Source organism: Hemitrygon akajei, unplaced genomic scaffold (assembly GCF_048418815.1).
Source record: "Hemitrygon akajei unplaced genomic scaffold, sHemAka1.3 Scf000039, whole genome shotgun sequence".
Taxonomy (NCBI): Eukaryota; Metazoa; Chordata; class Chondrichthyes; order Myliobatiformes; family Dasyatidae; genus Hemitrygon; species Hemitrygon akajei.
Genome location: NW_027331925.1, coordinates 6,277,140 through 6,349,228, shown reverse-complemented (window position 1 = coordinate 6,349,228; position 72,089 = coordinate 6,277,140). Strand labels below are relative to the sequence as shown.

Here is a 72,089-nt window from a genome sequence, read left to right as displayed (position 1 = left end):
CGTACTAGCACGGGCTTCTGGGCTTACCGTGTGTCCCCGCTTACGAAAGCGGGGTGCTAGTACAGATAGAAATACACTAATACACGAATGTTAGTGTATTTTTCACAAAAACTGGTTTGTGTTGTTCCATAAATAGTTAAGATGACAAATCAAGCTTGCCCACCCCATCCCTACATCCAGTAGCTCCCGCTAACGGCCTAATCCCGCATTCACATGCCCTCACTCTACCCTTCCTTTGACCTCCAGGCTACGGAATCGCTGAGCCCAGGAGCTGCGCCAAACCACGAGTGCCGGGACTTCTGACCACCCACCTACCGGGCCGGTTCTCCCCCATGGGTCACGAAGGCGAGGTAAATCTTCGACCATCCCTCACCTTCCCACAGCCTCTTCAGCCTCACGACCTATCGACCTGAAACGCCTCTCAAACGAGGCCCGGGCTGCTCCTGCGCCTTCAGCACCCTTACCGCCTGGGATTGAGGCAGGAGGTCAGGGGTGCTTTGTGTCCGGATGAGGATAGGCACCGGCAAATCACCGTATTAACTAGAAAGTAGAAGAGGGAGCGGGAGGGTGGAGGACCAGGGCACTCCAAGGTTCAAGCGACAACGACCCGGGCCAGAATCTCGCATTGTGAGGGCACGTTTCCTCTTGGATCCTACCCACGTCCAGTTCGGCCCGGCTCTAAGCTGCACTGAGCTCCGACTGCGATTCTACATCTGACTGCAGACTAGAAAGAGGGCTGGCTGTATCCCATCCGCGTCCTCCCCAGGACACGCCACCTCTCGCCGGCAGTCAGCCATCGTCTCGATCCGGAAGGACAAGAGGAGCCTCTGAGGGCAGGGAAGGAGATTTGTGTGGAGGGTCGGAGAGAAAGAGAGAGTGATGGTTAGGGATGGAGGTTCGAGAGGGGAAGGGAGGGTGGTCGCTAAGATGGGTTAGAGATGAAGATCGCGAAAAGGGGTGGAGAGTGTGATCAATGTGACAGGGAGATGGGTGTCAGAACCGAAACGGAAAGGGCTGGATGGATGTTTCAGAGTTATTCTGTTACGTACCCAGTAACTGGGTGTCTGACCAGCAGAGAAAGAAGAATCTGTTGGAGTATGGTGGTATCAAACTAAAGGTGTTTATTAGTAAACTACACAATACAACATCAAAAATGCAAATATACACATAAAACAAGTTAGCAGTAATAAACCTAAAAGTGTAGGAATAATAATAATCAATAATAAACAAGCTCTATCGATGTCTAGGGGTAAATGAATTGTCATAGGAAAGTATAGAATTCAGTTCATAAATGCTGAGGTGGTTATGGTTGTTGTATTGAAATCGTTGGAGAGAGAGAGAGAGCGAGCGAGATGTAACAGCAACAGTTGCGGCAAGCAAACCTCTTTGTGGCATTCTTAATCCATCGTATCGTTGTTGTCATTCAGTTATGACCCCTCTGGTCTTCAGCTAGACAGTTCTTCTGTGGTGGACTCATCACTCTGTGGACACACACACAAGGCCCCACCGGCCCTGCTGTAACACTGTGAGTTTTACTGACCGATCTCCTGGTTCGGTCTCCGAAGCCCCCACCATTCTCTGGGTTCCCAACACTTAGACAGTGTCCACTGGTATGTGTCTGAAGGGTGTCTCCCCAGACCTGTATTTTATCCCCACTAACGGGGTCTCAGCTATCCATCAACTCTGAATGACCGTGTCCATTAAATCAGTCCACTCCTGCTGTCTCCTGAGGAATGTTAACGAGCAAAATAAAGTCCTTGTAGTGGAAGGAAATAATCCAGGAAGATTCATAATACAGTATATCAACAGTCTCTCTCTCCCTCTTATCTGTAGCAAATGTTCTTGCCTGGGCTTTATCTCTCTCTCTCATGAGCAGCGTAACAACAGCAATAGTTCGTAGTTCTCAGGAGGGGGGTTGGGAATGGTTAACTCTGCACCCCAATGACCAAAAGGTCTGTTCATCACTCATAACACCCCCATCCTTCTGGAAATTTTCACCAGTGTGAAAATTAACTAATAAAGCATATTACTGAATTACAGATTTTAACAAATTACAGAAGTGGTCTTAACTACTAGAATAATACAAGTACACTTTCAAATTAACATCTGGATGAACAGTCAGCAATTACATTCTCACTCCCCTTTACATGTTGTATTTTAATATCGAATTCTTGTAGCAACAGACTCCAACTTAATAACCTCCTATTTTTATTTTTCATGTTAGCCAAAAATACCAAGGGATTGTGTTCTTAGCTTAGGTGTATAATACAAAGTGTGAACGAATACATGTGGGATCATAATGTAGTACATTACAGAAATTTGTGCAAATACTAATCTCTATTTTACTTTCAAACTTAACATTCAGTCAATCTTCCATGATGTTGTCTTTCTTATTCACATGCTTTGTTAAAAAAAATCGATTTCCGGCAAAACCAGATCCTATTATTCAAAGTGGCATTTGGTCAACCCTTGCCTCTTTTCCACTTAACTCTCACGTGTTTAGCTTGCTCGCCAGCTTGGAACAGGCCTTCACAGATTCCTTTCACAGGAGCTATCCTATCACCAATGTTTTCCAAACTAAGCCCATTTGCTGAACTTCCTCACCACTCATTAATTTTAAGCAGATCATTAATTTTATCTTCAGGATCTTTAATTCTGGTAGTTTCTCGTTTAACATCTGCAGGTGATCCCTCTTGGTCAAAACAACACTTTAAGTTCTGCCTCCCCAAATCACATCCTTGAACAACTTCACCAAGTTGATTATCCTTAAATTCCAAACCAAACTGCAATTGACTCACAGGCACCTTGCTAACAAGCCACTGTTTAGTTAACGGTCCCTTTACTTTTGTCAACAGTTCGGACACCAAACTCGACTTTAAATTTTCTTTTCCCTTTCCCTTCAATAATATTCACATCACCAGCTTTCATCTCCTCACTAACTTTTAACACAAGTGACTGAGAATTCTCACTTTCTCCCGGAGCCAGAACTGCATTCATTTTCAACTAAATCAGACACCTCAGACTTTTTTCGATCTTCAACACCAGGTTCAGTACCCTTTGACTCCACATCCTTCACATCCTGAGCAGAAGCAAACGGGACATCTGCCTCTCCTAGGCTTTCAATACCAGTCCCCTTTTCAAATTCTAAGTTCCCCTGATCCTCCCAGTAACTCTCTGGGCACTCCCCTTCGGAGGAAACTCAAACTTACGGGTTAAAACACCCTCGTCTGCTAACCCAGCAGACTCCCTCAAGGTAGCGGCATCCTTTTCATCTAGGACTGCCCTCACATCACCGGGAACACACTTAAATTCCTCAACTGAAAACAGTTCTGTCAAGCCAGACAGATCATCCGTGTCCAACCCTGGACCTTCTAACTGCCTCATCTGTTTTTCATCTTTACTCTTTGCCTCCAATAACCTCCTTCCTCCTTCCTAAGTGTCCACCTAGGGGTATCTTGTGCGCAAGGTTAAAAATTTCGTTCCTTGATAACACTGAATCTGCTTCGTCTCCATTACTTTCGTTAGCTCCACTATCCTCCGTTTTACCACCCTCTAATCTCTCCTGGTACAATGTCGTTAAACATGTCTCCTCTAAATCAACACTGGACTCATTTAAACTGTCTCCTTTCTCAGCCGCCTTTCGAGACATGCTGCGAGTGATTGCACACGCTGGATAAATCTTGGAATCTATGCGCTGGTCCTCAGCACTCACAGGCTTGCTTGTTAATTTCACTGCTGAATACACATCCCCATTATCTCTCCAGATCCACACTGGAACTGGGGTTGCATCCTCCTTCACAGACACCGTCCCTTCCAAGATAAACTTCTCACGCCCCTCTTGTGCTCTATTTACCTTTGCCTTCCCCATCGATCTGTTGACCGACTCAATGCAACCTGTAGGGATTGCTGTTTTCCCTTTTCCTGTCTCCTTCTTCGGAGCAAAGAACTTAGATGCTATATGACCAGCTTTCCCACAATTATACACGTACATTTGGGAACCTTCCTGCCAGCCAGCTTTTGCTGCCCCTTACCTTTTCCACTAGCTCCCGGCTCATTCTCTGCCTTAGCCGGTGGGCTTTCTCTACCGTCCCTACTGCCTTTCTGGTAGCTCTTGTTTACTGGAAACTTTGTTTTGTGGGTCAAGGCATACTCGTCTGCAAATTTGGCAGTCGCAGACAGATTCACTGTCTCCTTCTCATCCAAGTACGTCTTCATACTCTCAGGGATACAACCTTTCAACTGCTCCATCAGTATTAACTGTATTGGTTTATCATAATCTCCAACGACCCCTTCTGAGGCGGTCCAACGCTCACAATACATTTGCATCTCACGGGCAAACTCTAAATACGTGTGGTGCCACAGCTTTCTTAATTTCCTCTGGCAACAACTCGTAACTCCTCAATACAGCCCTTTATAATTCCTCATAATCCTTAGACTGATCTATAGACAATGCTGAATACGCTTGCTGAGCCTTCCCCCTAAGTACGCTCTGTAACAGAACAGCCCATTTCCCCCTAGGCCAGTTCTAACTCACAGCCACTTTCTCAAAATGGAGGAACTTATCGACTCAATGGATCATTGTTCCATTGTTTTCCCTTTTCCCGTCTGCGTCTTCGGAGCAAAGATGCTGTATGACCAGCTTTCCCACAATTATAACAGGTAAACCTAGGAACCTTCCTGCCAGCCTGCTTATCCTCATCCTCACCTTTTCCACTAGATCCCGGCTTATTCTCTGCCTTAGCAGGTGGGCTTTCTCCACCGTCCCTACTGCATCTCTGGTAGTTCTTGTTTGAGGAAAACTTTGACTTGTGGGTTAAAGCATACTCGTCTACTAACTTGGCAGTCGCAGACAGAGTCTCTGTCTCCTTCTCATCCAAGTGCGTCTTCATACTCTCAGGGATATAACTTACAAATTGCTCCATCAGTACTAACTGTGACAGGTTATCATAATCCTCATCAACCCCTTTTGAGGCGCACTACCGCTCACAATATATTTGCATCTCACGGGCAAACTCTAAATACGTGTGGTTCCACGGCTTTCTCAAGTTCCGGAACTTCTGCCTCTGGCACCAACTCCTAACTCCTCAACACAGAGCTTATTACTTCCTCATAATCCTTGGGCTCATCCAGAGACAATGCCGAATACGCATGTTGAGCCTTCCCCCTAAGTACGCTCTGTAACAGAACAGCCCATTTCCCCTTAGGCCAGTTCTGATTCATAGCCACTTTCTCAAAATGGAGGAAAAACATCGACATCCATCTTCTCGAATGGAGGTACCAACTGGATCTCCTGACCAATCCTGAACCCCTCATTTGGGTTTGCTGCCTGGTCCCTTCCCGGCGATGCCTTTAACCTCTGCATTTCCAGCGCTAACAGCCTCTCTTTCTCTCTGTTTTCCCTTTGCCTAGCAGCTTCTTTTCTCTGCCTTGCAGATACTATTTCCTTTATCTGGAGTATCTGGAGCTCATACTCTCTTTCCTCCTTCTCCGCAGCCAACCTTAATCTTTCTATCTGTATCTGAAGCTCACCCTCGACTGTTTTTTTCTCAGGGAGCAGGTCCAATACATCCGACGTGAACACACCCTCGGATACGTAATGCACAGCTATTGCTCTCGGTATATCCAACTTGCTCATCGTCGATTTCACCGCCGAGAGATTTAATCATTTTGCAACGCTCACCAACTCGCCCTTCTTGAGATCCTCTAATGCCCCCGAAGTCGGGTCTTTTAATTATTTGTCATATTGCATCTCTGCTGGTTTCCTGACTGGTTATCCACACAACCAGATCAGATATGGGACTTTTATCCCGATTCACTGGCCCCAATAACAAAAAGGATCCCGATCGAGCCCCCAATTTGAGTACGTACCCCATAACTGGGTGTCTGACCAGCAGAGAAAGAAGAATCCGTTGGACTCTGGTGGTATCAAACTAAAGGCGTTTATTAGTAAACTACACAATACAATATGAAAAATGCAAATATACATATAAAACAAGTTAGCAGTAATAAACCTGAAAGTGTGGGAATAATAATAATCAATAATAAACAAGCTCTATCGATGTCTAGGGGTAAACGAATTGCCATAGGAAAGTATAGAGTTCAGGTCATAAATGCTGAAGTAGTTATGGTTGTATTGAAATCGTTGGAGAGAGAGAGAGAGAGAGAGAGAGAGAGAGAGAGAGAGAGAGAGAGAGAGAGAGAGAGAGAGAGAGAGAGAGAGAGAGAGAGAGAGAGAGAGAGAGAGAGAGAGAGGGAGAGAGAGAGAGAGAGATGTAACAGCAACAGTTGGGGCAAGCAAACCTCTATGTCGTTGGTGCCAACATGTATCATAACCTGGTTGATTTCCCTCTCGTACCAGGATGTCGTGCACCGGGTCAGAGACATCTGCTACGGTGGCTCACCGCTGGTCGGTTGTCCCCGCCAACAGTATCCTGGACGGTATACTTAATATTCAGGGGAATGGCTCCAGGGATGCTCTGCACTACCTGTCTACACACCATCGCTTTCCCCGCTCTGACTGTCACACAACGACCTGCTTCCGGCAGCCTAGCTGTGACTACCTCCCTGTAGCTCTCATCTATGTCTGCCTCATTCTCCTTTGTGAGTCGAAGGTCATCCAGCTGCTGCTCCAGATTCCTCACACGGTCTTCATAACTGCTCAGTGCTGCTCAGCAGCAAAGTGGACAAGTAGAAACCAAACACTGTTATGCAGGGTCAAAACCTGCTGCAACTCAGCATGTTGAGGAAGAGGAGGGTGTAACTATGATACAAACAATACCTGATTACGAGCCTGTACAAGAATAGTCAGCAGTTAATTACCAAGACAATGAACTTTACACACCTAGGCTTTCACTTCTCGGGCACAATCGTATAGAACTCTGAAACCTGTGCAGTGATCGCAATGACCTTTTTACACCCAGCACGGTACTCCACCGGGAAATACTAGTGCAACCCAAGAACTTAAAGAACAGGGGTCTGTTCAACCCTGACCCTGGACTGCAATTCATGGCATCACAGGCACATCTCTTCCCACCACTGAGAACCTCTACAAGGAGCGAAGTCGCAGCAACCATCAAGGTCCCCCATCCTTCGGTTGATGCTCGCATCTTGATTGCGCCAACAGGAACAAATTACAGGAGCGACCGGTCTCACCGCAACGGGTTAAGGAATAGCTACTACTCCTAAATGATCAGGCTCTCGAGGCAAAGGGGATAAGACCAGTTGGTTTATAAAGAACCTACATCAAGAATTCTAACACTGCATTTATGGATATTTATTTAATATTTATTGTTAAATATGTTCTTATTTGCATAAAACATTGCCATTGTTGTGAGCAGTTTCTTTGTATTTACTGCGTATGCCTGCAAGATAATAAATATGAGGTTGGTAACTGGTGGCACATATGAACTTCGACAACAAATTTACTTTAAAAATATCCTGTGAAGGTAATAAGAATAACACTGGGATTTTATCTTTGGAGGGAAGCAGGATGAGAAGTGTCTTGAAAGAGGTATTCAACATTATAGCAAACAAATCGAGTGAACAGCCAAAGATTTTTCCCCAGGGAAGGAGGCGGCTGAAGGAAGGGGAATAATTTGAAGGTGGTTGGAAGAAAGTATAGAATGGAAGTCCTATGTCGCGAAACATGTGGAATTCGCTCTTGGAATAGAGGTAGAAGCAGATGAATTTTGGACACAATAGACGTTGTACTAGGGCATAAGCCTTATAATTGATGAATTTCAGTGGGAGAACAGTTTTGATCACAGTCATCCCCAAAGAAGTACGCAATATTGGGGGATTTTGCTAAACTCAGGACAAGCTCATGAACATCTTGCGCCTTGTACTTGCTCCAGCCCCTTGGTATGAACATCGAATTCTCCAACTTCCCTTCATCTCCTTTCCCCCATCGCAGTTTCACTCTATCTCCTCTTCTAGCTGCCTATCACCTCTCTCATGCTTCTGACTTCTACTACCCATAGTGCTATCCCCTTAGATTCCTTCTTCACCTCTACTGCCTATCCCCTCCCTGCTTCCCGCCCCCACCACTCGATCTTTGCTCTGATTAGTTTTCCACCCTCCCCCCACCTTCGTTATAGGGCACCTGCCCCCTCCTTCTTCAGTCCTGACGAAGGGTCTGGGCCCGAAACTTTGACTGCTCATCTCAACGGATTCTGCCTGACCTGCTGACTTCATCGATTTTTTTTTTTAAAAAGAGACTTTGCGAGTGAGGCTGGTTTTCTGTGTTCATTGCCAGATGAAGGAGGTCCTAGAGACGCCCGGCCTCCCGGACGGTCAGATCTGTACCAGGTGCGTCGAGCTTCAGCTCATTAGACACCGCGTTAGGGAACTGGAGCTGCAGCTCGATGACCTTCGTCTGGTCAGGTGGTGATAGAGAGTTGCTATAGACCGGCAGTCACCCCGGGACCACAGGGGAGAGAGAATCGGGTAACAGTCAGGAGTGGGAACAGCAAGAAGCAGGCACTAGATAGTACCCCAGTGGCTGTCCCCTTAACAATAAGTATTTCTGCATGAGTACTGTTGGGGCGGACGTCCTATCTGGAGAAGCAACAGTGCCCGTTCCTCTGGCACAGAGAATGGCCCTGTGGCTCAGATGGGTAGGGAAAGGAAGTGGATGGCAGGAGTAATAAGGGACTCTATAGTTAGCGGGTCAGATGACTATTCTGTGGACTCAGGAAAGAAACGCGGATGGTAGTTTGCATACCCAGGTGCCAAGGTCCGGGATGTTTCTGCTCGCGTCCACGATACCTTGAAGTGGGAAGGAGAACAGCCAGAGGTCGTGGTACATATTGATTCCAATGACATAGGTAGGAAAATGGAGGAGATCCTGAAAGAAGACTACAGGGAGTTAGGGAAAAAGTTGAGATGCAGGAACATAAAGGTAGTAACCTCGGGATTACTGCCTGTACCACATGACAGTGAGTTATAGCAATAAAATTAGGCAGAGGATAAATGCGTGGCAGGATTGAAGCAGAGAACAGGGATTCAGATTTCTGGATCATTGGGACCTCTTCCGGCGCAGGTGTAACCTGTACTAAAAGGACGGGTTGCACGGGAATCGGAGAGGGACCAATATCTTTGAGGGAAGGTTTGCTAAAGCTGTTGAGGAGTGTTTAAATTAGAATTGCTGGGGGTGAGAACCGTACTAAAATGATGGAGGAAAGGGAGGTTGGTTCACAAATGGAGCGAGTTTAGAGACAGTGCGAAAGGAAGGATAGACAGGTGATAGAGAAGGGACGCGCTATGGCCGATGGTTTGAGATGCGTCTGTTTTAATGCGAGGAGTATCATGAATAAAGCTGGTGAGCTTAGAGCGTGGATCAGCACTTGGAGTATAATGTAGCCATGACAGACACTTGAATGATGCAGGGTTAGGAATGGGTCAATCAAGTGCATTGATTCAGAAAGGATAGGGAGGGATGCAAAAGAGGTGGTATGTGGCACTGCTGATCACAGATAGTGTAACGGCTGCAGAAAAGGAGGAAGTCATGGACGGGTTGTCTACGGATTCTCTGTGGGTGAAAGTTACGAATAGGATGGGGTCAATAACTCTACTGTTTTTTTTTATAGACCACCCAATAGCAAAAGGGACATAGAGGAACAGATAGGGAGACAGGTTCTGGAAAGGAGTAATGATAACAGGGTTGGTCTGCTGGGAGATTTTAATAAATGCAGACATTACTGTGCACGCCGAAGTGCGGTGGCTGGGGTCGACAGGTTTGCAACTGAATCGTTGCATCAATTCGTTATATCAAAAAGAAACGAAGAACGTCAGCACCTCACGGTAATTTACTCTAAACGTTACACATCCATGAGGCGTATTCCCTTCGCACTTGATGTGCCTGACATGGAGAATTTGCTTCAATTCTGAACAAATGCATACCGCTGATAACTTTTAAACTAATGTACGAATCACCTTTTCTTCCTTCACTTCAATGAGAATCCGCTGCAATCTGAAAAGTTCCATGTTCGGCAACTTCAGGGTGAAAGCATTGGCTCCACTGTAATCACACACATTACCGATGGGGATTAGAATCATGACCTAACTCTAATCAGACCATTAATACAGATGAGTCCATCATGACCTTTCCCATCAGTGGAGGCAGGTATTCGGAGTGTATTGTACACCATATTATTAATCCGCATCACTACCGTCATTGATGTTTGAAATTCCATTTCCTTGTCCGTCTCTACATCAGCACTCTCGAGAATTCCGTCCCTCTGTGAATATCCCAGCCCAGCTCACGCATGGAAGATAATCATCTCGTACCTCAATAACGACCCCTGTCTATCATTCGATAACTATCTGACAAAATGAACAATTTAATCCCATAACCAGTAATTCATTGAGTTACGACGGCATGGAGTCTCTGGACACAATGAATGACTCTACTTATGATCATTTAAATACATAAACAGATCGAGGTAACACGTCAGCGCAAAATAAAAGACAGAAAATATAACGGTGAGTTATATAGACAGTGAAAGTGCAGCTCAGATTGACAATTAAGTTATTACGACTCTCTGACAACAAGGCTAACAATTTTGTTCATCTGCCGAACTATAGTCCTTATTGGTACAAGTGTAACGAACGCAGATGCTCTGTAGGATTAAGCATTTGCACCAGTCCGAGAGTCCTGTACACGGTGATTGAAGTACATTGCTTCATACCCGTGTGAACATTGACGGCCACTGGTCTAGTACGTGAAAGAATGCATGCGTATCAATTGAATGCACATCCAAACACTGGGCGTTCTCCGCAGGTCTGGCAGCATCTACAGAAATGAATAAATAGAAGACGCTTCGGGCCAGGACCCTTCGTCGGGGGTGAAAAGGAACGAGGAAGATATTATAAGAAGTACCTTGGGGGAGGGGAGCAGCACAAGCTAGAAGTGAATAGGTAAAGTCACGTGAGTGGGGAAGGGGGTTAAATAACAGGCTGGGTGGAGGTAAGTGAAATAAAAGCAAGGGTCCGCAGAAGAAGGAATCTGATAGGAGAGGAGTGTGGATCCTGGGAGAATGGGAAGGAGGAAGTGCAGTACATGAAGGTCAGAGGCAGGTCAGGAGAAGTGATAATATGCCAGTGTAGGGGAACGAATGAGGAGAAATTATCGGAAGTCGGAGAAATCAATGTTCCTCCCATCAGATTGGAGGGCAGCTGGACGGAATTTGAGGAGTAGTTCATCCAGCCTGAGAGTAGCCTCGTCGTGCCACACGGGAAGACCATTCACGGACAAGTCCGACCGGGAATGGGACTAGGAACTGAGATGGTTGGCTACTGAGAAATGACGCTTCTATCGATGGAGTTGAGATGCTCGACACAGAATTAATTAATTTGATGAAGGGTCTCGGCAGGAGAGATCGACAGATCAATCACTCCCAAAGATGTTGCCTGACCTGCTGAGTTCGTCCAGAATTTTGTGGTTGTTACAGTTAAATTGATTAACGGTTTGCATGCGTTCAGTGTCTGCTTAAGCCTGGCTGCGATATTAGTTTAAGGCTCTACATTAAATTACAGGAGCGTGGAAATAACATATTCTTTTTTTTGAATATTTCTGTTGCAAGATCTGTAACAGACAATTCCCGGAATGAAAAAGAGCAGCTGAATGACATTATATAATTGGCCTATGATGACAAAGTCGATTGATTTTCGGAATGGACAAGACCAAGAATAATAATCCTGAAACTGAGAGGTGAACCTGAGAGTACTTAGTAACAACATTCACTGAATTCTCAAATCGTCATTTTTTCTTATTAGAGATTTTGCAACTTCGTGTTAAGCTTCCTCATCACAACTGGGATTATATTTCAGTGACATCATGTTTATTTTTACCCCAGCTATTAGAAGACACGTCAGCCTTGTGCAGTATTGGATTTTCAGCATGCTGGGTTGAGTATAAATGAATGACCGTCGAGATTCATGAGCTCAGAGTTTCTTCGTCAGGATTATAGGTAGCTGCAAGACAGGCTGGATCTCACCCAGCATGTTTGAAACATTGTACCTTGTGAGAAAGATATATTATTTGATCATTGCCGTTATTGGAGTTCCTGGTAAGAAGAGAGACGAACTAACAACTGCTTTTCTGTGTGAGCGGTATTTGGACTCATTCAGTTACCGACAGTGTTATGATGCCGTTGTATCAGTGAGAGTGGAGCCGGCATTGATATAAAACGGGGTAACACACACAAAATGCCGGTGGAACGCAGCAGGCAGCATCTATTACTGACGAAGGGTCACAGCCCGAAACGTCGGCAGTGCTTCTTCCGATAGATGCTGCCTGGCCTGCTGCGCTCCACCAGCATTTTCTGTGTCTTGCTTGTATTTCCAGCATCTGCAGATTTCCTCGTGTTTGCCGTGACAAAACCGAGTTGGCTGAAAATATACCGGCAGGTGAAAGCGATGAAGAGTAGAAGATCGGAGAGATGGACTCATGGCAGGCAGTTGTGATTTATCAATGCCAGGTCGCTTGTCAAAGGAAACTCCAATAATCCAGCGCACTCGTCACCTTTACGGGCTACTTGGAGTTGCACCAATAACGCGACAGGCTTTAAATTCAGATTTTAAGATATTGCTGCAAATTTGAAGAGGACTCATGACCGGAATCGACTCGTCAGTGATATTGAAGAGACTATTAGAAATTTTTTGAAATTAACAGGCCTTTCGGCCCAGTAATGCTCTCCAAGGTCTTCTTTATAGTGTATCGAAATAACTATCGCGTTTAGATCTGGAAGTCTCTCGGGTACTGCTCTCAACTACACGGCTAGATAGTTTGCTCCATGTGTCCATGGGTTAGGAGGAAACCCACCAGTGCCCGTTAGAGTCAGACGGGGTAAGGCTCATGCAAAACGCCGCTCTGGGTCCATGAACGTCGAAGCATTTGGAATAATGCTGCAGTAATTTGCAGCAAACCCTAAAAAAGTCAAATGTTTTCAAGTACCTATATTGTCTTATCTTTGGACGTTGGGTTGAATAAGCAAGAACGCACAATATTCCTGAAACATTCAGCGGGTCAGACAAAACGATTAAAAGTGAAAATTGGAAATTTCTGATCGGATACTTTGACATTCTATGAAAGAACCCCGATCAACAGTAAAATAAGCGAGGCAAATGGGGCTCGTGTGGGCGCGAGACAAACGGGGAATCGAGGCGGAGACAAAGACATGCGAACGGGGGAAATTAATTTGACTTCAACTTTCCGTTCTGTGAATTTGGAAGAGCCGGAGGGAGCAGGGCTGCGCCGTATGGAGATAGTGCCAGAAGATAGGTAACGGGAACGCGGCAGTTAACATCGCTGAGAAAGTTGCTAAAGTGCCCAGACTACACATGGGGGGGGGGGGGGAGCAAACAAAGCAATGCTGGAAGATTTAAATTGAATTCTCCAAAGTGCCCTCGACGATCAATTGAAAATGTTCCTTCCCAAACGTTACTCCTCTTTTAGTACCGAGTACAGTACCCTTTCACCAAGCAAGAACTCGTCTGAGGCATCTGTCACGCCCAATTTAAACTGTTTAAACTTCCAGAAATGAACTACCATATACTTAAAGTTTGATTGTTCTGAATTTCCAGTTAATCTCAGCCTTCAGACACAGCTAGTGGCGAGAAAGTAATTCACGCATTCTTTTTTTTCTCCCAGTGAGTTTAGTGGCGATTGTGATCTTGTCCCGCGGAAAGTGTGGACTCTCCACCTGCACCACTCGCTACCTGGTGGCCATGGCGACGGCGGATCTGCTAACTATCGTCTTTGAGATCATTCTGTGGCGCGTCAGTTATTACTACTTTCCCGGGACTTTCCTGGACATCACTCCAGTATGCAGTATGATATTTCTCCTGAAAGAGACAGCCACAGAAATGTCTGTCTGGTTTACTGTCACTTTCACGTTTGATCGGTTTGTCTCCATCTGTTGCCAGAAGCTGAAAGCAAAATATTGCACCGGGAAAACTGCAGCTGTGGTTCCGACAACTACCGGTGTTCTGCTCTTTTGTAAAAATGTGCCCTACTTCTTTGTAAGTAAGCCTGCGAAAGTGATTGACAATATACCCTGGGACTGTATTCCAAAACCGGGCTCCTATACTGAACCCGGGTGGGTGGGATATAGATCGTTTTCCGCCGTTATAACGCCATTACTGCCATTTGTTTTAATACTACTGTTTAACGCTCTGACGGTCAGACACATTATAGTGAATAGTCGCGTCCGTAAGAGGTTGAAGGGTCAGAGCAAGACAGAGAAACGCAGTGATCCGGAGATGGAGAGCAGGAGGAGGTCTGTGATCTTACTTCTCACCATCTCCGGAAGTTTTATCATTCTGTGGTCGGTGATTGTTGCTGAATTCCTTTATTACACCATTGCCGGGCTAGATCAAAATAATTACAATGACTCGGAACACATATTTCAACACACCGGATACATGCTGACGATATTAAGTTGCTGCACAAACACGTTCATTTACGGGGTAACTCAGTCCAAGTTCAGAGCGCAGTTCATCAGCGCAGCGAAATATCCGCTGTCGTCAATAATTCAACTAATTAATAAACACAATATCTAATTCCAACCAGACGAGGTATTAGTATTTTCTATCTTCACACAACAGAACTGGCCGTTTTATGAGGACGTGGAAGCGGCGAGGATAAACCGAGAGGCCGAGAGAGACACCGCACAGGAATAGACTCTTCAGCCACCCAGACCTCAACATCCCACCAACATTCCCGCTTTTGTATTTGTTTTTAATTCTGCAGCATCATATTCCCACTCAACATATTCAACACCTGAACACTAGAAATTAATTCCATTCGTTTCCTTAGACTTTGGAATAAGGATGAAATGAAAAGGAAATTCAAATAATCTACAGGAACCTACAGTAACCCTTACATGTCCTTGATATTAGATAAATCTGTTATTGAGATGTGTTAGCACTACAGAACTCGTGCATGCTATTCATAATTGCAGTTTTCTATTGAAATCCCCAATTCCTAGTCTGCTTCAAGGAAGGAATGTCGTTACCTGATTTCTAATAAATTTCAATCCGAGCAAACTGCATCCTCTGCACTCCAGTACAATCGCATGTTTGTTATAATTTTAGTTTTTAAGTGAAAACTTGTAAAATTGGAGAGACGGGTGTGGGGACGAAGATAAAAGAGATGGGGTTAACAGTTAGTGGGGAGAGAAACGAGATAAGAAAAACGGGAGGAGAGAGATGGAGGGAGAGAGATGGAGTGGGAGAGAGATGGGCGAGAAGGTAGACGAGGGGAGAGAGAAGGCGAAACAGAGGCGGGGACAATGGGAGAGAAAGGGCGAGAGAGACTTGTCGAAGAGAGACGTTCAGGGAGAGGTAGGTCTGGAAGCGGAGAGAGTATGGGACCAGAAAGAGACGGGGTAGAGAGAGAGAAATTGAAGAGGGGAAGGAAATGGAAAGAAATACACTGGAGAGAAATAATCTGAAAGAGAGTATGGAAGTGTTAGGAGAGCGAGACGGCATTTGGCGTGGATAATTAGACGGGGAGAGAGCCCTCTGGTAGAGATACAGCGGGGTGGTTGGATGCCGAGAGTCCAGTGGAGTGTGATGTGTTCCTGGATGGGGAGAGCGACCGCTGTGTGGACAGAGATCTGGAGTGGAGAGATTTGGACTGGGGAGAAACCGCGAGCGGGTGTTCGAAGAGGATGAGAGACACCGAGGAAAAGAGTGAAACCGGGACCGGAGCAAGAGACGGGAAGGAAGAGGTTGACCTGAGAAACCGAGTGTGGAGAGAGCCTCAGGTGCTAGAAAGTGAATACAGGAGAAAGAGAATGGCCGATAGAGAGTCCGGAGGGGCGAGATTGTGGGACAGAGGTCGGGGTTGGAGAAAATTACAAATCCGTGATATAAAGACCGTTGCTTTCGACCGTGTATGACACTTTTCTGGGCCTCATGCATATGTTGTATGTTTCCTATGGCTACCTGACTGCAGAAGCATCTCACCTGCATTCCTGACAGACTCGTCTATTGCATTCCGTTTTTAATATCTGGCCGAACGTATATCACTGAAGCCAAACAGAAACTCAGTGATAAGTCTGCGATTTCTGGCGCTCAGACTGCACGTTTGAAACTAACCATCCCGTTGCATGAGAGTTTCCTTAATTACGTGCTGAATCTGTATGTTCCGCTGCTACTATGCAATTCGAGTTCCAGCATGAATCCGAGGAACACGATCCAAGTTTTAGAGAAGACGCATGACAACGTTTTGCCATGACAAGTCATTTTTAGATCGATGGGTGAACTTTCATGCACGCAGTCGTGATTATTAATGTCCCTTCCTCAACCCTTTTGAAATAAACCCCCAACGGGAATCACATCTGTTCCGCAAGGTCTAATCTGGTGTAACTAATCTCCATATTATCTTCGTCTGATATTTCCAAGCTGCCATCTGTGATTTGAATAGAGGCCGTCTTATACTTGACCCGTCCGAAAGTGGGTGTTAACTGTGTTTTCCCACATATTATTATTTACCGTCTGACTTCCTCAAGCACTTTCTGGCATGTTTTGCAAGGAACAAACACTATTTTATTAGTAACAACCTAAAAAGGTAATATAAACAAGATAAAGCAAACAGGTTAGCAGGGTTTATGCATATATAAGTGTGTAAATATAAAATCCCAAACTTATTCCAGCGCAGGTGGTAAATGATACCGTCTTACGATGGTATAGGTATGAAGTCAGTTCAGTTCGTGATGTTGAGTTGAGTAGAATTGAGGAGAGAGAGAAAGATTTGTAATCCAAAGGCGTATGTTGTGAGAAGGCAATTACGTTCATATTCCGCAAATTCCACTACAGCAATACAAAATAACAATGGCAGTAGGTCTTATCTCCGAAGTTGTTCCACTCCACACACGAAGTATCACCGACAGTCATCTTCAACGAATATCCTTTCAACACAAGTGGTACCACACCCGAATTCAGCTACGGGACATCTCTAAATGGTGGCCACAGGATACTCAAACACAATCCACGTATGGATTATCCCCAACAGTAGCTTATCACAAAGGGGATTATATTCAAGGGAACCACAACACAGGCAAGTGTCGACTCACCGGTAGATTCCACAATTTTACCCCAAACGCACAACGTGACAGCCACTTACAGAGTTCCACGACTACGGAATAACTCCAACAGTAATTTGCCACAGGACTGCCTTTCCTCTGTGAAATACCACACCCAGACAAAGGGTAAACACACACGTGGTATTCACAAATCTTTCCCGCTCACCAGAGAACTCACACATGTGGATTAACTAAGTGACAATCACACTTCCGTAGCCAAATGTAAACAAACTCACCCTTACGGTCCACTTAGAGAGAGAGTCCAAGCAGTGACCTCTTTGTCGCCAGGTTCTTTCTGTTCCAAACTTTCCTCTCCTGTCTTTTCTTCCAGCAAACTTGTACTAATTTACAGAAAACTTGTGAGAGTCATTTGGCGATACCCCGGACGATCTCAACTCACCTCTTTCGGGCTACTGAAAGTTTAAACCAGCAACCGAGTCACTGGTGTCTTCCATTGAACGAATCCATCTCGACTCTAAGCTATATCTTTCTGTGTGTCCTTTTACCTTCAAAATAAGCCGCAGGAAAATTGTAAACAAGCTGCAGAGAAACCATAACATCGATTCTCCATCAAATAACTCCACCTCTTTTCGCCTTAGCAACTCAAAAGCAGACAGTAGATAGATAGATAGATAGATAGATAGATAGATAGATAGATAGATAGATAGATAGATAGATAGATAGATAGATAGATAGATAGATAGATAGATACTTTATTCATTCCCATGGGGAAATTCAGCATTTTTTCCAATGTCCCATACACTTATTGTAGCAAAACTAATTACATACAATCCTTAACTCAGACATTTACAGACAGTGAGATCCTATTGGTAACAAAAAAGATTAATTCAAACATTCTTTCAATACAATGCTAGGAATCACACGACTCCCTTCCGTTCATTCACGCACGCATTACCTCTGTTTCTCTTGCAACTGAACTCACAAATGTGCAATATTTTACATGCTCAATGCATTCACAGTTTAACCTATTGCAGAACTTTTAAGTGTCGAACAATTAACAATTTATAATTAGAATCATACAACATTTAAGAAAACCTTTCGAGTCTAAAGCAAATGGACGCTGGAAGTTATGTATCGTCCGGAATTTATTATTCAACATATCTAAAATATGACGTCACGACGACACCAAATCTCCAACAACGTTTTCTCACCTCCAATCACTGACCAAAGATAGGACTGAGATTAAATTAACGATTTGTTGTGTATTATCAGGCTTAATTATCCCCATCAGCACTGTTAAAGTAACAGATTTGGATATTGTACTGACCCCTTTGCCACACGTCCCCCCCCCCCCACAATCCACTCTGGAACTATGGTCTTTATTGCCTTATTGATGGCATACCGGTATATTTCTTTTGTGTGTTCCCTCCCTTATGATCAAAGGGGGGAGTTTAGGATGATGGCGCCTAACGGAGACTCGTTTGCTGGCATCTTCTGATTCAGCTCTATTTCTATCTTTAATAGCTATTTTTCTTCCTTTTCTGAGTTTGTTTGAAGGTTGTGGCCTGGAGTTACACGATATAGAAACATATGAATCTATGAAAGGAATGGATAAGATAGAGGCAGAAAAGTTGTCCCCACTAGTAGATGAAACCAGAACTAGGAGACATGGCCTCAGAATACGGCAATGTAGATATTTGGCGGAGATAAGGAGGAAATGTTTTCCCAGAGAGTGGTGAATCTGCAGAATTATCTGATCAATGAAACACTACAGGCTACCCCAGGAAATATATTTAAGACAAGGTCAGATAGCTGTTTGCAAAATAGGGGAGTTAAGGGTTAAGGGGAAAAGACAGGTAGGTGGAGATAAGGTCATGGTCAATCTGACCATGGACTCCGTATTCAGTTTACTCATCCTTCCACTTCGCTGCAAACTACAGTGCTTCTTATCACTCACTCTTTTCTTTCACAAGCACTCCAAAACTAATTCAAATGCATTATTTACTCGCTCCTCGCCCCCACCTTCCTCGCAAATGTGTTGCCTTCTAATTAAGCTTGGCAGCTTCTCTTCCACACGGGTCACCACATTATGGAAAACATGAGTGCTTCATCTAATCAGTCCGGCTGTAATTTAGCTTGATGCTGCAATCCTACCCACTTCTCAATTAAGCACCCTTTTGCTCCGGCTTCGTTTAAATTTGTTGTCTCTAATGCCCCATGGGTAATTATGGAGATCTTTATATCAGCGTTTTTTTTTCCACTTCATACATTCATGACTAGTGATAACTCCACACTGAGGAGAATTCCACGTTACCGTGTAACAATGAGGATAGAATTCTGAGTAAAGAAATTGTTGAGTCTTTCGGATCAAGTTATTATTTCATTGTTAATTTAGAAGTTTTGTCAGGGATTATATCAATAGAAAATGAATTAAATTTCATAAAGACAAAGTATGTGCAGATGCAGCTGAGTCTTCGGAAGGTAAACTGTAAGGAACTGCTCGACCTTGAGTCAGTTTCGGGACAATGGGGTCGATTTAAAATGTTTATTTGCACTGTGTAGGAAGTATTCAAACTCGGGGTGGTAAGAAGCACAGGAAAAACAATAGACTAAAGTTGAAAGTTCAAAGTAACATTTACTATCAAAATAAGTATAATATTCTACAACATTCAACAAGTCTTGTCCAACATTCAACAAGTCTTGTCCAACATTCTACAAGTCTTGCCAAAAGCCCCGAATTCTTAACCCTTACAACTCTTTAGCTTCTGATTTGCTAAGTGGAAGGTCTATATCCGTGGTTGAACATTTAACAGCTTTTGTTGCTAAACAGTCATTCCCATCATTTCCCTCAACATTGTGACGTGCAGACATATAAATCAAACTCTGTATATGAAATACTCTTTGATGAGTTTCCAACAGTAAATCTGACACCTGCTGCTAAAATGACTTGTTTAAGACTCATCAAAACGGAAAAGGATTCTGAACAAATGACAAGTTTACAAGGACCAATTTCTTCCACCCACTGTAACGCTAAAATGTTGGCAAAGAATTCTGCTTCATATACAGATAAATGGCCGGAAAGTAATTTCTTCTTCATTACCTGCAATTAAGGCATACAAAAAACCGCCACACCAACATTCCCTGTTAAATTATATTTTGATCCATCTGTAAAAATGGTTACCGTATGATAATAACTTTCATTAATATACTGATGAACCAACAGACTCTCAGACACAACCGAAACCGATCGTGTAACCTAAAATCAACTGAAGTCATTGGGAAAAAAAAACAAGGTGGGGTTACAGAGAAAGCTACATATTGTATCATCAAATACACCCATATTCCCAGCGTGATAAGAACCCAGCCACTCAAAACTAAAATCATTCTTCTTCTGATGTTCCCAACCGTCCTCTAACACACCTTTCACAGGATGATATTTCTTTACTTTCAAATTAATCCAGTATGTTAACATCAACTTCACCCTGTGTGATTGTCAGGGCAATTGGCCCATTTGAACCAGTAAAGTCGAAACAGGGGACGAACTTACTGCACCACACCACAATCTTAAAGCCTGTGCTGGGATCACACCCAAACATTCTAAATTTAAAGATGAGGCCTCTAAACCATAATCAAGAACAGATCTAATGAAACAAATAAACTGGTCAACAAAGATTCTCGTGTTGTACCCGAAGCATACCCACATAGATGTCTGAGGAGATTTAAAGCTCCTTTATAATTATCGATTATTTTGCTGATAGGTGCTTCCATGTCAGCTTATTATCCACCCACGTGCCTGGAAATCTTACCATTGACCCTTTCTGAAGAGATTAATCATATAATTTCAAATCAAGTGCAGGTCTATTCATCTTGTTTGTAAATACATAATGTGATTTAGAGACGGAAAGCTTAAAATCTTCATCTATTTGCCCACTGTTTAACGCATTAATTGTAAATTGCATCCTACTTACAGTAGAATTGAAATTACTACCTCTAATCCATAAAGCTACATTATCTGCATACAGTGATTTACCCACCAGGGTAATCTCAGAGAAAATATCATTAGTCATAATATTAAATAATGAAGGGCTACAAATACTGTCTTGTGGGGTCCCATTCTCTATCTCATAGAAACACAAACATAACATGCCGACCGGTACTTGCACAGTCCATCCACACAAAAAAAATTAGAAAAATAATACAATCTCCCCTCACTCCTAATTAATATTATTTAATCAAAAGTCATTCCTTCCATAACACATCACATTCCTTTTCCATATCAAAAATACAACTATTAAATATCTTTATTTAACTGTGTTTTCCTAATATCATCTTCTGAACCTGAAACTGAATCTAATGATATTTTCCCTTTCCGAAATCGACTCTGATAAAGCACTATGTCACCACTCTTTCCGAAATATAACTCAAGCACATGATTACCATATATTCCATCAGTTTACATAGATGAGACTTTCACGATATAGGCTCATAACTGGAAGGATCAGACAGGGATCTCCCAGGTTTTGGAATAGGCACGACTCCTGCCATTTTCCACGAGGAAAGTAGATGGCCAATCCTCCAAGCAGGATTCAAAAAGTTAATATTTTCACAAAATAGAATTAATACAATTACAATTACATATCTCACCCTTTTCCGGGGACACCTGACCTGCATTATTAATAGACTTCTTAAATTCCTACAAAGAAATCTCTCCATCAGTGATACTATCATTGTCTCAGCTGTCTTATAACACATCAGATTATTCACTTAGAAACATATCCATACATTGTTCAACTTCTTCACTTAAATTATCCTGATTATAAGTCTCAGCTATTCATCCAGCCAGGAACAGAGCACTCCCTGTTTCAGTAACAATCATCTTGCCCTCATTAATCAATACTGGAATATTATGATCCTACAATCCCCCCATTTTCTGAATCATACCCCAAACATCACCGTAATATCCCTTGCAATATTATCTCAATATGATTCCAGTAAATTACTGCCTTTCTCACCACGGCCTGTGCCCTTTTATTCTTAATAATGTCAACCGGGGACCGATGCACCATCACATAAAAACTCACATTTCTCCCAATTTGCTTCCTGACCCCGATATAAATCCAAACTCAAACTCATAAAGACAGGAAGGCTGACTGACGTTCACATTAACTAATCACCGTGTGAATACCCATTTGATCGACAGGCACTACAGCCAATGATAGCAGGGGTTAGTTTTGGGTCTGAGCTACGATAGGCTGGTGGAAAAATGACAATACTCAGACCCCCTTGTTCCGCTCCATCGTCATGGCGGAGTTTAGTGAGACGCTGCTGTCGGTTGTCGCCGGCCTCGGCGCTCACAAGGACGGCCGTGGTTTTCCTTCGCGCCTAGGTGAGTCTGTTTCGGCGATATCTGTGGTGTCTGAGGAAAAAATATTTTTGCAGGGAATGAGCGAGGAGGCGAGATTAAAGACTACATCTCCCAGAAGGTCCAGCGGATGACACACATGTTGGGGTCAACACGTACAAACAAGCTGGATCAACTCAGCAGGACTCGCGGGGAGCTTCGCGCGTGCGCAAGGTGGACCAAAGGCTCTTGGAGACTCGGCGCAGGAAGGAGCGGGATTCCAGGCGGACTATTATCAAGTCAACTCAAGTCAAGTCAACTTTTATTGTCATTTCGACCATAACTGCTGGTACAGTGCATAGTAAAAATGAGACAACGTTTTTCAGGACCATGGTTTACATGACACAGTACAAAAAACTAGACAGAACTACGTAATTAAAAAAACACACACAGAGAGAAAGCTACACAAGATTACAGACCTACACTGGACTGCATAAAGTGCATAAAAACAGTGCAGGCAATACAGTAAATAATAAACAGGACAGTAGGACAAGGTGTCAGATCAGGCTTCGGGTGATGAGGAGTCTGATAGCTTGGGGGAAGAAAATGTTATATAGTCTGGTCGTGAGAGCCCGAATGCTTCGGAGCCTTTTCCCAGACGGCAAGAGGGAGAAGAGATTGAATGAGGGGTGCATGGGGTCCTTCATAATGCTGTTTGCTTTGCGGATGCAGCGTGTAGTGTAAATGTCCGTGATGGCTGGAAGAGAGACCCCGATGATCTTCTCAGCTGACCTCACTGTCCGCTGCAGGGTCTTGCAATCCAAGATGGTGCAATTTCCGAACCAGGCAGTGATGCAGCTGCTCAGGATGATCTCAATACAACCCCTGTAGAATGTGATGAGGATGGGGGGGTGGTGGGAGATGGACTTTCCTCAGCCTTCGCAAAAAGTAGAGACGCTGCTGGGCTTTCTTTGCTGTAAAGCTGGTGTTGAGGGACCAGGGGAGATTCTCCGCCAGGTGAACACCAAGAAATTTGGTGCTCTTAACGATCTCCACCGAGGAGCCGTCGATGTTCAGCGGGGAGTGGTCGCTCCGTGCCCTCCTGAAGTCAACAACCATCTCTTTTGTTTTGTTCACATTAAGAGACTGGCTGTAGGCGTCCGAACCGCGACTGGTCCAATTACTGTGTGCTCCGGCTACACCTTGCCCCCGCACCCCGGGACAGTCCAAGTCCTTTCCCTCTCTCTCTACGCGGGCTTCGGGGAAATTTCTGCTGAGGAGCGAAGGCGCCAGAGCCGCGTTGGATAGATGGGTCTCTTGTTTGTGGGGAATTCTGGGTAAAAAGGCAGCCACAGATGATAGGTTAGCGTTGTCCCTGTCAGTCCGTAGGCCGTATTTGGAAGCGCAGGGGGAGGAAGCGGGGCAGATGGATCACTCAGGCACTACCGAACATCTTCCGGTCAATGAAAATATCGATTTGTAAAGCATGAAAATAACAAAATAAAATCCTTACATCAGTTTTAGTCCTTGAGGAAATCACCTTTGTTCCATTTGGTTCTGCACCTTTCTAGCTGTGAGAACTTGTTTAGTACCATTCGCTTTTGGTACATAATGATACTGATTATCTTTGGCCTGGGTAACAAGTGACCTGTAGCATTCTCATCACAAATATGCCACACTCCAATGAGAACGAGGACTGCCCTCCCCATCATGTTCATTGGCATTGCCTCTGATGGGCTCTCCACCGTCAATCACCTGTACGGAGGGGCAGAGTAATTTGAAACTCTCCAGGGTTTGCCGTGTAACATCACATGCTCTTTGTAGTGCTGTCGTACATGACCAGAACTTGAAATAATACCAATGTTTTCCCTTATTTATTTTTCTCACAGCGTATGGACCGACCATTTGTCTGAAAGTTAAATGTTTACACAGCCTGAAAACAGCACGGCATCAACAAAATACCAGCTGTGCAGCAACAAAGGCTCTCTGTGTGGGAGCATTTCAGTTACTGCGCAGCTCAGAATAATATGGGACAGGGAATAATACTAATGGAAGGAATCAGACTGGGCCAAGTCACAGATTGAATGTCCCATTCTCACACAGACAGGAAGACTGTTGGGGAATTAGATGGACAGACCTGTTGCCGGCACCATGTACAGTTAGAAGGTGAGTTTTTCCCTCAACTTGGGTTGAACCTCGCCGTAACAGTGTGATGTCAGAGCTCAGAAAGGAGACTAAAATTATCTCATAATATATCGGCTGTGAAAATTAATCAGATACAGGAGCAGAATGAGGTCGTTTGGCCCATCGAGTCTGCTCCACTATTTCATTACAGCTGACCCATTTCCCTCTCAGCCCCACTCTCCTGCCTTCTCCCCATATCCCTTCTTGCCCTGACTAATCAAGAATCCATCACCCTCTTCCCTAAAATATACCCAATTACTTGGCCTCCAGAGCAACTCATAACAACAAATCCCACAGATTCACCACACTCCAGTTAAAGAAATTCCTCCTCATCTCCATTCTGAAAGAACAAAGCTCGATTTTGAGGCTGTGTCCTCTGGTCTCAGACTCCCCCACTCAAGTAAACATACTCTCCACATCCACTCTATCGAGACTTTTCAATGTTCGATAGATTTCAATGAGGGCCCCTTCATTATTCTGAACTCCAGTGAGTAGAGGCCCCAAGCCATCAAATGTTCTTCATCTGACAAACCTTATAATTACAGAAATATTTTTGTAAACTTCCTTTGAACGCTCTGCAATGTGAGCAAATCTGTTCTACTTAAGGGACCTGAATCTGCTCTCAACAGTCCAAGTGAGGCCACATTTTATAAATACTCAACAACACATCCTTGCTTTTATATTCTCGTACTCTTCAACATTATTTCCTCTCCATTGAGAAAACAGTCTGCACTTTCATTGCTTCTAACAAAGTGGATGACCATACACTTCTCTGAATGATGACTTTCACTCATTGATGTCTTTTGTAAATATTTTTTACAGATTAGAAATGGCAAAAATCGTGTACGGGAATTTTAAACAGAACAACATGTCAGTTTGCTGTCTCTGCCCAGATATTTAAGGAGTTACCAGATATTTAACAATATATCAGTGTTGATCCTTGGAGATGAAGAATTATGTTATCACAGCTGGAAAAGTGCTTTGTGTCTGAAATGAAGTTTTCTGTTGTAACTCACTGAAATCCACTGGAACCGGGGAGCTGAGAACACACCAGCATTTGTTCACTGGAGATCAGTTCTTCAACTGCATTGATTGTGCAAGGGGTTTACTACATCTGACATTTGACTTATGAATTGACAAAGAAGTGTGGGAAGGGATTCACTCTTCACTCACTCATCTGACCTGCATGCACACCAGCGAGTTCACACTGATAAGATGTCATTCACCTGCGCTGATTGTGGGAAGGGATTCACTCGGTCATCCAGCCTACTGACACACCAGCGAGTTCACACTGGTGAGAAGCCATTCACCTGCTCAGACTGTGGGAAGGGATTCACTCAGTCATCTCAACTGCAGAGACACCAGTCACTTCACACTGGGGAGAAGCCATTCACCTGCTCAGACTGTGGGAAGGGATTCACTTGGTCATCTGAACTGAAGATACATCAGCGAACTCACACTGGGGAGAGGCCGTTCACCTGTTCAGACTGTGGGAAAGGGTTTATTCGGTCATCTCAACTGAAGGTACATCAGCGAGTTCACACTGGGGAGAGGCCATTCACCTGCTCAGTCTGTGGGAAAGGATTCACTCAGTCATCTGTACTGAAGGAACATCAGCGAATTCACACTGGGGAGAGGCCATTCACCTGCTCAGACTGTGGGAAAGGATTCACTCATTCATCTGTACTGAAGGAACATCAGCGAATTCACACTGGGGAGAGGCCATTCACCTGCTCAGACTGTGGGAAGAAATTCACTGACTCATCCAGGCTACAGGCCCACCGGCGAGTTCATACTGGAGACAGGCCATTCACCTGTTCAGACTGTGGGAAGGCATTTACTCGGTCATCTCAAGTGATGGTACATCAGCGAATTCACACTGGAGAGAGGCCATTTTCCTGCTCTGAATGTGGGAAGAGATTTGTTCATTTATCTGACCTACAGGTGCACCAGCGAGTCCACACTGGAGAGAAGCCGTTCACCTGCTCAGACTGTGGGAAGGCATTTACTCGGTCAGTTGAACTGAAGACACATCAGCGAATTCACACTGGGGAGAGGCTGTTCATCTGCTCAGACTGTGGGAAAGGGTTTATTCGGTCATATCAACTGAAGGTGCATCAACGAGTTCACACTGGGGAGAGACCGTTCACCTGCTCAGACTGTGGAAGGGGATTTACTCAGTCATCCCAACTGATGATACATCAGCGTATTCACACTGGAGAGAGACCGTACGCCTGTTCTGAATGTGGAAAGAGATTCAGTCAGTCATCAGACTTACAGACACACCGACGAGTCCACACTGGGGAGAGGCCATTCTCCTGCTCCGAATGTGGGAAGAGATTCTCTCAGTCATTCCACCTTGTTACGCACTACCGAGTTCACACTGGGGAAACTGTTTAAACAGGCTACAGGCTACAGGCTGGATATTTCACCATCACAGTTACTGAATCAAGTTCAAAAGTGACTGTTGGTGCCGAACTCGGCAATTACTGCTGTTTATCAAACCCAGTTCTGCACTCTGGTCACTGGGCGTGGGAGGTATTCCTCAGCTAATGTTCACGTTTAATGGGACTGGAGTTTAATGGTTTGGATCTGTGACGCAGAAATCAGTTCTAATTTAAATCCCGTCCACATCAACAGAATCTCCTTTCTCTCCCCGACTATCATCTCCTATAACTGCCACAAGGCTTAAATTTACACTTCCCTGTTAAGCTTCAGAGTGGACAGTGCTGCCGGCCTTTCTGTTGCTTCCATGCCCCAATGGATCAACTCCCCACCCACCCAGCAGTATCCAACAAGGTGTTCTGCTGAGGAGAACGCCCACAGGACAGCCCTGCACTGTCTTCCTAATGACCCTTACCTCTGCTGGTGGTCACGCATCTCCTATCCGAAGCTTGTACTCTGGGTGTGGCCATCTCTTCAGATGTTTCATTGCTAGTATCTTCAGGCTCCCGAATGATCCTGAGTACATCCAACTCCCTGAACCAGTCAGTCAGGCGCTGTGATTGGGTGCACTCCCTGCAAATAGTCATCGGAAAACTGTCAGATGTCCAGAGTTCCCACATCTGACAGGACGAGCATCCCGTCCTGACTGTTCTGCACCAAAATACACCACTGTGGGTCAGGAATTAATTAACAAATGGAAGAAAACATCGAACGTGAATGGGTCAATGACAGTGGAAGTGGAGTGTTCAATTGTCTGTGTTCTTGCCATGAGGTCGAAGGAATCGAGGCTGCCATTTTGTGAAGCTGCTCTGTAACCCCCATTTTGTGAACTAATTGCTATGGGATAACCTAATCAAATCAACTGAAAACAACAAGTTTCTGGTATTCCCGTTGTAAGCCTGAGATCACCCTCACATAAACTGTGTATTGTGTACATTGTCAGGTTTGCAGAAGTAATCTCGTTATCTCTGAACCTGAAGTCACTCTGAGATAAGGTGTGTATTATGTACATTGTCAGGTTTGCAGCAGTAATCTCGTTATCTCTGAACCTGAAGTCACTCTGAGATAAGGTGTGTATTATGTAGAGTGGCAGGTCTGCAGAAGGAATCGCGATATCTCTGAACCTGAAGTCACTCTGAGATAAGGTGTGTATTAAGTACAGTGGCAGGTTTGCAGAAGGAATCTCGATATCTCTGAACCTGAAGTCACTCTGAGATAAGGTGTGTATTATGTACAGTGGCAGGTCTGCAGAAGGAATCTCGTTATCTCTGAACCTGAAGTCACTCTGAGATAAGGTGTGTATTATGTACAGTGTCAGGTCTGCAGAAGAAATCTCGTTATCTCTGAACCTGAAGTCACTCTGAGATAAGGTGTGTATTATGTACAGTGGCAGGTCTGCAGAATGAATCTCGTTATCTCTGAACCTGAAGTCACTCTGAGATAAGTTGTGTATTATGTACAGTGGCAGGTCTGCAGAAGGAATCTCGTTATCTCTGAGTCTGAAGTCACTCTGAGATAAGGTGTGTATTATGTACAGTGTCAGGTCTGCAGAAGTAATCTCGTTATCTCTGAACCTGAAGTCACTCTGAGATAAGGTGTGTATTATGTACAGTGGCAGGTCTGCAGAAGGAATCTCGTTTTCTCTGAACCTGAAGTCACTCTGAGATAAGGTGTGAATTATGTACAGTGGCAGGTCTGCAGAAGGAATCTCGTTATCTCTGAACCTGAAGTCACTCTGAGATAAGGTGTGTATTATGCACAGTGGCAGGTCTGCAGAAGGAATCTCGTTATCTCTGAACCTGAAGTCACTGAGATAAGGTGTTTATTATGTACAGTGGCAAGTTTGCAGAAGGAATCTCGTTATCTCTGAACCTGAAGTCACTCTGAGATAAGGTGTGTATTATGTACAGTGGCAGGTCTGCAGAAGGAATCTCGTTATCTCTGAACCTGAAGTCACTCTGAGATAAGGTGTGTATTAGGTACAGTGTCAGGTCTGCAGAAAGAATCTCGTTATCTCTGAACCTGAAGTCACTCTGAGATAAGGTGTGTATTATGTACAGTGGCAGGTCTGCAGAAGGAATCTCATTATTTCTGAACCTGAAGCCACTCTGAGATAAGGTGTGTATTATGTACAGTGGCAGGTCTGCAGAAGGAATCTCGTTATCTCTGAACCTGAAGTCACTGAGATAAGGTGTTTATTATGTACAGTGGCAGGTTTGCAGAAGGAATCTCGTTATCTCTGAACCTGAAGTCACTCTGAGATAAGGTGTGTATTATGTACAGTGGCAGGTCTGCAGAAGGAATCTCGTTTTCTCTGAACCTGAAGTCACTCTGAGATAAGGTGTGAATTATGTACAGTGGCAGGTCTGCAGAAGGAATCTCGTTATCTCTGAACCTGAAGTCACTCTGAGATAAGGTGTGTATTATGCACAGTGGCAGGTCTGCAGAAGGAATCTCGTTATCTCTGAACCTGAAGTCACTGAGATAAGGTGTTTATTATGTACAGTGGCAGGTTTGCAAAAGGAATCTCGTTATCTCTGAACCTGAAGTCACTCTGAGATAAGGTGTGTATTAGGTACAGTGTCAGGTCTGCAGAAAGAATCTCGTTATCTCTGAACCTGAAGTCACTCTGAGATAAGGTGTGTATTATGTACAGTGGCAGGTCTGCAGAAGGAATCTCGTTATCTCTGAACCTGAAGTCACTGAGATAAGGTGTTTATTATGTACAGTGGCAGGTTTGCAGAAGGAATCTCGTTATCTCTGAACCTGAAGTCACTCTGAGATAAGGTGTGTATTATGTACAGTGGCAGGTCTGCAGAAGGAATCTCGTTATCTCTGAACCTGAAGTCACTCTGAGATAAGGTGTGTATTAGGTACAGTGTCAGGTCTGCAGAAAGAATCTCGTTATCTCTGAACCTGAAGTCACTCTGAGATAAGGTGTGTATTATGTACATGGCAGGTCTGCAGAAGGAATCTCATTATTTCTGAACCTGAAGCCACTCTGAGATAAGGTGTGTATTATGTACAGTGGCAGGTCTGCAGATGGAATCTCGTTATCTCTGAACCTGAAGTCACTCTGAGATGTCTGTAGTGAGATGCTGAAGATGTTCTATAGGTCAGTTGTGGAGAGCGCCCTCTTCTTTGTGGTGGCGTGTTGGGGAGGAAGCATTAAGAAGAGGGACGCCTCACGTCTTAATAAGCTGGTAAGGAAGGCGGGCTCTGTCGTGGGCAAAGTACTGGAGGGTTTAACATCGGTAGCTGAGCGAAGGGCGCTGAGTAGGCTACGGTCAATTATGGATAACTCTGAACATCCTCTACATAGCACCATCCAGAGACAGAGAAGCAGTTTCAGCGACAGGTTACTATCGATGCAATGCTCCTCAGACAGGATGAAGAGGTCAATACTCCCCAATGCCATTAGGCTTTACAATTCTACCGCCAGGACTTAAGAACTTTTTAAAAGCTATTATTAATGCTTTTTGAGTTAGTGATTTAGATGCATATCATATTTTTTTTACTGAGTTAAGTATTGTATGTAATTAGTTTTGCTACAAGTGTATGGGACATTGGAAAAAAGTTGAATTTCCCCATGGGGATGAATAAAGTATCTATCTATCTATCTATCTATCTATAAGGTGTGTATTATGTACAGTGGCAGGTCTGCAGAAGGAATCTCGTTATCTCTGAACCTGAAGTCACTCTGAGATAAGGTGTGTATTATGTACAGTGGCAGGTCTGCAGAAGGAATCTCGTTATCTCTGAACCTGAAGTCACTCTGAGATAAGGTGTGTATTATGTACAGTGGCAGGTCTGCGGAAGGAATCTCGTTATCTCTGAACCTGAAGTCACTCTGAGATAAGGTGTGTATTATGTACCGTGGCAGGTCTGCAGAAGGAATCTCGTTATCTCTGAACCTGAAGTCACTCTGAGATAAGGTGTGTATTATGTACAGTGGCAGGTCTGCGGAAGGAATCTCGTTATCTCTGAACCTGAAGTCACTCTGAGATAAGGTGTGTATTATGTACCGTGGCAGGTCTGCAGAAGGAATCTCGATATTTCTGCTGAGAGTCTGAGCGACACAGTTTGTCTGTTTGGAACCATTGTTGAGGAGAACAAAAGAAATTACCTTTGGCATGAAGTTGTGTAGCCCTTGGACTGCATCCAATGGAAATCTGTTCGTCATCAGCCTGATGGACTTCAGCCAACAAGAATGAGATGCGTCCTCTGAACTGATAAGAGTTGTTTCAAATGTTTCAAATAAAACTTGTTTCAAAACAAGTAAAGAGTTTCAAATGCAAAGGTGTGATAACTCCTGAGACTAACTATCACAAGGAAAACCCCCAAGGAAGGGTCTGGAGAAGAAATGATCGATCATTTGGATACAGTGGGATCCCCTGTTTCAATGCTGTGAATTTGAGAAGTGGTCAGGGTGTGTATTACTACAGAGGGAACAGTGGAATTCATGTTTTAAGTTGTTAGCCTGGGGTCAACATAGTTACTTTGTTGTTTGTGCAGGAACAATAAAGTGCGAGCTGTGATTAATTACGAGTTGCCTGGTGAGTTTCCAAACTGATCTCAGTTGATGAACAGTGAACATATTTCCGCGCCCTGGGTTGCACTCGAAAAGAAAGAAAAGTGGTCTGGGAACCACACAGTAGGTTAGGATATTAAACTGTGAAAGGGAAAGGACAGGAAGAACCCAGGGATTCAGAGATTACTTTCATGGTTAATTATGAAGGAAATGGTCAGATTATGAGGAGTGGTTAGGAAAGTTTGAGAGTCGAGGGTCAGGGTCTCTGGAGGGTCGGGATTTACGGCTGTTGTGAATGTCGTGAAGAAATCGGCAGCTGAGAGGAAAGGCTGCGCTGATCGCAAGTGTTTAAAACAGATGGAAAATCTGCAAAGTGAACTCTCAGCTCGGAGAGGAGTGATATGTGCGAGGACGGACGATGATGGTGATGCAGATTGGGGTGATTTAGCGTATGAAGCGACGCTTATACCACACACCGGGTTGCTCTCTTCAGTCACCTGATGAGGTAATCGTAGCCTTTGGCCAGGGGCAGATGTGGTCAGGTAACGCCCAACCTTCACAGAGTGTTTCAACCCGTAACCACTACACTGTCCAGCTGGTGGATCAGAAGTGAGGGCCAAGTCACTGCCCATCTGTTCCTGACATCCAGCTCAACCCCTCCCTCCAGCTCCATACCCAGTCAGGGGCTCTTTCTGCTTCCTCCCCCATCCTGCCAGCTGCTTGCTTCTTGCTCTTTTCATCAAGGCCCAGCACAGACAGCAACCTCCATGCTGGCCGTGCCGGGAACCCACTACAGTCGATCTCCATGAGGAACAGCCACGTCTGCCATCCTCTGTCCCTGCACTCCGGGACTAACAGTATCAAAGCCAGGATTATTGGGGAAGTGGCCCGCCTCCCAGCAGGTTTTTCCGAGAGTGGGTGGAACCTTCAGCACTCAGTGCCCCAATGGCGCCTGTAGTAATGGAGGGACTGCAGGACACACCAGAGCCGGGGGTGTGGGGCGTGTGTGACACGGTATTCTGTCCCTTTGACGTGGCCCAATTGAGTGCTGGAGCTGTGAATGAGAGATGATTCTCGGATACTTTCCGAGTCCATTCAGCAGACAGGGTAACTCACGGTTTATATGAAACGGAGGAAGTTAAGCTAACCCTTCTCTGTCTAACTTCAGCTTTCCCTTCAGCCCTGCCGGAGGAACAGGCACCCGCCCAGGGGACACGGGGTGATTTACAGAAGGCACCATTAGAAGTTGCTGGACTAATAGAGGTGACAGTGGAGGTTTTGCATAACTGCAGACAGTGGAAAGGAAGGAACCTTCTATACTTGTGAGGAGGTTGTGACCGGTTTTCTCGAGTGTTTTGGGTCCTACTTGGGATACGCAGAATTTGACTCCGTGATAGAGTAGGAACTGGCCGAGGAACTTGGTATCGCACAGTACCGAGGGGAGCAGAAGGGTGTGTGAAATGCTTGATCCATTCAAATCCCACACATGCTGAAGCATGGGCTCTCAGAAGGATGATGCGAATGAGGGAAAAGGGATTGAGGGAGAATGGTAATGAGGAGGGTAAGGGGAAACAGGGTTCTAAAACGACCCTATCACAGAACAAGGTTTGCAGTGGCAGAATGAAGGGAGACGGGGTGCTGATCAGGATGAGCCGCCACCGAGCTCAACAGCGCCGCCTAATGGCTGGGTTAGCAAACACGTGGTTGAAACAGTTACGTTCCCACTGTTATGAACACTGGATCCCCAAAGAAATGATAAAATTCTGGACACAATGTTTATTTTGCCGTTGATCACCCACAGCCCAGGTGGGTTGGGATTTGTCAGGATGTAACAATGGCCCATTACCCCTGGAAGGACAACTGTGTTACGTACAATGCATTGCCCATGGTGCTGATGAAAAGCCACTACTTGTATCCAGAGTTACCTATGGGGAGTCCAAGTTGAATGTGTGTTCACCACGTGGTTGGATGGTGCAGCTGGACCGCTTGTAGAAACTAAAGTAGGAATCCGCCCCGTAAACTTTATTTGGAATGCCGGAGACTCTTGACCCACCCTAAACATGGCCACGTCCAATGCAACACTTTGGGAAAGAGAAGATACGGGACTGAACCGAGGGGATAAATTGAACTCGAGGTCTGTGCATACGTGTATAGTCAGGCAGGGTCAGGCAGAGACAATGGGTCGATCCACACAGAGACACAGAAACACGCTACACACTTTCTTATCCGCCTCGCCAGCGCTCCGCCGTATTCATTAACACATACGTGGAGATATGATTGAAACATACTCAACCCCCTACTAGACTTTATGGCCATGTATTAGGGTTAAGGGTGGGTCCCGGACGAGCACCGAAATGTTCTGACTGTGACTAAGTCAGTGAAGATGTTGGCGGGTTTTGTGGATATGAAAGTGTTTATTCACCATCACAAGCAGATCTTTTCCTGGCGACCCCCTCGTTAGAGTTCCCCAAACACAAACTAATCCAAGTGTTTATTCTCTCGAGGAGAAAGGTAACAGTAGGTGATACAATACAATTTTACAAGCTACAATGACATAATTTACTTCAATATTCTGTGTCTCTCAATTGGCTCCATTGAAGTGCATATTTACAGTGGGAGCACATTGAATTAATAAGATACCACTGAAGGTTGAGTCACCTTTGTTGGGACAAACTAATTCACACAAACATTCCAAATATTGCACTAGTTAAGTATTTAATCGCAATCTGTCACCACGGGGATTGCACCTGCCTGACATAATTGTTTTGTAAATAATTTTAAAACAGTTATTTTTAAATCTGTTGAAATGTGTCCCTGTGGAGTCGCTAAATGGTATTAAAAACCGCAGGCATGTGCTGCCTCCACATTTCATCCGAGATCGCCTGTAGCACAGTGGGTACAGGTCACTGGACAGAGAAAATGCCTGCTATGTTCGATAGGTACAGACATGTGGAGAGAATATTGTACGTGTTCATTGCCGTCATTGGAGTTCCTGGTGAGTGAGCAGAGCAATTCATGTTTGGCATTTCTGTGTGTTAACCATGTGAATCTGTTTATGATCATTTGACGAGCTTCTAACTTGATGATCATTGTAGAAATATCCGTCAGAGATATCGATCCTGTCAGTCCAACACTCTGACTTTTCATATTTAATGACAAGCGGCACTAAACTCCTGTCTCTCATCTAACTCACGGGATCGACTCGAACGTTGTTCTTGCCTTCAATGACACCTTGTCCGGAGTTGTCCCAGTGTAGGGACAGGCAGCTATCCCGCAAGCTGTGACTGGGAGGGGTTTACATTGTAAAGGTCACTGTTTCTGAGTTATTGACCAGAGAGAAACCCTGGTCCTGTGTTTCATGTCTCCCTGTGGAGTTTGTCACTGTCGGATCTCACTGCCTGTCGGTCAATAACTGGGTCTGTAAACACTAAGTACACATTGGAAACGAGCCGTCAACGTTTCGGGCCGAGACGCGTTTCCACGGTTGCTGTCCGACCTGCTGAGCTCCTCCAGCTTGTTGTACGCGTTAATAATTGGATCTGATCACCTGAACCAGAGTCCGCGGATCTGCTGACGAGAGTTATCGAATTGAGCTGCGCTGCAGAATTCATCCATTAACGGAGCCGATCAGCCTCAGGTTACTAAGTTGTTCCTGCTTTCCCTCTGAGACGCGTCGTAAATTGGGGCACCGCTTCGTCCTGTAGAAAAGTCTTGGCCCAAAACCGAAATTTGTTCAATTCCTTGGATGCTGCCTGACCTGCTGAGTCCCCCCAGTATTTTGTGTGTGTTGCTCCTCTCTGTATCCCATCTCGGCCCCATCAGATGCTGAGTTTCCAGGGGCCTGATCAGTCACGGTTAAATCAGTGAAACCGGCCACGTTAGTGACTGGAATCGGTATCAGCACCGACCGTTGTTGATCATGCAGATCGCTTTTATCGCCGACGATTGTCTGCACATGGTCTTATCTCCACTCTGAAGAAGGCAGGTCAGAGACAGTGTGACCAGTGTCTCAAGTTAGATCAGCAGCCGTTCACAGTCTCGAACACCCCTGATCTTTAGCTGAAACCCGATCCCTTGAAGAATAGTTTCAGTAATGCCCTCTGTCTGTTATCTCTCTCTCTCCCTCACTCTCTCTCCCTCACTCTCTCTCCCCGTCCCACTCCCCCACCCGATCGCCCTCCCCTCCCCCCGTCTCCCTCTCCCTCTCCATCCCCCCCCCCTAACACGCAGTGAATTTAGTGGCGATTGTGATCCTGTCCCGGGGAAAGTGCGGCCTCTCTACCTGCACCACTCGCTACCTGGTGGCCATGGCAGCGGCCGATCTACTGACCATTGTCACCAACGTCATTTTGATTCCACTCAAAGTGTATTACTTCCCGTGGAGTTTCCTGAGCATCACCCCTGTGTGCAGAGTTATCGATGTACTGAGCTTCACAGCCACACACTGTTCTGTCTGGTTCACCGTCACTTTCACCTTTGATCGGTTTGTCGCCATTTGCTGTCAGAAACTGAAAACAAAATATTGCACCGGGAAAACTGCGACTGTGGTTCTGACAACAACCGGTGTACTGTCCTGTCTGAGAAACGTTCCCCGATACTTCGCATTGGAACCCCGGATGATCATCGACAATATACCATGGTTCTGTATTACCAAGGACAATGTTTTCACCGACCCCGGGTGGATAGGATATGACTGGCTGGATACGGTTTTAACTCCGTTCCTCGCTTTCGCTGGGATCCTGCTGCTCAACGCTCTGACAGTCAGACACATTTTAGTGGCCAGTCGGGTCCGTAAGGGGCTGAAGGGTCAGAGCAAGGGGGAGAACCGCAGTGACCCGGAGATGGAGAGCAGGAGGAGGTCTGTGGTTTTACTCTTCACCCTCTCCGGCAGCTTCATCCTCCTGTGGATGACACTGGTTGTAAATTTCATATACTATCAGGTCTCAGGGAAAGGATTCAGTTTCAATGATTCTGAATGGATCTTTATCTACGTCGGGGTTTTGCTGAGTGATTTCAGCTGCTGCACGAATACATTTATTTACGCGGTGACTCAGTCAAAATTCAGGGAACAGATAATTAGGGCGGTGAAATATTCTGTCCCCTCGGTGCTTCATTTTATTAATAAAGCTGCGTCCTGAGCACAAGCCGGAGGCTGCCACAATTTCTCAAGTCCGGAGGCCAACTCCTCACATTCACCGCCTGATCTGTTAGTTGTTATTCCGGGGCTGACTGTCCCATCGACCGGCAGGTCTGGGACATTAGGGTAGTGTGTTTGTGGGGAGGGACAATCCACTGTCCTGGACTCGCCAGCTGTCAGTCAACGAACGACTCTGGAATGCCAGCCACCCATTGGTCTGTGAATATGTCCATCTATCCCTATTCCCGCCCACCAACCTCACAGACCGACTTTCCCACAAGACAGCTGGTGTTCTATTCTGATGCTGGTTGGATAATCCAATGTCAAACACACCAGTTTCCGCTTTCTCCTTGAATGATTGGCTAACGTTAATATAAATAAGGCCGGCTTTGGATACATGGTGGTTGACACTCTAACTTAATACGCGTTCCCTCCACTAATTGGACTGTAATTTGGTGGAAGGAATTGGGAAATAAAACTCTCGCTGCTTCTTTGTTCTAATGAAAACTAAATTACCCCCCAAAATCCTACCGATTGTACCAAGTGAAAGCCAATACAGAGAGTTAAATTAAACTCATTCCCACAACTGAAATGAAAGATATCCGCTCCCAGCGATTGTAATGAAATCTGCGTTTGATTTCTATCCACTTGATCACCTTCACCCTGAAATATTCTGTAAATGTGTCTCCCCTTGTGCCCAGTGTCCCACTAGATTTACCATAAGCCCCTAATTCTTAACCCTGGAAATCCTGAAGCGGGTTCTGATTTGCAAAGTGGAAGGTCTTTAACTGGAGTTGAATCTTTAACGGCTTTTGTAACTAAACAGTCAACCCGCTCATTCACATCCAAGTGAACCACAATATTTGACAACACAACCCGATCTGCGCACATCCGCAAATCGGTGTGTACCCCGTATGTTGTCTACATACCACTAACCCTGTGCACATCTGCAAATTATTGTGCATCCCATATTGGCCGACGCATTCTCAAAAGCGTGTACACCCCAAATCCATGTTCACCCCCAAATCTGAGCGCCCCTCCAAATCCGCAAGCAACCCGCAAATCAGTGTGTACACCCAAATCCATAGACTTCCCCACCCCTCGTGCTCCCCCAAATACTCATGCAACACCAAATCTGTCCGTCCCAAACAGTCGACACCTCGACGTGCACATTAGATTATTCCTGAGCAAGAATCTTTTCAGTGCATTGGTAAGGAACGAACCTATAAATGAAACGACCTTGAGATACGTCACAACTCCAAACCCGCAGACACCACAACTCTGAGAGACCCCGAAATCCGAAAAAATCCCTATGTTGACCTATCACTCCTAATTCAACGGGCACCCTCAAATCAGTGGGTATCCCCCTATTTGACAAGGTTGCCCTAAATCTACGCAATCCACAAATCAGTGCACATTCCCGCATGCATAATGGGTTACCGAACAGTTGAAATCAGTTCAAATAGTTCAGAGAATGGTTGTCTTTACGCAACCGAAACCTAATTTGCAACTCCAGACCGGCTGACGTACCCGAATCTGGCTGTAACACTAATTCCGTGAGCACCCCCATATTTGCGCGAATCCCTAAACAGGAGCGCACTCCATAATCATTTTGCACACCAACCTGGTGAAAACTCCACATGCACATTAGCTAATCCGAAAGAATCATTTTCAAACAGTGCACAAAACGGCTGACTCGATAGTAAACACTCGCACGCAACCCGGAATTCTAGTGTAAATCTAAACCGGCCGGCATACGCTGATTCGAGTTCAATCCCATATTCAACAACACACATCCCCGAATAAGAGCGCACCACAAAATCTATGTGCGCCAATTGAAAGGGTTATTGCAGAGGTTATAAAAGTATGGGAAATTAAAACACGTCACAACTCCAATCCGCAGTCTCCAAAAAATCTGTGATTTCAGCTGCTGCACAAACACATTAATTTACGCGGTGACTCAGTCAAAATTCAGGGGACAGATAATTAGGGTGGTGAAATATTCTGTCCGCTCGGTGCTTCTTTTTAATAAAGCTGCGTCCTGAACACAAGTCGGCCAAAGAAAGAGACACACACCGGTATCAGGCAAAATAAACGCCCATCCAGCCTTTTCTCCTGCACCGGATGGTCACATTCGTCAGCTCCCGTTATCTCCAAAAATACCCCAAACACTGTTGGCAGTGAAACTTTTGCCGGGGCGTTATACTTTCCCACACCAGAAATTGTCGTGTCCTCATGACTTTGAAATGATGTATCATCCCCTCATTAATAACACAGTGCCCAAAGGAATTTCGTGACGTCAGAACCTCAAATCCATTTGTAAATGGTCCTGACTTATTTCACCAGGGGAGTAGGCGCAACTCTCTGTTTCCCTGGCGGGACATTGGCCAGCAAAATCATGAGGACACGACAATTTCTGGTGTGGGAAAGTATAACGTTATGGCAAAAGTTTCACTGCCAACAGTGTTTGGGGTATTGTTGGAGATAATGAAGAGAGTAGACGCTGCAGGCAATCGGAGACAAAGTTCTGTCGTCTACCAGGCATCGGGGAATATGACTTTTGGAAGATTTGACTGTTTAATTATAATGGGCTCCTTTTTATTTTATATTTTATTTTCTCGACTAATTCCATAGTTAAGCTGCAATTTATAAATATTATTATTTCCTGCGACGAGCTGAAACAGGGGCAGCAAATCAGACATCATTCACACAAACCGGGGTTTGGCTGGGCGAACAACCTAATCTCACGGATTTGGCGGGACCGGGGTGTGCAAACCCTGGTCTTACGAGACTGGTGAAAGGCGGGTTACTCGGCGCTGAGTTGGGAGACTGCCAGTGAGGGATAATGAGCCCTGAGACGCCCGAGAAGTTTCAGAATCAGTCTTGTGATTCGTCACTAACCCAGATCCACCGACACCCACAAAACAGTGTGCAAACCCATATTTGTGATCATCCCCATATTCGATGGCACAACAATAAATCTGCACACATCCACAAATCTGTGTGCACCCGCAATCGCGCTGACACCCCTACATACACATTTCGTTATCCCAGAAAAAAAATCATTTCAAATAATTCACAAAATTGCTACCTCCACCTTAAGGAAATAGCAAGAGCAAAGTTCAGTTGAAGGTGCAGTCATAGATTTATATTTTTCATAGAGGGGACAGCGATTTTATAAGTGTTTAAACTGATTTGCTCTGGGAGAGTCACCTGAGTGGGCTTATGCACAGATTCGGGGTGCGCACGTATGTGCGGGTGCATACCGATTTGGGATATGTGTCTATATCGGGTTTGTTTCGGTGATACAGGGGTGCACACAGATTTGGGGTGCACACGGATTTGGGGTGCACACGGATTTGGGGTGCACACGGATTTGGTGGTGCACGTGGATGTGAACAGATTTAGGGGCTTCTCAGCTACAGTGTGAATGCACATGGAATTTGGGGTGTCGGTTGCTTTGCCGGTGCACACTGATTCGGCGGCGTCGGTGTGTCGACTCTCAAGGTTGTTTCACTTGAACTTTAATAATAAATGCATATTGATGCTTGACATCTCTTCTTGGTTTATGTGTTGGTGTCAACTGTTTTTGATCTACTTGAAATTAATCTTGCTCTGGGAATATCTAATGTGGACATAGGGGCCTCGACAGTTTCGGTAATGAGCAGGGTTTTGGGTTTACACAGAGATTTGAGGATGTGCGCTGATTTTGGAGTGGTTTGTGGAATATGAGGGTGCACGGGGATTTGGGGATGTGCGTTGAAATTGCAGTTCTTTCAGCAAACATTGGGGTGCAAAGGGATTCGTGGTGTCGGCGGATTCCCGGGCATATACTGACTCGGGGGTGCACACGGACTTGGGGGTGTGTGCAGATCTAGGGGGGAGTTGTCCAGTATGGGTTTGCATGTGGATTTCGGAGTGCGCCCGTATCTGGGTGTGGGTGTGGATTTAGGAATGCTGCCGGAGTTAGGTGTGCACACGGATTTTGGGGAATCGGTGGTTTTGGAGCATTCTCATGGGCTTCGGGGTGATTTCCGAGTTCTCAGGATTTGGAGGTGTGACGACTCTCAGTTGTTGCATTTTTAGATACTGTAATAATAACGCACTTTGAACGTTCAATTACTTTCTGAGGTGGAGGCAGCCGCTTTGTGGTCTATTTAAAAGGCTTATTGCTCTGGGGTAATCCAATGTGCATGTCTGCTGATTTGTAGTTCTGACGGATCTCAAGGTCGTTTCCTTTGTACATACAATTTGAACTTTGACCTCTGTTCTTGCATTTCTCTGGTTCAGGCGCCATTTTATGAAGAGATTGAAATTATTCTCACTTGGATAATCTAATCAGTAAGTGAAGGTATCAACGGTTTGCTGTGCATACAGATTTAGGGGTGTGTGAAGACACGCTGAGCAATCGGTAGAACAGAGGGATCTGGGAACACAGATTCATAATTACCTGAAAGTGGTTTCACAAGTAGATTGGGTGGTGCAGAAAGTTTTTGGTACTTTGGACCATAGATCAAGGTGCTGAGTACAGGAGATGGGGGGCTATGATTAAGTTGTATAAGAGGTTGTTGCCGCTTCATTTGGAGTATCATGGGCAGTTTCTGTTACCTGCCTACAGGAAATGCATGAATAAAATTGTAAGAGTACAGAGAAAATTTATAATATGATTCCTGGGATGTGCAGACCTGAGTTGCCGGGAAAGGTTGAATAAGTTATGACTTTATTCCCTGGAACATAGGACGATGATGGGCGTCTTCATAGAGATATACAACATTATGAGTGTTATAGACAGGGTAAATGCTGCCAGGATTTTTCCTATGAGTTTCAGTTAGCCTGGAATAAAGGTCGCAGTTAAATATTTATCGGGAAGTTGATTGGTGAAAGAGGTGCAGGACTGGAAAAGGGGAATCTAATAGAGGACAGATGGGTATCGTCTCCCTATCGTATTCCATCCTCCTTTTCCTTCTTCCATTGCTTTCTTTACTTCACCCCTACACCCTCCTTCCAGTTGCACATCACCTTGTGTTTCTTCCTCTCATCCCCACAACCTCTAAGCCTGACTCCTCATTTTATTCCTCAGTCCTGCTGAAGGATCCCGGCCAGAAACGTCGACTGTGCTCCCTTCCAAAGACGCTGCATAGCCTGCTGAGTTCCTTCAGCAATTTTGTGTGTGCTACTAGTTACCCTGTCACCCCTTCTCTTTTCGTCTACACATCACCTTTCTCTGGTTCCACTCATCCTTCCTTTCGTCAGTGTTCCACTCTACTCCTCTATTAGATTAGTTCTTTTGTAGCTCTTTATCTTTTCCAGCTCTCAATCTCCCAGCCTCTTGAGTTCAGTTCCATCACCTCCCACCAACCTTGTCCCTCATCTACCAAATGCCAGTTTGTACTTCTACCGCTTTCTTCAATTTATCATTCTAGCACCTATCCCGTCCTTTCCGGCCCGATGAAGTGACATTTTACAAAACGTTGACTGTCGTCTGTTAACTGTTGGGTGTTGTCCACAGTGGAGAGATCATTGCGGCTGGACTCACCATGTAGGAGTGTTGTTCACAGCGGACCTGTTATTGCGGCAGAACACCACCTGGTGGGAGTGTTGTCCACAGCAGACATGTCTTTCTGGCTGGACTCACCAGGTCGGAGTGTTGTTCACAGCGGAGCTGTTATTGCGGCAGGACACCACCACGTTTGAGAGTTGTCTACAGCAGACCTGTCTTTGTTGCTGGACTCACCAGGTAGAAGTGTTGTCCATCAGGGACCTGACATTTCGGCAGGACACCACCGGGTGGGAAAGTTACACACAGAAATTGCTGGAGGAACTCAGCGGGTGAGGCAGCGTCTATGAAATAAATCAGCAGCTTACCTTTCGAGCTGAGACACTTTTTCAGGACTGGAATGGAAGGGGAAAGGCCAGAATAAAAAGGCGGGGCAGAAGGAGGAGTATAGATGTAAGGTGAATCGTGATGTCTGTTGTGTAGGAACGGTAAAGGGCTGGAGAGAAAGGGATCTGATTGGAGATGAGAGGATAGACCATGGGAGAAAGGGAAGGAGGAGTGGCAACAGTGGGAGGTGATATGCAGGTGAGAAGAAGAGGTTAGAGCCAGAGTGGGGGAAAGAAGGTGAAGGGAGGGGGAAGGATAAAGTTGACTGGAAGGAGAAATCGCTACTCATGCCATCTGGTTGGAGGTTATATAAAGAAAATATAAGGTGTTGTTTTTCCAGCCGGAGGGGGGGGGGGGGGCTTCATCATGACATAAGAGGAAGCCATGGACCGACATGTTGGAACGGGAATGAGGATAGGAATAAAATTGTTTGGGCACAGGGAAGTTCCACTTTTGGCAGCTGAAAAGGAAGTGCGAGACAAAACGATCCCCCCAATTTACACCGGGTCTCACCAATATACAGAAGGCTGCATCAGGAGCAGCGGATGCAATAGAGGAAGCGTTGCCTCACCTGGAAAAACCACTTTGGGCGATGAATGGAGTAAGGGAGGAGATGAATGGGCAGGTGTAGTATTTCTCTCACTTTCAGGGGTCAGTTCCAGGAGGAACATCAGCGGAAAAGGAGAAATGAAGGGAGCGATTTCTGCAGAAACCGGAAAGTGGGGGGAAGGTAAATAAGTGTTTAGACCACAAGACATAGGAACAGAATCAGGCCATTCGTTCCATCGAGTATGCTCCGCCATTTCATCATGGCTGACCAATTTCCCTCCCTAATCCATTTTTCTGCTCTCCTAACGGAACAATTCACGCCCTGAGTGATCGAGAACCTATCAGCCTCCGCCATATTTACACTCCATCACCTGCCAACACATCCACCTGTGGCAACGAATTCAACACATTCACCACCTTCTGTTCTCAGCCAGGCAATTATAGGCCGGTGAGACTGATATCAGAAGTGCTGAATCTATTGGATGGTCTAAAGTCAAGTCTTGTTAATGGCCTCGGCGAAACGTCGAATGTATTCTTTTCCATAGATACTGCCTGATCTGCTGAGTTCCTCCAGCATTCTCTGTGTGTTGCTTGGATTTCCAGCATCTGCAGATTTTCTGTTGTCTGTGACAATCAGTTGCATTCATTTTTACGGACAGGAATCTGGTTTACCATTTTATCTGGAACTGGACACTTTAGTTTTGAAGACTGTGAGTGCGATGTTGTACTGTGAACACTGTGACCACTGTGCTCTAAATGCTTTTGTTCTATTTGAGTTCCTTCCTGTAAAATGTTTGAATAACTTGTGTTGATGTTGTTGTGACCGCGGCTTTGCCATGTGTCTGTGACGCTGCTGCAAGTCTGTTTCTCAGCGCACCTGCCTTTGATGCCATTTTCCGTACACAACCGTAAAGGAAAAGACAATAATTGTTACTCCGGATCCGATGCAGCAATAACAAAGGAAACACACAGTCATTGTGGAAAACCATTTATTTTACCACAAGATCATTGAGATTCCACATTTGTGGAACTCTGGGTGAGAGGGAAATCAGCTTGTGTTTGGATCCAGCAGCGGACAAGTGTGTGTGTGTGTCCTTAGCAGAACAGAGGTGTTAGTTCAGAATGTTCTTTCCCAACCGTCTGCACTTATCTCATCTGTACAGCTGTATTATCGCCCTACTGAGGGGTGGTGATCAGCACAGTGATCTTAGTTTTGCAGGCTTGCAACTGAACTGGATAAATACAGACTGTCAAGTCACAAAGCTTTAACAGCACACAACTGTTAACCCTTCCTTCCCCCTCCATCCCCTTCTCTCTCTGCCACCCTCACCTTCTCTCTACATCTCTCCCCCACACTCCCCCCACTCTCCCCCCACTCTCCACCCTCTGAGTTAGAGGGAAATCAGCTCGTGTTTGGATCCAGCAGCGGACAAGTGTGTGTGACCTTCTCAGAACAGAGGAGTCAGTTCAAAACGTTCTTTCCCACCCGTCTACACTTATCTCATCTGTACAGCTGTATTATCGCCCTACTGAGGGGTGGTGGTCAGCACAATAATCTTAGTTCTGCAGGCTTGCAACTGAATTGGATAAACACAGGCTATGGACAAAGTCACAAAAGTTTTAACAGACAACAACTCTTAACCCTCTCTGCCCCTCCCCCTCTCTCCACTCCACACCCTCTGAGTTACAGGGAAATCAGCTTGTATTTATATCTGGGAACAATCCACAAGGCCACAAAACTTTAACAACACACAGCTCTTCTGACTTTATATTTCAAATGTTCTTCCACAGGGCCGGTGACTTTAAATGCCTTGGTGCTACCAGTTCAGAGAGCTGACACGTAAGTGCTGTCACAAAGAAGGCACAGCACTTCCACTGCTTGAGAAGTTGCACAAATTCAGCTTGTTGTCCAAAACTTTGTCAAACTTCAGTAAACGCATGATAGACAATATCCTGACTGGTTGCATCACATCCCACGACAGAAACCAGTTCCCAAGAACGGAAAGATCTACAGAAAGTGTTGGACACTCCCAGCCCAGCAAAGAGAAATTCAGCACATCTACAAGGAGCGCGGCCACAGGAAAGCAGCATCAATGATAACCATCCCCCACCCACTCAGACCACGCTCTCTTCTCGCTGCTGCCCTGGGGAAGCAGGTCCCACACGTGTGGACACATTTTCCAGGCCTCTGCAACTCATCGTCTCAAAATGATCAGTATGTCAGTCTTTGTGTGGAGTTGTTTTTATCGATTCTGTTGTATTTTTCTGTACTACTGTGGATGCCAGCAAGAAAATGAATATCATGTCTGTATGTGGTTACGTATCTGTACTGTCAGAATAAGTTTAATTTCAAATGTGAGCAAAGGCACAAAAACTAACAGACATCCATCCAGAGGAAGAGTGAGACACGCACTCACACACACACACACACACACACACACACACACACACACACACACACACACACACACACACACACACATTCACAGACACACTCACACACACACTCACAGACACACACACATTCACACACTCATACACTCTCTCACAAAAACACACTGTTATGCCGTTGGCCCCCTCCTTTGTGAAAATCGCAAGAACTCTAGTTAAGGGGGGTCAACTGACCCAAGAGAGAGACGTGCGAAAGACCACGTTCTTCCAAGACGCAGAATAAAAGTGACTTTGACTATTGTCTCATGGAGACCACCTGAAAAGCCCTCGAGCAAAGTGGGCTGGTTGAGAGAGAGATCGCATTACCTGCAACTTGATCGACACCTGCGATCTCGTGAAGAAGTATAAAGGCGGGTCTGAGGGGAGGACCCTCAGATGCACCAAGGAAACACACGAAGGAGAAACGCTAGAAATCCTGCGACAGCGTTTTAATAGCTACAGCCGGTGGTGGGGTTCGTGTGCGTCCTTCCCTTGCCTGGGATTGGCGACTTCACCACGGAAGACGGCCTAGCTACAGGGGAAGCCACAGATGAGAGTCCATTCCCCCAACGAGACTTCCGACTACCTCCTACAGGTTGGAAAACCTGTCGGGTAAATGCTTCATGTTCTCTGTCTTTCTAACTAAACGTGCACCAACGCGACACTTCCGCCGACAACTAAGTGAAACTGCCGTGATCTGAAAGACTTTTAGCTATCCAGTGAACGATATAAAATCTACATTACCCCTAGACGACGATCGAGCTTGTGTTTTGAATGATTATTATTACACCGGTGTTTTAGATTGAGTTTTGACGATCTGAATGTTTTGTATTAACCATACGTTTGTGCCCTTGTTGAATAAAACGGTTGAAAATAGTAGCATCCGACTCAGCTGATCCATCTATCTTTGCTGGTAAGTTACCTGGTTACGGGGTTTTCGTAACAACACTCACACACCAAGCCACACATGCTCGTGCAGTGAGGCTCACATTGACATAAATGTGCACACAGGCCCTGAGACTCACAGGAAACACAGACAGACACACATGGAGATACACACACGTGCACGCACAAACACATATACAGCACATACACACTGACACACATTAATAGAACAAACACGCACACAGACACAAATACACACACAGACACTCACACGCATACTAGCACGCAGAGACGACTCATAGAGACAGAAACTCACGCATGCACACACAGACAAACACACAAAGGCACATAGACACAGAAGGAGACACAAACGCATGCACCACGCACACATGCACACACAAACAACTCTCACATCTCCCTCTCCAGCTCTCCATTGTCTTTTCTGTGCTTTCAATGTTTGATATGTTTCATTCTTCGGAACTCTGAAAGTCCAGGCCTGGAGCCATTATTTATTTGGCAAAGCGTTTGGACGCTGCGTCCTCTCGGGGCAAACTAAAGGTGTTTTGTTTTTTTCTCTCTGCTTAATGTGTTTTATATCATCACAAGACTACAAGAACTTCGAGGACTGCTGGTCCGCTGCACAAGTCAGCTGCTTGTTTCGTCTCAAGGGACAATCTTAGATCTGGCAAATCTGTTGGAATTCTTTGAAGTAATAACAATCAGGATCGACAAAGGAGAATTGGTTGATGCTGTGTATCTGGATTTTCAGAAGACCTTTGACAAGGTGCCACAGAAGCGGCTACTTAGCCCATGGTATTACAGGGACTATACTGGCTGATTGGTAAGAGGCAAACAGTGGGAATAAAGGGAAACTTTGCTGCTTGGTTGCCGGTGACTAGTGATGTCCCACAGGGATTTGTGTTATGTCAATAATTTGGCTGAATTGACTGTTTTGAGCAAAGTTTGCAGCCAATACGAAAATAGGTGGAGGGACAGATAGTTTTGAGGAAATAGAGAGGCCACAGAAGTACTTAGACAGATTATGAGAATGGGCGAAGAAGTGACAGATGAAATACAATGTCAGGAAATGTATGGTCATGACTTCGGTATTTTCCCCAAATGAAGACACAACCATTTGAGGATTAAAGGGATTTGAATTAATTATGCAGGATTCTCCAAAGCCAACTTGCAGTCTGAGTCTATCGTGGGGAAGGAAAATGTGATGTCAGCATTTAATGTGATGCAATTCTGAGGTTTTGTAACTCACTGGTGAGGCCTCACTTGGAGGAATGGGAGCATTTTGAGTCCTTTAACAGAGAGGATGTGTTGAAACTGAAGAAAGTTCAAATTAATTTCACGAAAATGATTCCAGGATTTGACAGCTTGTCACTTGAAGGGCTTCTGATGGCTCTGGGCCGGGATTCACTGGGATTCAGAAGAACGAGAGTGACCTAATTGAAAATTATCGCATGTTGGAAGACCTGTGCAAAGGATGTGGGATGGCGATGAGGAAGGATTTCTTAAGCCAGGGATGAGTGAATCTGTGGAATTCCATGCTACAGCCAGCTGTGGAGGCCGTCATTGTTAATATTTCAGGCAGAGGTTGCAGGCAGAGGTTGAAGATCCTTGGATGATCAGGGCATGAAGGGTTACGGGGAGAAGGCAGGAGACTTGAGCTGAGAGGGATAATGAATCAGCCATGATGAAATTTCGGTGCGAACTCCATGAGCCGAATGGCCTAATTAAACTCCTGTAACTTGTGGTCTTAAACAAACTCTCATTCAATGTCAGCAAGAGCAAGGAGCTGATTATTAACCCCAGAGGGCAGAAACAGGAGGTCCAGGAGACAGTCCTCATCGGGGATCAAAGGTGGAGAGGGTCAGCAACCTCAAACCTTTGGAATCACATTCGGCTCTTCATCTCACGGTGCTAATATTTATTATTTATATATATATATATATATATATATAAATTTGTATTTGCATCGTTTGTTGCTGTTTTTGCATATTGTTTTGTTTTTCTTTTGTCCATCCTGTTGGGTTCAGTCTTTTACGGATTCTGTTGTGGATCATTGATTTACTGAGTTTACCCACAGAAAACGAATCTCAGGATTCTACATGGTGACATGCGTGTACTGTGATATTACGTTTACTTTGTAAATTTTAAATTGACGTGTGAATTTGTGAATGTTTCTCTCAAACACCAGATTGAGTTGTGAGTTCTAAAGTTTCACCATTGGCTGGGTAAATAATTTTGTTCTGATCGGAATGGTCGTCCTGTCACTGTGGGCCCTCCTTAGAGGCACCGCAGTTACTGGAAACATTCCTCAATCGGACTGGGAAGTCTTAGATTCTCTGATTGTTCCAACCACTCTCTCCCTCTCTCTGGAGCGCACGCACACACACGCACGCGCGCGCACACACTCACTCACACACACACACACACACACACACACACACACACACACACACACACACACACACACACACACACACACACACACACACACACACACACACACACACACACACACACACACAAACACGACACTCATACCAGTACCCGTAAAGAGCAGGTGAACTGCCTCAATTACTAACCCCGGTGGCGCTCAGACCTCTGTGATGAAGAGCTCTGAGGGGTTGGTCATGACTAGAATCAACTCCTGTCTGTGCATGGACCTGGACCCACTGTAATTTGCTGATCGCCACAATATATCTACAGCAGATGCAATCTCACTGACTCTCCACTCAGCCTTAGATCACCTGGACAATAGCAATACACAAGTCAGGCTGTTGATTACAGCTCAGCGTTCAACACAATCATACCCTCAATTGTAATCAACAAGCTCCAAAACCTGGGCCTCAGTACGTCCTTCTGCAACTGGATCCTCACCAGGAGACCACAGTCTGTGTGGATCAGAAATAACATCTCCTCCTTGCTGACAATCAACACTGGCACAGTTGAACGATGGGTGCTCAGCCCACTGCTCTACTCTCTCTACACCCACGTCTGTGTGTCTAGGTTCATCTATAAACTCGCCGACAACACAACTATTGTTGCTGGAATTTCAGACGGTGATGAGGAGGAGTACAGGAGTGAGATAGATCAGCAAGTTGAGTGGTGTCACTGCAACAACCTTGCACTCACCATCATGAGGACAAAGGAATTTATTGTGGATTCAGGAAGGGGAAGTCGAGGGAACACACACCAGTCCTCATCGTGGGATCGGAAGTGAAAAGGGTGAGCAGTTTCCATTTCCTGCCTGTCAACATCTCTGAGGAACTATCCTGGGCCCAACCTATTGATGCAGTTACAATGAAGGCACAACATCGGCTATATTTCATTCAGAGATTGAGGGGAATCGGTCTGTCGCTAAAGACACTTGCAAATTTCTACAGATGTACTGTGGAGAGCATTCTAACTGGTTGCATCACTGCCTGGTGTGGAGAGGCCACTGCACAGGATCGGAAAATGCTGCAGAAAGTTGTAAACTCAGCCAGCTCCTTCATGGGCACTGGACTCCACAGCATCCAGGACACAGTCAAAAGATGATGCCACAAAAAGGTGGCATCCATCATTCAGGACCCCCATCATCCAGGACATGACCTCTTCTCATTGATGCTACCATCAAAGAGGATGTACAGGACCGTGGAGACACACTCACCAGTTCAGGAACAGCTTCTTCCCCACCATCAGATTTCTGAATGGACAAAGAACCCATGAACACCCCCTCAGTATTTTCCTTCTCTTTTTGCACTACATTTTAAATATAATTACACATACTAATTGTAATCGGTAGTTTTTATTACTAAATATTGCAGTGTACTGCAGACACAAAGGAACAAATTTCACCACATGTGCCTATGATATTAAACCTGATTCCGATACACAAACACGCACAGCTGGGCTCAGACATACAACACTCCCACATTCCTCCCTTTGTGACACCCTGCTTGCTCCGTGGCCCCCGGTATGAAGCTCAAACTGTTGCAACACCTGCCCTTTAAATTCATGGCTGAGGCTGTGTTGTGTCTGTTCACTGTTTGAGTTCGATATTAAATGAAGAGCATTGAATGGGAAGGAAGGTTTGAATACAAGAATAAAGATCTCCTCTGAAGGTATATGGGGTCCTGGTGAGAGCGTACATGGAACACTGTGCACAGGTCTGGTCTCCCGCCCCTAGTCAGCCTGTGGGATGAAGGTAATAAAGAGAATGTTTCAGACATTGATTTGGTAAGGGTGCGGTGCGGTAGTGTCCTCAGTGAGATTACACTAACTGGGCCTGTCTCAAAATTTGGACAAATAACAGATGGTCTGACTGAGACAGACAGTCTCAGAGGGTACTGACAGGATGGGGGCAGCAATGGCGTTTTTCCTCACTGGGTGTTGAATAAGGGGTCACAGACTCAGAATCCGATGTCAGCTGACAGGACTTAGATGAGGAGTGCGGAGAACCTTTGGATTTGTTCCCCACAAGGTTTCTAAATTCAAAAGGCACATTGAAGGGCTGAGCGAAGATAGGAACGTTGCAGGAAAGTGGCGCTGAGGTCAAAGATCAGCCATGATCGGAGGAAATGCGGAACTGCCACAAGAGACCGAATGGCCACGCTAACTCCTGTTTACCTTTGCGCCTTGTTCTGCCTTGGCCTTCAGCCTGTCCGATTGCAGCGTAGAGCCATCGGCAACCACTGCGGGCCAGATCCGGGCTCCCAGTAGCGCGGACAGGTCCGGGAGGTAACTCCCGACAACAGGCCACGATCCTCGGCAGGGAAAGACCGGGCACCCTCCGTGCAGCTGAAACATCTCACGGAATCTCCGCCAGTTTCTTCACCTCTGCCATAGAAGGATTCACCCGGCCGGTGTTGCAACCTTTACCCGAAAGTTAGCTCCCAATCTCCGGTCTCTCCCGGGTCCACCCGCTCTCAGTTCCAAACCTCGGACCGCTCCGAACGTTCAGCATCCCTCCAACTGACACTCCTCAGCCAATAGCAGCACGACTCTCCCAGCTCTGCCGCTGATTGGCTGTGAGTGTATCTGAGAACGGGCTGCTACTGGTAGCTGGAGATGTCAGTCACAGTTTGTGACAGAATCAAAGCAAGTTCTCCGAGACTGAAAGTTCAAAGTAAATTTTATTATCAGAGTACAGATAAGTCACCACATACAACCCCGAGAAGCATTTTGCTGCGGAAGTGGGGAGAAAATCTGCAGGATAGTAACTATAACTGGATCAGTGAAAGACCAGCCAGAGTGCAGACGACAACAAACTGTGCAAATGCAAATATAAATAAATAGCAATAAACAACAGGAACATGAAATAACCGCAGGGGCTGCCGACGGATCTCCGGAGCTCTCACCGCTCCCCTGTGCATTCTGACAGGCTGAAGACCAGGGCAGTACAAGGCACAAAGGTAAACTCGTGGTTTAGAAAAAATGAAACAGGCTATTCAGCCCCTTGCGCCTGTTCTGCCCTTAACTCGGAACATAACACTATAAGACCATAAGACATAGGGGCAGAAGTAGGCCATATGGCTATTCGAGTCTGCTCCGCCATTCAATCACAGCTGATCCTTTTTTTCCCTCCTGAACCCCAGTTTCTGGCCTTCTCCCCGTAACCTTTGATGTCATATTCAATACAGAACCTATCAACCTCTGCCTTAAATACACCCAACGAGGTAGCCTCCACAGCTGCATGTGGCAACAAATTCCACAAATTTATCTCGCTTTGTCTGAAGACATTTCTCCGATTCTCAGTTTTGAAAGGGCGCCCCTCTATCCTGAGGATGTGCCTCTTGTCCGAGACTCTCACACCATGGGAAACATCCTTTCCACATCTACTCTGTCTATCGGTAAATATTCAAAAGGTTTCAATCAGATTCCCCGCACGATTTTTAATACAACCGAGTACAGACCCAGAGCCATCAAACGTCCCTTTCATACCTGGAATCATCCTTGTGAAATTCATCTGAACCCTCTCCATGTCGGACCTTTGACCTCAACACCACTTTCCTGCAATGTCCCCAAAATTGCAGAGCCCCAGAATATGTCTATTAAATTTAGAAACCCTGTGGAGGAAATTCCAAAGATTCGCTGCACTGGTGAGGAAATTTCTCCTCATCTCTGTCCTGCTGAGGTGAACTGTAATATTCAGTCTGTGAAATATGGTTCCACAGCCCAGCCAGGGAAAACATCATTCCTGCCCCAACCCTGTCAATATCCTGTGAGATTGAGCCTGTCCCTTTTACTGCTTAAATTCTGAGACAGGCCCAATGCGATCCGTCTCAGTCAAACCACCTCCGATTTCACTCATTTTGTTACGATGTTTGGTTGTGGGAGCATCTGAATGGACGGTAAGTAAGCGTAGTCATCCTGTGTTGTTCCCGAGCCTGATGGTTGACGGGTAGCAACTGTTCCTGAACCTGGTGTGCGGGACCTGAGGTTCTTGTACCTTCTACCTGATTGCAGCAGCGAGCAAAGAGCCTGGCCTGGGTGGTGAGCATCTCTGATGATGGAAGCTGCTCTACTCCGACAGCGTTTCATGTCGATATGCTCAGTGGCTGGTTGGGCTCCAACCGGAGTGCACTGGGATGAATATAATAGATTGTGTCGGTTCATCAGGAGGGCGATGAACTACTTCAATCATCGTGCCAAACCGTAACTGGCTGGGGAAGAGGGACTCTCCCAGTCTGATCCTTGCTGCATGCCCGGAGATCACTCCCACAGCGCGCTGCCCCGAGATTACTGCAGTGGAGACGAGAGGGACCCCCCAGTCTGATCCTTGCTGCATGCCCGGAGATCACTCCCACAGCGCGCTGCCCCGAGATTACTGCAGTGGAGACGAGACAGTCACTCACCTCTTTGCGGACTGTGGGCTGGCGAAGATCTGTGTAGAAAGATGCAAGGGCCTGTGCCACAGCAGCTGCGTGACAGAAGGCTCACTGATCCTCGGGTAAAGACATTGCACGGTTTATCCCTGTGAATATTTCATGGCAAATCACGTCTGGGCTCTGTCCAGATTTGTGGAAACTGGCCTTTCACTGGAGCTGGGACAGACATGGGTAAAGACAGAAAGTTTTTTCAGGACTTCTCCAACCAAAATATTGTTTCCCACCCTGTGACGTGGAATGTCCAGTCCTGTACTTTCCCCTGCAGTCACAGCATCCATCTTGTCACGGCACAATTTTTAAGTTTTAAATAGTTACTTATCCCGTGTTTTACACCCCAGTCTGACTCTCTTTACACCGAGAGAGAAAAAAACTTAAAAAAACGAGCTGTTGGAGGAACTGAACGGGTCAGCAGCATCTGAGGGAAATGGCAATCGAGATTTCGGGTTGAGACAATCCAGCGGAAGGATCTCGACATGAAAGTCGATTTTACATTTCTCTCCACAGATGCTGTCTGACCCGCTCAGTCCCTCGAGTTTCTTACTCGAGATTCCAGCATCTGCAGTCTCTTCGGATCGCTTCGGATCGCAGCGATGGGACCTTTGCAGATTCAGCGAATGTTTCTGTCACACTGGATTTTTACGGGACGGGGTTGTTAGCCCGATTCCCAACCCTCCTCCTTTTGCAGCCGGGCTTGGGCAGTCCATGGCCGAGTTTTCATTTCTGTTCCGACCTGCTTAATCTGTTTCTGATCCCTCCCTGATATAGATACCACAATTCCTTCCCACAGACAGCAACATAATGTTCATTTCCCGAGTCAAGTGCGTAGTGGACAATCGCGGTACTGCAGGGGATCAGCAACTCCCTGAAAGTGAAAGCATTCTGAATCGGGAAGTGCTGGGAGTCAACATGGCTTCGAAAGGACCGGCCGAGAGTTTGAGCGAGGAGGCAATTTGTCCCGTCTGCCTGGATTTCTTCATCGATCCGGTTATACTGGAGTGTGGGCACAACTTCTGTCGCTCTTGTATCACACGGTGTTGGGAAAGGGAGAAGAGAAAATCCTGCCCGGAATGTAGAGCGGTGTTTGCTGACCGCACCCTCAGGGTGAATCGGGCCTTAGCAAATATGACACAAAAAGTTCGGAATCTAAACCTGAATCCGAAAGGGAAGGAAATTAAACTTCACTGCGAGGAACATGAGGAAGAACTGAAGCTGTTTTGTGAAACGGACAAGACACTGATCTGTCTGATCTGTAGAGACGCGCAGGAACACAGAGAACACCGCTTCATGCCGATTAAAGAAGCCGTTAAAACCTACAAGGTAAAACTAAAGTTAATTTAATACTTAACACATTTCCTTTGTCCTACATACCATCACACGAGCCTCCATAACCAACACTTCATTCTTTGCAACTTTCACCATCCAACGGGATGCTACCAGCAAACAAATCTCTCCCTCCAACAGTCCAGACCCACCCCTCCCCACAACTCTCCGCTCTCTATACGGATCGCTCCCCGTACTGTATCGCCCTTATCCACTCGCTCCTCCCCACTGATCTCCCTCCTGGCACTGACACCTGCAAGCGGGACAAGTGCTACACCTGACTCCTAACCTCCTCCCTCGTCACCATTCAGGGCCGCAAACAGCCCAGTTCCTCCCGTTTCTTCCATGGTCGATTGTCCTCTCGTATTAGATTCCTTCTTCTCCAGCCCTTTACCTCTTCCACCTGTCCCCTCCCAGCTTCTCACTTCATCACCCTCCCCCACGTTCCCCCTCACGTTGTCTCACCCGTTACCTGTCAGCTGGTTCTCATACCCAACCTTTTTATTCTGGCATCTGTCCCATTCCTTCCCAGTCCTAATGAAGGGTCTCATCCCGGAACACCGGCTGTTTATTTCCCCTGAATAGATGCTGCCTGACTCACTGAGTTCCTCCGGCATTTTGTGTGATAATCGGGTTTGATCACCTGTTTCTTTTGATGCATCTTTGTTTCTATTTCCTTCACGCTCTGACTTCCAGGATCAGCTAAAATCTTCCTTAGACTCTCTCACAAAAAAAAAATCAGACTTCCAGGAAAAGGAGCAGCAACAGAAAGAGAAGATTTCCGGAGTTCTGGTGAGGCTTCCTGAGCGGAATTTCTGATGTTACTGTCGAGTTTTGCTCGATTTAATGCAGAATAGCCGAGAATCGCAGCTCCAGTGACCTGGGTTCGATCCTGACCTCTGCTGCTGTCTGTGGAGTTTGCATGTTCTCCCTGTGACCACGAGAGACACCGACACATCACAACGACATGCTGGATGAATGGCTAATTACCGTTAACCTTGTAAAGGTGGGGAGGGTGTGCGTGAATCAGATGGGGTTTATGGGTCAATAAGTGAGAGTAGGTTTCAGGAAAATGTGAGTGAATGGTGTTGACGGGAATGCACTCAGAAGTAGCATGGACTCCAATAGACCGAACTTAACGACAAAAGGAAACAGAGCACAGCAATGCAGTATATTAATCTTCACCTTTCATTCAACAGGAACAGTCACACAGCCTTCAGTCCCACATCACATCCCAGTTTGCTGAACTGCGCCAGATTATCACTGAGAAAGAGCAGAGCTTACTCAGGGATCTCAGGGAAGAAGTGAAGAGGATTCTCAATCCAATGGAGAAGAATCTTCGGGAGATTCAAAAGAATATAAGGATTATTCAGGAGGAAATTTCAAAGTTAAAGGAACAGATGGATCAAAAAGACAGTGTGATATTTCTCAAGGTGAGGGATTACATTTTCAATTTATTTCTGTCAAATTGAACTAAATGAACAGTGGTATATTTGAAATAAACACAGCATAGAGGCCAGTTCTAACAAATCAATTGTCGCTGCTGGTGACCTCACACAAGTTGTTATACTTGCATGATGTGCCCTCCCATCACTCCAATAATGACATTTCAAAATGTCCAAGATACGCTTTCAGTCCTTCATTAGCAAAATACAATCTTGAAGCGATCAAACTTCAGGGTAATTCACTGTAAAGTAAGCTGCAACACAGCGGTCAAGAACAGAATGTCATCCGCCCGTCCCCAGCTCAAAACTGCCCAGAACAAAGTACAGAGACGTAACCTTTTAATTTCGCTTTTACCACGTCCCCACTCACGTGACGAGTTACCATAATAAACACCAGACTGGTTATCGTAATAAATACGTAACACAGAATACAATGCAGACAGAAAACAGACGTGTTGCTCCTACACATAGCATTTACAAATGTCAGTAAACTGTTTCTCACCAGACAATTGATGTAACTATTCAGGATTGTTGTTGTCCCATAATAATAAGATTATTAAGGGATTGGACACGCTGGAGGCAGGAAGCATGTTCCCGCTGATGGGTGAGTCCAGAACTAGAGGCCACAGTTTAAGAATAAGGGGTAGGCCATTTAGAACAGTGATGCGGGAAAACTTTTTCCACCCAGAGAGTGGTGGATATGTGGAATGCTCTGCCCCAGAAGGCAGTGGAGGCCAAGTCCCTGGATGCTATCAAGAGAGAGTTAGATAGAGCTCTTACAGATAGCGGGGTCAAAGGATATGGGGAGAGGGCAGGTACGGGGTACTGATTGTGTATGATCAGCCATGATCACAGTGAATGGCGGTGCTGGCTAGAAGGGTCGAATAGCCTACACCTGCACCTATTGTCTATTGTCCCAAAACTGGACTTCCACAACTTCTGTACATCCCAGGACAGAATGCAAATTTCTCTGAAATTATTTACTCTGACCACAACACAGAGTTGCTGTCTGTGTCCTTAATTCTACATAAAGTATCCTCTAAAACTCCCATTAACACCCAGTTCCAGTCATAGGCTGTGAGTGTGTCTGGTGCGGTGGGTGTGAGGGTCTCTCTGTCAATCGGTGAGAGCAAAGAATGTGACCCACCCATCAGACTTCTCTTCTGTATCCTGTTTCCATCAGATTAGGGAATCTTTCACTGTCTCATTATTTTTTGGATAAATTTCAAATGGGATTATATCCCTTTCTCCATTAACAGGCCATTAGGTCCATCTTCTATCAGTTTCCATGCTTCACAATCCTCCACCCACCTACTCACCACACCCAGCAACAGTGCCCGAACTCCCTGGTCCCACACGTATTTATCCAGCCTCCCCATTACATTCAGTCTCTGCCGTTCCATTTCAACCACTCCTGTGGCACTGAGTTCCACATCCTCCTCACTAAATTTCTAGTGGAATTTGTTAAAATCCATCTGGAATTACATCTCCCCACAAGTCTCCCCATAAATAGAGGTACTTTCTCCACCTGCACACAATTAAATCCATTACAGATCTTAAACTCCTCCATCCTATCACACTAACGTCATATCTAGATGAAGGTGCAAACCCTATCCTGTTTTCACTGTAAGTTTCATCCTCTCGGTAATGGTCTGACATTCAGAAATTTTCCCTGTAATTTACCCCGTGGTTCTGTATTGTCCGTGTGTGTGAGTGATTGCGGGAGTGGGAATTTTCAAGACCTTGTAATGATTTGGATGAAATTCAGGATATGGACAGTAAGTCCAAGTCTAATCGGATTTGTGTTTTATTTATTTCAGGAGGAAGCTCGTCGGAATAGGAGGTAGGTCAGGCTCTTTACTGAAACCCTGAATGTATTTGTAAAATAGTTCAGAACAGCAATTTATAACCAGCAGTTTAATATTTACAGGATTAATGACAATGTCCAGGAATTGTCAGTGACAGATGAGACCCTACCGGTTGAAAAATTCGATCACCCCTATTTGTTGAAAACAGTGCTGAGAGAAACGCTTGATGCTATTAATCGAGGTAAAACTTACAAAGATTCATTTCTCCTTGTTTATGAAGCTCAATTTAGTTCCAATTTGAGGCAAAGATTGTCTGAAATACTGGGCTGAAGGGGAACTGAAGTTTATTTCACATCAACCCCACTGACTGGGAGGCATCACTGTCACATGGGCAGCTGGAGATGTCAGACCCCTGGACACACCAGCACAGGGTCACAATACAACCAATACACGGGACTGTCAGATGAACCACTGTGTCCTGATACCAGTCAAATGCACTAACACACCAGGACATGAGTTTGGATCTACCAGAGGAACTGGGAATTTAATACTGACGATAATATTTTAGGGAATAAAAGCGGGTATCAGTGTGGTGACCGGGATTGTCAGGAAAATACACAAGTCCTTCATGTGCCCTGAGAGTGCAGACTCTGACTGACACAGGTCTTCCCCCTTCCGGATCAGCATCTCTCACTGTTGTTAGAGGCAGAAGAGGGGAGTGGTCGTGATCGGGGACTGAATCGTCAGGGGAACAGACAGGAGAATCTATTGATGTGAACGGGACACCCGAATGGTATGTTGCCTCCTCGCTGCCAGGGTCAGGGATGCCTCGAATCGTGTCCGCAGCATTTTAGAGAGGGAGGGAAAAGAGCCAGATATCTTGGTAAATTTGTGACAATGACATTGGAAGTAAAAGCAAATAGGCCCTGAAAATAGAATTTGGAGAGCTTGTTGGAAAGCTCTGAAGCAGCACCCCCAGGGTTGTAATTTCTGGATTGCTGCCTGTGCCACGTGCTGGTGAGGGTAGAAACAGGATAATTTGACAGATAGAGCGTGGCTGAGAAGATGGTGCTGGGGACAGGGATTCAGTTTCTTGGATCATTGGGATCTCATCTGGTGGAGGAATGACCTGCTCAAAAGGGATGGGTCGCACCTCGACCCGAGGGAGAACAATATTCTCACAGAGAGGTTTGATAGAGCTGTTGGGGAGGGTCTGAACTAATTTGGTGGGGGGGGGGGGTGTTGGGAACTGGAGAGAAGAGATAGGACTGATGGTTAAAATGCAAAGATAGCGTGCAGTCAGACTGTCAGATAGGGCGGACAGATGCGAGGACAAAATTGCAGCCAGCAGGGTGAGTATCAGTGCATTAGGGATGCAGAATTAAAAAGGGTAGCAGATACAGTACACAAAGTGTTATATCTCAATGCATGGAGTATGAGAAATAAGGTGGATGATCTTGTTGCACTATTACCGATTGTTAGGTATGATGTTCTGGCCATCACTGAATTTTGACTGAAGGATGGTTGTTGTTGGGATCTGAATGTTCAAGATTACACAATGTATCGGAGGAAGGAAGGAAGGAAGGCTGATTGGGTGGTGTGGCTCTGCTGGTAAATCAGTAGCAAGATATGACATAGGATTGAAGATGTTGAATCTTGTGGGTTGAGGTAAGGAACTGCAAAAGTAAAAATGCCACTGACACCAGTCATATACAGGCCTCACAACAGTCAGTGGGTTGAGGCCCACAGATTACAACCGGAAATAGAAAAGGCTGATGAAAAGGACAATGTTATGATAACTATGGGAGATTTCAACATGCAGGTCAATTGGGGAAATCAGGTTGGTAAAGGATCTCAAGAGAATGAGTTTGTTGAATGCAATGTGATGGCTTTCTAGAGCAGTTTGTCGTTGAGCCTACTCGCGGAACAGCTCTACTGGATTGGGTGTTATGTATTGAACCAGAGGTGAGTAGTTAAAAGAAACCTTAGGAGGCAGTGCTCACAACATGACTGAGTTCAACTTGAAATTTGATAAGGAGACAGTACAGTCTGACGTTGTAGTATTTCAGAGAAGTAAAAGAAATTACAGTGGTTTGAGAGAGGAGTTGGCCAAAGCAAATTGGAAGGAGATGCTGGCAGGGATGAGAGCAGAGCAGAAATGGTGTCAGTTCTGGGAAAATGAGGAAGCTGAAGGATAGATGTATTTCAAAAATTAAAAAAAATACTCAGATGGCAAAATAATACAACCGTGGCTGACAAGGGAAAACAAGTTAATGTAAAGACAAAAGAGAGGGCATACAACTAAGCAAAAATTAGTAGGAAGACAGAGGATTGGGAAGCATTTAAATATCTACAGAGAGGAACTAAAAGGATGATTGGGAGGGGAAAAATAACGAAGAAATTGATTTAAATTGAATTGACTTTATTACTTACATCCTTCATATACATGAGGATTAAAAATCTTTACGTTACGTCTCCATCTATATGTGCAATGTGCAATTTATAGTAATTTATGATGAATTATATGTATAACATGCTGGTCAATATAACATAGAAATACAGTTGTGTTAGCACGAGTTAATCAGTCTGATGGCCTGGTTGAAGAAGCTGTCCCGGAGCCTGTTGCTCCTGGCTTTTAATCTGTGGTACCATATCCCGGATGGTAGCAACTGGTACAGTTTGTGGTTGGGGTGACTCTGGTCTCCAATGATCCTTCAGGCCCTTTTTACACACCTGTCTTTGTAAAATAAGTTAGCAAACAATTTCAAATTGTTTTTCAAGTATTGTAAAAAAAAAACAGACATAAGAGTGGATATAGGACCGGTAGAAAATGAGGCCGGATGTATAATAACGCGGGATAAAGAGATGGCAGATGAACCAAATATTTTGCACCAGTCTTCACAATGGAAGACACTAGCACTGTGCCCGGTGTTGAAGAGTGTGAGGGAAGTGAGTGCAGTTACTGTTACAAGGGAGAAGGTGCTCAAAAAGCTGAAAAACCTAAAGGTACATAAGTCACCCGGACCAGATGAACTGCACCCTAGTGTTCGGAAAGAGGTTGCAGTAGACTTGTGGAGGCATTTCAAATGATCTTTCAAAAATCACTGGACCCTGGCATGGTGCCAGATGACTGGAAAATGGCAAATGTCACTTAGCCCTTTAAGTAAGGAGGAAGGCAGCAGAAAGGAAATTATAGACCAGTTAGCCTCACCTCTGTGGTTGGGAAGAAATTGGAGTATGAGGCTATGGAATACTTGGTGACCCTGGACAAGATAGGACAAGTCAGCATGGCTTCGTTAAGGGAAGATCCTGCCTGACAAACCTGCTGGGATTCTTTGAGGAGACTACAAGCAGGATAGATAAAGGGGATGCAGTGGATGTTGTATATTTGGAATCTCAGAAGGCCTTTGACAAGGTGCCACACATGAAGGTGGTAACCAGGTTAAGAGGCCATGGTATTACAGAAAAGTTACAGGCATGGTTAGAACATTGGCTGATTGGTGGGGAAACAGCGAATGAGAGTAAAGGGATCCTTTTCTGGTTGGCTGCAAGTGACTCGTGCCTCCATTCAGTCATGAGCAGATCCAATTCTTCCGGTCATCCACGCTCCACTGATTTCACCCTATACCCTTTGATGCCCTGGCTAATCAAGAACCTATCTATCTCTGCCTTAAATATGCCTTGGCCTTAACAGCCACTTGTGGCAACAAATTCCACAGATTTTCCACACACTGACTAACGTAATTTCTCCACATCTCAGTTCTAAAAGGACGTCCTTCAATCCTGAATTAATACCCTCTTGTCCTAGAACAGATGGCTTTGTTTCCAAGTTTGCAGATAATACAAAGATTGGTGGAGGGGCGGGTAGTGTTGAGGAAACAGTTAGACTGGACAAGGACTTGAATGAGGAGAATGGGAAGGAAAGTGGCAAGTGATATACAATGTTGGAAAATGCATGGCCATGCACTGTGGTCGTAGAAATAATGTGCAGATTTTTTTTTCAAATGGGGAGAAAACCCAAAAAGCTGAGTTGAAAATGGACTTAGCAGTCATTCTGCAGAACACCCTAAAGGTTAACTTGCAGGTAGAGACAGTGGTGAGGAAGGCAAATCCAATGTTAGCATTCAATTCAAGGGGTTTAGATAGCATTCAATCCAAGAGCAGGGATGTGATGCTGAGGCTTTATAAGGCACTGGTGAAGCCTCACCTTGAGTATTGTGAACAGTTTTGGGCTCCTCATCTAAGAAAAGATGTGCTGGCATTGCAGTAGGTTCATTTCATAAGGATGATTCCAGGAATGAAAGGGTTATCATACAAGGAACTTTTGATAGCTCTGTGTCTGTACTCGCTGGAAATTAGAAAGATGAGGGGGGATCTCATTGAAACCTTTCGAATATTGAAAGTCCTAGACAGAGTAGATGTGGAAAGGATGTTTCCCATGGCGGTGGAGTTTAGCACAAGAGGGCACAGCCTCAAGATTGAGGGGCGTCTATTTAAAACAGATGCAGAGAAATTTGTGCCAGCAGCTGGTGAATTTGTGGAACTTGTTGGGTGTATTTAAGGCAGAGATTGATAGGTTCTAGATTGGACACAGCATCAAAGGTTATGGGGAGAAGGCCAGGTCGTGGGGCTGAGGAGGGAAAAAAAACGATCAGACATGATTGAATGGCGGAGCAGACTCGATAGGCAAATGGTCTAATTCTGCTCCTATGTCTTATGGTGATCAGACCACTACATTGAAGCATTGTGAGAATGAGCTCGGACACACCAACAAGCATTGACATGGGTCAAGATTTCATCTCGGGAGAAGCACACACAGCATAACCGGCCTGGCAAAGCTCCCTCACACACATACACAGGAAGGACTGGCAGATTGTAGTCAGAGCCTCAGCAATGTACGTTGTTATTTCCCTCAGTAACCTGGAAACCAGTCTCTTCAGAGACAGTCATTTATTCATTTAAACAACTCAATCACGTGTGACACACGGCCACAGAAACAGAACAAATTCCCATTTAGGATTGAAATCTGCCGTCCTTACCCAGTCTGTCTGTTCTGTGGCACTGAGCTGCCCTCTGACGTGACGTCACATCAACACTTCACAGACAGACTCCGGGATGAGATTCCTCAGGAGGATGATCTGGGAGGGTTTGACGGATGTTGAACTCACGGCCCACTTCATCAATCTGCAATACTAAGATGTCTTCTTGAGCATGGCCCATTTGTGTGTGTTTGCCCCCTCCCATCCCTCTAACCATTTCCCATCTGTGTACCTGCCCAAATTTATTTTAAAATATTTTATTTTTACCTGTTTCTACAGCGTCTGAGGGCAAATTCCATTTACCAACCTCCCCCTCTCTGAGAATGTTACCCGGTAGACCACTCAGAAAAATTTCCCGTCTCACTTTCAATCTGAGGCCTCTGGTTCTGTACTCCCATTTCTTGGAAAAAGAAACATTATTTAAGCTCCTTATGAATTATTTACTTTGATAAGGGGTCATACCTGAACATCGTACACTACAGCTGAATAGCCCAATCTTATCCACTCTCTGCTTTTAACCCAAGCCCCCAGTCCTGGTAACATCCTCCTGAAGCCTCCTGTCCAGTGTAATGACATCCTCCCCATATTCGGGAACCGGAAATGCAGACAATGCTCCAAGTGTGGTCTATCATCGACATCAAAGGCCTTGCTGAATTTCATGTGGACAGTGTGGAATAGGCTGATGAATACAGGACTGAAGGTGTTTTTTTAGATTGGGACAAGAAGGGCGGCGTGGGAGCTAAATTCTGAAGGAAGGCAGTTCTGTAAAAAACTTCGCATACAAAAACGTCGAGACTGCGCAGGACAGCGCGGAGAGTTTAAAAAGATGACCACCCTATACAGCGGGCAGCGGAGTGGGTGGCAGCAGAGTGTAGGGCTTTGGCTCAACGGGCTTAGGCGGTAACGGGAAGAGGCGAGAGCGAGGCACCGACTCTTTTTCTCCCCTTGGCAAATCGGCCCGACGGACGGGGGAACAGCAGGGCACATTAGCAAACGGTTTAGAAAGTTTGTGTGCTTGGCGAAGTAAGTGGGTGAGTAGACCTATCTTTCTTTGTTTCATTCCTGTAGAATTAGGTAGCATGTCTGCAGGGTTAGTGCTTTGTTCAGGGTGTCAGATGTGGGAATCCTGGGAGACCTCCAGCCTCCCTGATAGCCACATCTGCACCAGGTGAACCGAGATTCAGCTCCTCGGAGACCATGTTAGGGATCTGGAGCTGCAGCTTGATGACCTACTGCTTATTAGAGAAAATGAAGAGGTGATAGACAGGAGCTACAGGGAGGTAGTCATCCTAGGCTACAGGGGTCAGAAAACTGGGTGACTGTCAGGAGAGGGAAGGGAAATGCCCGGATAGTGGAGAGCACCCCTGTGGCTGCCCCCCTCAGCAACGTATATCGTTTCGGATGCTGTTGAGGGGGATGACCTGACAGGGGACGGCCACGGTGACCGGGTCTCTGGCACTGAGCCTGGCGCTGTTGTGCAGGAGGGAAGGAGGGAGAAGAGGAATGCAGTAGTCAGAGGGGATTCCATAGTCAGGGGAACAGACAGGAGATTCTGTGAGCCTGGTAGAGATACCCGCATGGTGTGCTGCCTCCCAGGTGCCAGGGTATGGGATGTCTCGGATCGGGTCCAGAATATCCTGAAGGGAGAGGGCGAGTAGCCAGCTGTCTTGGTACATGTTGGTACCAATGACATAGAGAGGAAAAGGGAGGAGGTCCTGAAGAGAGATTTCCAGGAGTTAGGAATGAAGCTGAGAAGCAGGACCTCCAGGGTAGTAATCTCAGGATTGCTACCTGTGCCAATTGCTAGCGAGGGCAAGAATAGTAGGATCAGGCAGATGACTGCGTGGCTGAGAGACTGGTGCAGGGGGCAGGGCTTCAGATTCTTGGATCATTGGGATCTCTTCTGGGGGAAGTATTACCTGTTCAAAAAGGACGGGTTACACCTGAACCATAGCGGGAATGTTTAATAGAGCTGTAAGGGAGGGTTTAAACTGATTTGGCAGGGGGGTGGTAAACCGGAATGGTAAAGTGGAAGAGGGGGAAAACAGAAATAAATCTAAGATAGTGAGTAGGAAAGATGTCAGGAAGGACAGGCAGGTGATGGGGCAAATTTGCAGCCATTGGGATGAGTTGCAGTGCAATCAAAACAAAGAGTACCAAATACTGGACTTAAGGTGTTATACTTAAATACACACAGCATAAGGAATAAAGTGGATGATCTTGTCGTACAGCTACAGATTGGCAGGTATAATTTTGTGGCCATCACTGAGACGTGGCTAAAGGATGCATGTCTCTGAGAGCTGAACGTCCAAGGATACACGGTGTATCGGAAGGATAGGCAGGTAGGCAGAGGGGGTGGCGTGGTTTTATTGGCAAGAAATGATATTAAATCATTAGAAAGAGGTGACATAGGATCGGAAGGTGCAGAATCTTTCTGGGTTGAGCTAAGAAATAGCAGGGGTAAAAGGACCCTGATGGCAGTTATCTACAGGCCTCCTAACAGCTGCAGTGAGGTGGACTACAAATTACAACAGGAAATAGAAAAGGCTTGGCAGAAGGGCAGTGTTATGATAATTGTGGGGGATTTTAACATGCGAGTGGATTGGGAAAATTAGGTCGACACTGGATCTCAAGACAGAGAATTTGTAGAGTGTCTACGAGATGTCTTTTCAGAACAGCTTGTTGTTGAGCCCACTAGGGGATCAGAGGTACTGGATTGGATATTGTGTAATGACCCAGAGGTGATTAGAGAGATTGAGGTGAAGGAACCGTTAGGAGACAGTGATTGTAACATGATTGAGTTCACTGTGAAATTTGAGAAAGAGAAGCCGAGATCCGATGTGTCGGTATTTCAGTGGAGTAAAGGAAATTACAGTGGCACGAGAGAGGAACTGGCCAAATTTGACTGGAAAGGGACACTAGCGGGAGGACGGCAGAGCAGCAGTGGCTGGAGTTTATGCGAGAAGTGAGGAAGGTGCAACACAGATATATTCCAAAAAAGAAGAAATTTTCAAATGGAAAAAGGATGCGACCGTGGCTGACAAGAGAAGTGAAAGCCAAAGTAAAAGCAAAGGAGAGGGCATTCAAGGAAACAAAAATTAGTGTGAAGACAGAGGATTGGGAAGGTTTTAAAAGCTTACAAAAGGAAACTACGATGGCCATTAAGAGGGAAAAGATGATCTATAAAAGGAAGCTGGCAAATAATATCAAAGAAGATACTTAAAGCTTTTTCAAGTATTAAAAGAGTAACAAAACAGGTGAGAGTGGAGAAAGCACCGATAGAAAATGATGCTGGAGAAATTGTAATGGGAGATAAGGAGATGGCTGAGGAACTGAACGAGTACTTGCATCAGTCCTCACTGAGGAAGATATCAGCAGTATACTGGACACTCAAGGGTGTCAGGGAAGAGAAGTGTGCGCAGTCACAATTACGACAGAGAAAGTACTGAGGAAGCTGAATAGTCTAAGGGTAGATAAATCTCCAGGACCAGATGGAATGCACCCTTGTGTTTTGAAGGAAGTAGCTGTGGAGATCGCGGAGGCATTAGCAATGATCTTTCAAAAGTCAATAGATTCTGGCATGGTTCCGGAGGAGTGGAAGATTGTAAATGCGACTCTGGTATTTAAGAAAGAGGCAAGGAAGCAAAATGTAAATTATAGACCTGTTAGCTTAAGAAATGGTTGGGAGGTTTCTGGAGTCAATTGTCAAGGATGAGGTTACGGAGTCATATGACAAGATAGGCCAAACTCAGCATGGTTTCCTTAAAGGAAAATCCTGCCTGACAAACAAGATAAGAGCCCATGGAATTATGGGAAATTTACATATGTGGATAGATCGTTGGCGGATTGGCAGGAAACAGAGAGTGGGAATAAAGGATCCCATTCTGGTTGTCTGCCGGTTACCAGTGGTGTTCCACAGGGGTCCTTGTTGGGGCCGTTTCTTTTTACGTTGTATATCAACGATTTGGATTATGGAATAGATGGCTTTGTGGCTAAGTTTGTTGATGATACGAAGATAGGTGGAGGGGACGGTAGTGCTGAGGAAACAGAGAGTCTGCAGAGAGACTTGGATAGATTAGGAGAATGGTCAAAGAAGTGGCAAATGAAATACAATGTTGAAAAGTGTATGGTCATGCACGTTGGTAGAAGAAATAAACGGGCTGACTATTATCTAAATGGAGAGAGAATTCAAAATTCTGAGATGTGTTACGAACACTGTAACTGGGTCACTTACCAGCAAAGATAGAGAGGTCGGTTGAAGTCTGATGGTACTATTTTTAACAGTATTTATTGGTAAAAATACACAAAAATAATATCAATGCAAACATACAGATAATATACATCGTCAATACTAAATCTAAAAGTGCGGGTATAATAATAATCAATAAGAAATAACTATCGTTGTCTAGGGGATAATGTATTGTCCGATGGAAATATAAAAGTCACTCAGTTCATGCAGGCTTCAGCATTTGGTTGGAGTCAAGAGAGAGTTTTTAGAAACTTGCCAGCTTTTCCTTTTTATGATGCCGATCCTTCGAAATTTCGTTGGTGGCCTCTTCTTTAGCGAAGCCGTTCTTCCGTGGTAAGGCCCCAATCCCAGGCAACGGGAAAGGACACACGCGAGCCCTCCACCGGCTGTCGCTATTAAACGCTGTCACGGGATTTCTAACATTTCTCCTGGAGCGTCTCAAGGGGTTGTTTCCCAGACCCGCTTTTATCCTTACTCAGATGTCAGTCAGGTTGGGATGATGCAATCCCTCAATCAGCCCACTCCGGTCATTCCCTGAGGTCTTCAATGAATAGTACAGTACTCAATACACAATTCCGTCTCCAAGAGACAATGGCCGTTATTCGTGGCTTTGTCTTGCTGAGGGGCCAGGACACATTGCAAAAACCTGAGGATTCTCTCTCATTTCCTGGGTCCCAGACCCGAATTAAAAGCCATCTTGCGATTCTCAAGAAGGAGGGGACGAATTTGTACCCTTCGGCCCGTGAGAGTTGTTGCACATTCGGAACAGATGCAATGGGACTTGGGACTGCTCATGCAGGATACCCTTAAGGTTAACCTCCAGGTTGAGTCGGTGGTGAAGAAGGCGAATGCAATGTTGGCATTCATTTCTAGAGGAATAGAGTATAGGAGCAGGGATGTGATGTTGAGGCTCTATAAGGCACTCGTAAGACCTCACTTGGAATACTGTGTGCAGTTTTGGGCTCCTTATTTAAGAAAGGATGTTCTGACATTGGAGAGGGTTCAGAGAAGATTTACTAGAATGATTCCGGGAATGAGAGGGTTAACATATGAAAAACATTTGACCGCTCTTGGACTGTACTCCTTGGAGTTTAGAAGAATGAGGGGGAACCTCACAGAAACATTTTGAATGTTAAAATGCATGGACAGAGTGGTTGTGGCAAAGTTGTTTCCCATGGTGGGGGAGTCTAGTACGAGAGGACATGAATTAAGGATTGAAGGGCGCCCATTCAGAACGGAGATGTGAAGAAATTTTTTTAGCCTGAGGGTGGTGAATCTGTGAATTTCTTGCGGCAGTGGAGGCCAGGTCATTGGGTGTATTTAAGGCAGAGGTTGATAGGTATGTGAGTAGCCAGGGCATCAAAGGTCATGGTGAGACAGTGGGGGAGTGGGACTGAATGGGAGAATGGATCAGCTGATGATAAAATGTCGGAGCGGATTTGAAGGGCCGAATAGCCGGCTTCTGCTGCTTTGTCTTATGGTCTTATTTGAATGCACCAGTATACAGAATGAGGATCTTGTAGCACAGGTAGAGTTTGGCAGGTACAAACTTAGGCAGGTACGACTTTGGTCGAAGGAATAAAAGCAGAGACAATTCTGTAAACAGGGCGAAATTCAAAAATCAGAGGTGCAAAGGGACATGGGTGTCCTTGTGCAGGATTCCCTGAAGGTTAACTTGCAGTTTGTGTCGGTGGTAAGATTGGCAAACTCAATGTTTGCTTTCACTTCGAGAGGATTAGAATACAAGAACAAAGATGTAAATCTGAGGTTTTATAAGGAATTGGTCAGACCACACTTGGAATATCGTGAGCAGTTTTTGGGTCCCTTCTATTGGAAGACGTACTGGCATTGGAGAGGGTCCAGAAGATTCACAAGAATGATTCCGGGAATGAAAGAATTAACATATGAGGACTGTCTGATGGTTCTGGGCCTGTACTCATGGGAGTTTAGAGGAATGTCTGATTTATTATCTCCATCAACCCTATTCTCCCGCCTCCTCCCCATAACATTGGAGACACTGACCAATCAAGAAGTTTACTTATTAACTTCTGCTTTAAAAATCAAACATGAGAAACTCTGCAGATGCTGGTAATCCAAGCTAAACAGGTCCTGATGAATGGTCTCGCCAGATCTCTCTGACACCTGTCGGGAGAGAGTTGATGTTGGGAGGATGTGGGTGGGTCGAGAACGGTAAGCACAGCCTCCGACTATAGGGATGTCCATTTAGGACAGAGATGAGGAGGAATTCCTTTATCCACAGGATAGTGAATCTGCCACAGGCAGCTGTGGAGGCCAAATAATTGAGTATATTTAAAGCAGAGTAACACACACAAATTGTTGGGGGAACAGCAGGCCGGGAAGTTTCTATGGAAAAGAGTAAACAGTCCACGGTTCAGACTGAAACACTTCATCAGGACCTGTGTTGCTTAACGGTTCCTGCAAATTCATCCCCTGTCCTAATGAGGGGCTGCGGGGGATGGGGTCGTGGGAAAGGGGACAAAGTCATCCTCATCTGCCATCTTTGCCCCCTCTAGCTTCTCATTACGTCTACACACACAGTTCACCCACAGGCTTTCCACACCTCCCCCTACTGGTCCAATCTGCCATTCATCTGTCCCCTACTGGTTCCCATTATCACCTCCTTTACTGTCTCAAACCATCACACTGCCCCACTTCACACTCACAAATGAATGTGAACATTGAATGAAGGGCCTGTTCCTGTGCTGTACTGCTCTATGTTCTCTGTTCCCAGTTTCGAAGAATGAGAGGAGATCTCATGGAAACACAAAATTCTTTCAGGGGTCAACAGGCAGGAGTGAGGGAGGATGTTTCCCCTGTCTGAGGAGTCAAAGGCCAGGGGTCTCTCTGCTCTCCGTCCAGCGGAAATCCCCCCCGATCCCCGGGGCCGCGCTGCCCGACTCTCCCCCCGATCCCCGGGGCCGCGCTGCCCGAGTCTCCCCCCCGATTCCCGGGGCCGCGCTGTCCGAGTCTCCCCCCGATCCCCGGGGCCCCGCTGTCCGAGTCTCACCCCGATCCTCGGGGTCGCGCTGTCCGAGTCTCACCCCGATCCTCGGGGTCGCGCTGTCCGACTCTCCCCCCGATCCCCGGGGCCGCGCTGCCCGACTCTCCCCCCGATCCCCGGGGCCGCGCTGCCCGAGTCTCCCCCCGATCCCCGGGGCCGCGCTTCCCGAGTCTCCCCCCGATCCCCGGGGCCGCGCTGTCCGAGTCTCCACCCCCCCCCCCCCCGATCCCCGGGACCGCGCTGCCCGAGTCTCCCCCGATCCCCGGGGCCGCGCTGTCCGAGTCTCCCCCCGATCCCCGGGGCCGCGCTGCCCGAGTCTCCCCCCGATCCCCGGGGCCGCGCTGCCCGAGTCTCCCCCCGATCCCCGGGGCCGCGCTGCCCGAGTCTCCCCCCCGATCCCCGGGGACTCTCTAATTCTCTGCTTCTCCCCCCAGTCTCTGTCACCCTGGATGTGGAAACGGCGAGTCCGTGTCTCGAGGTGTCTGAGGATCGGAAGAGGGTGAGATGTACCGGGACCGAGAGGAATCTCCCTGACACCGGGAAGAGATTCACAGACTGGGCTTGTGTGCTGGGATCGGAGGGATTCACATCGGGGAGACATTACTGGGAGGTGGAGGTGACCGGGAGTCGGGGCTGGTGTCTGGGAGTCGCCGCAGAGTCTGTGGAGAGGAAGGGACCGGTCAGTCTGAGACCGGAGACCGGATTCTGGGTCATCGGGCGGTATTGTGACGTGTTACATCGGGATTATGACGTGTTCGGTGGTCCCCCCTCCCCCGAGTCCCGTCTCGCTGCCGGTCCCATCCCCGGGAGGGTGGGAGTTTATCTCAGTTACGAGTCCGGGACAGTTTCATTTTACAACGCGGAGATCAAGTCCCATCTCCACACCTTCACTGGGAATAAATTCACGGGGAAACTTTATCCTTTCTTCGCGACCTGGGATGTAAACCAGTGGCTGAGAATCTGCTCCGGTTCCGCTCCGGGTCTGTAAACGGGTCGGGTCCCGGGACCGGCGTCAGGAGTAAAGTCCCTGTAAATATAAATGTGCGGAGAGTGCAGCTAAATACGTGGCTAAGGAGATGGTGCAGGAGGGAGGGCTTCATGTTTCTGGACAATTGGGCTTTGTTCCCAGGAAGGTGGGACCTGTTCCGACGGGATGGTTTGCCCGTGAACTGGAGGGGGACTAACATTCCTGCGGGTAGATTTGCTAGTGCTGCGGGGGGGGGGGGGGAGAGGGGGTTAAAAAGATTTGCAGAGGGAGGGGAACCAGAGTGTTAGAGCAGATAGTGAGGTGGAGGAGGATAAAGGTCATGCGAGGACTGCATGTATAGACAGAAATCAAAGGTTTGTACATTAGGTTGTAAATTAATTTTCAGAGCTTTAGAAATTGTAGAAAATAAGGATTTCCAAAAAGATTTCGATGAAGAACATGACCAGAACATATGTGAAAAAGTGGCTACTTCAGTTTTACACCTATCGCAATAATTGTCTATGTTAGGAAATATTTTGGATAGTCTCTTCTTTGTTAAATAGTAACAGTGAACAATTTTAAATTGAATTAAACACTGATTGGCACATATCAAAGAAGAATTGACAATCTTCATTAACAAAGGTCATATTAAGTTCTCTCTCCCAATCTTGTTTACTTTTTAGTGATTAAGGAGATCTGTTTTTTCTTTTTGAAGATTTATTTATTTTTATTTTCATTTATTTTGTGATGGTCGATTGATGACTTTTGAAGAGTTAATTAGCAAATATTCTCTCTCATACACACTTTCTGCAATATCTTCAGGTTAGACATTTTTTACAAAAATAATTATCTAAGTTTACATATATTAATCTGATTTGTTGGATACTGTTTTGAATAAGAATCCTTTAGTAAGAGGTT

At 45.6% G+C, this 72,089-nt stretch overlaps 1 protein-coding gene across 1 annotated transcript; it reads left to right on the top strand.

Moving 5' to 3' along the window:
• The first annotated feature begins 22,352 nt into the window (after positions 1-22,352).
• LOC140720265 (zinc-binding protein A33-like) lies at positions 22,353-59,411 on the top strand. Its single transcript, XM_073035136.1, has 9 exons — positions 22,353-22,437; positions 44,914-44,962; positions 51,091-51,171; positions 54,575-54,638; positions 55,338-55,433; positions 55,841-56,074; positions 57,907-57,929; positions 58,017-58,135; positions 59,377-59,411. Exons 1-9 carry the CDS (start codon positions 22,353-22,355, stop codon positions 59,409-59,411), a joined length of 786 nt encoding a protein of 261 aa, XP_072891237.1.
• The last annotated feature ends 12,678 nt before the right edge of the window (positions 59,412-72,089 follow it).

Excerpts from the sequence above, each read along its gene's own strand:
- LOC140720265 (XM_073035136.1), top strand. The coding sequence starts at position 22,353 with ATGGCGGAGTTTAGTGAGACGCTGCTGTCGGTTGTCGCCGGCCTCGGC. Across the intron at positions 44,963-51,090 it reads CCAGTTCAGAGAGCTGACAC|CCTGTCCGATTGCAGCGTAG; the intron begins GTAAGTGCTGTC and ends CTTGGCCTTCAG. Across the intron at positions 51,172-54,574 it reads AGCGCGGACAGGTCCGGGAG|AGACGCGCAGGAACACAGAG; the intron begins GTAACTCCCGAC and ends TCTGATCTGTAG.